This window comes from Pan troglodytes, chromosome 2 (genome assembly GCF_028858775.2).
Source record: "Pan troglodytes isolate AG18354 chromosome 2, NHGRI_mPanTro3-v2.0_pri, whole genome shotgun sequence".
Classification (NCBI taxonomy): Eukaryota; Metazoa; Chordata; class Mammalia; order Primates; family Hominidae; genus Pan; species Pan troglodytes.
In genome coordinates this window covers 142,199,901-142,271,989 of record NC_086015.1, presented here as the reverse complement: position 1 = coordinate 142,271,989, position 72,089 = coordinate 142,199,901, and the positions used below count along the sequence as shown (strand labels likewise).

The 72,089-nt window shown below is 40.2% G+C and overlaps 3 protein-coding genes across 3 annotated transcripts; all 3 read left to right on the top strand.

Moving 5' to 3' along the window:
• The first annotated feature begins 14,791 nt into the window (after positions 1–14,791).
• On the top strand, positions 14,792–18,595 carry PRR23C (proline rich 23C). Its single transcript, XM_003310019.5, has one exon. The coding sequence runs from the start codon at positions 15,523–15,525 to the stop codon at positions 16,312–16,314; it is 792 nt and encodes a 263-aa protein (XP_003310067.1). The 5' UTR covers positions 14,792–15,522; the 3' UTR covers positions 16,315–18,595.
• A 20,639-nt stretch (positions 18,596–39,234) lies between these two features.
• Positions 39,235–41,158, top strand: PRR23B (proline rich 23B). The gene is given in 1 exon segment (NM_001246621.1): positions 39,235–41,158. A coding segment is annotated over 1 exon segment (798 nt). The 5' UTR covers positions 39,235–39,533; the 3' UTR covers positions 40,332–41,158.
• Positions 41,159–53,668: 12,510 nt separating this feature from the next.
• On the top strand, positions 53,669–56,206 carry PRR23A (proline rich 23A). Its single transcript, XM_003310018.6, has one exon. It carries the CDS (start codon positions 53,896–53,898, stop codon positions 54,691–54,693), a length of 798 nt encoding a protein of 265 aa, XP_003310066.1. The 5' UTR covers positions 53,669–53,895; the 3' UTR covers positions 54,694–56,206.
• Positions 56,207–72,089: the final 15,883 nt, after the last annotated feature.

Sequence of the window (72,089 nt, the reverse complement as noted above, 5' to 3'; positions counted from 1 at the left end):
TTGCATCAGAATTATGTGCTGGGAAATATCCAAATATTTTGAAAACACAGTGCTAGGAAATTTCCAAATATTTTGAAATTAAGCAGTAAACTTCTAAATAACCCATGAATCAAAGAAAAACCCACAAAGAAAATTGGAAAATACTTTGAATTAAATAAAAACAAAATTTAAAGGATTATAATATTACAAACAACTTTACGCCAAAGTTAGATATCTTAGATGAAATAAACAAATTACTAGAAAGATATCAATTACCAAAGCTGACTCAAATAGAATGTCTGAATATGTCTTTAAAAAGTTTTCTTTTAAACTGAAATACCTATTTAAAATCTTCCCACAGAGAAAATTATAGGCCCAGGTAACTTCATTAGTAAATTCTGTCAAATATTTAAGGAAATAATACCAATAATATCAAGTCTTCACAAATTTTAGAAAATAGAAAAGGATAAAACACTACCTATTCATTGCATGAAGTCAGTGTTACTCTCACAGCAAATAAAAAATATCAAAGCCAGATGAAGACATGACAAGAAAAGAATGCTAAAACCCAGTACGGCTCATGAACAAAGATGCAAAAATCCTTCACAAAATATTAGAAAATTAAAGGCAGCAACATATAGGAAGGATTTATATACCATGAACAGGTGGGATTTACCCAAAAAATACAAGTTGGCAAAATATCCAAAAACCAGTTAATGTAATACAGCATATTAATAAAATAAAGAACAAAAACCATACAATATACTCAATAGATTCAGAAGGAAGAAAGCATTTGACAAAATCCAGTACCCATTCATGATATAAACTCCCCATAGCCTAAGTATAGAAAGCAACTTCATTAACCTAATAAAGGACATCTAAGGCAAGGCATGGTGGTGCACACCTGTAATTCCAGCACTTTGGGAAGCCAAGGCAGGTGGATATCTTGAGCTCAGGAGTTCAAGAGCCTAGGCAACATGGCAAAACCCCATCTCTACAAAAAATACAAAAATTAGCTGGGCATGGTGGCACGTGCCTGTAGTCCCAGCTACTTGGGAGGTGGGAGTATTGTTTGAGCCCAGGAGACTGAGGCTGCAGTAAGCCAAGATCATGCCACTGCACTACAGTCTGGGTGACAGAGTGAGACCCTATCTCAAAACAAAACAAAAGACATCTAAGAAAACACAGTAAATATCATACTTAATGGTGAAAGGAGGAATGGTGCTTTCCTCCCTAAGATCGGAAAAAAGGCAAGGATTCCACTATCAATACTTCTACTCAATATTTTACTGGACATTCACGGCAGTGCAAAAAGAAAAGAAAAAGAAGTTAAAGGCATCTAGATTGGAAAATGAGAAGTAAAACTATATTTATTCTCAAATGATAAAACATTATATGTTGAAAATCCCAAGGAATCTACCAAAAAAATTCCAGAATTAATAACAAGTTTAGCAAGGTTGTACAATACAAGATCAAAATTGAAAAATCAACTGTATTTTCATATACTGGCAATGTTCTGAAAATGAAATTAGAAAACAATTCTATTCATAATACCATAAAAAGAATAAAATACTTAGGAATAAATTTAACAAAATAAGTACAAGACTTGTACACTGAAAACAACAAAACATTGTTGAGAGAAATTACAGAAGATTTAAATAAATGGAAAATATTCCATATTCATGATTGAAAGACTCAATATTGTCAAGAAGGCAATTCTTGCCAAATTGATCTATAAAATCAGCACAGTCCTTATCAAAATCCAGTAGGTATCTTGTAGAAACTGACAAGCTGATCCTAAAATTCACATGGAAATGCAGAACACCCAGAATTACTATAATAATTTTTAAAAAGAATGACAAAGTTGGCTGGGTGCAGTGGCTCACACCTGTAATCCCAGCACTTTGGGAGGCCGAGGCGGGTGGATCACCTGAGGTCAATAGTTCGAGACCAGCCTGGCTAACATGGTGAAACCCTGTCTCTAAAAACTACAAAATTTAGCTGAGTGTGGTCATGGGTGCCTGTAATACCAGCTATTTGGGAGGCTGAGGCAGGAGAATTGCTTGAACCCGGGAGGCGGAAGTTGCAGTGAGCTGAGATTGCGCCACGGTACTCCAGCCTAGGTGACAGAGCGAGACTCCATCTCAAAAAAAAAAAAAAAAAAAAGAATTACAAAGTTGACTTTGACTTTCATTACTAAATTTCAACTCTTGCTCTAAAGACACAGTAATCAATACAGGGTGGTACTGTCCCAAGAATATAGATGAAAGAAACTGAACTGTGAGTCCAAAAATAAATCTTGGCGTTTATGGTCAATTTACTTTTCACAAAAGAGCTAAGTGCCAACTCAACCTGACATATGTAGAACAGTCAGTCCAATGACTGATGAATACACATGCTTTTAAAGTAAACATGGAACATTCTCTAGGATAAACTATATGTGAGGCCAATGTATCCATTCAATGTAAAAAGGATAGTCTTTTTAACAACGGGGTATACACCTTCAAAAAATAAACTTAAATTATTACTTCACACCATACACAAAAAAATTAACTCAAAATGGATCATACACCTAGATGTAAAAAATAAAACTGTTAATTTCTAGGAAAAAAAAGAAAGTCTTCATGAGCTTAGTTAGACAAAGTTCTTAGATATAACATCAAAAACACAATATATTATTTAAATATTTTAAACTTCATCAAAATTTAAAACTTTTGCACTTCAGAAGTCAACAATAAAAAAATAAATGCAATGAAGAAAGGATTTCCTGTTTAATAAATAGCACTAGGAGAACTGGTTAGCCATATGCAGAAAATTGAAACTGGACCCCTTTCTGACACCATATACAAAAATTAACTCAAAATGGATTAAAGACTTAAATGTAAAACTCCAAACTATAAAAACCCTAGAAGAAAATCTAGGCAATATCATTCAGGACATAGGTATGGGCAAAGATTTCATGACAAAAACACCAAATGCAATTACAACAAAACAAAAATTGACAAATGAGATTTAATCAAACTAAAGAGCTTCTGCACTGCAAAAGAAACTATCATCAGAGTGAAGAGACAACCTACAGAATGGAAGAAAATTTTTGCAATCAATCCATCTGGCAAAGGTCTAATACCTAGAATCTACAAGGAACTTAAACAAATTTACAAAAAAAAAAAACATTAAAAAGTGGGCAAAGGACATGAACAGACACCTCTCAAAAGAAGACATACATGTGGCCAACAAACATGAAAAAAAAATCAACATCACTAATTATTAGAGAAATGCAAATCAAAATCACAATGAGATAGCATCTCACACCAGTCAGAATGGCTATTATTAAAAAGTCAAAAAACAATTGATACTGGTGAGGTTGTGGAGAAAAAGGAATGCTTTTACACTGTTGGTGGGAGTGTAAAGTAGTTCAACCATTGTGGAAGACAATGTGGCAATTCCTCAAAGACCTAGAGGCAGAAATACCATTTGACCCAGCAATCCCATTACTGGGTATATACCCAAAGGAATATAAATTATTCTGTTATAAAGATACATGCACACATATGTTCATTGCAGCACTATTCACAATACCAAAGACTTAAATGTTCATCAATGGGCGTCAATGTGCTTTATCCAATGACAGACTTAATAAAGAAAATGTGATACATATACTCCACAGAATACTATGCAGCCATAAAAAGGAACGAGATCATGACCTTTGCAGGGACATGGATGGAGTTGGAAGCCATCACCCTCAGTAAACTAATGCAAAAACAGAAAACCAAATACTGCATGTTCTCACTTATAAGTAGGAGCTGAATGATGAGATCACATGGACACATGGGAGGGAATTACACACACTGGGGCCTGTCAGTCGGGGGGGCAGGGAGAGGGAGAGCATGAGAAAGAATAGCTAATGGATACTGGGCTTAATCCCCAGGTCATGGAATGATCTGTGCAGCAAACCATCACAGCACATGTTTACCTATGTAACAAACCTGCATATCCTGCACATATACCCCTGAACTTAAAAGTTGGGGGGTAAAGAAAATAAATGCAATATTTATAGAAAATATTTATAAGAAAAAAATTTTAATCCACAAATTAGGAGGAAATACACAGAAACCAGGTATCTGATAAAGGACTTGTGTCCAGAATACATGAAGAACTCCTATAATTCAATAATAAGACAAACAATTGAATTTTAAAATGGACAAAAATTTGAATAGACATTTAAGCATGGAAGATTAGCATGGCTAATAAACTCAGAAGATATTTAACATCATTAGTCCTCAGAAAAATCCAATTAAAACCACAGTGACATACCACAGCACACCCACTAGAATGACTACAATCAAAAAGCCAAACAATACAAGTGTTGGTAAGAATGTGAAGAGACAGGAGCCCTCATGTATTGCTGTTGGGAATCTAAAATGGTACAACCACTTTGCAAAATCATTTGGCAGGGATTTTTTTTTAAGTGAAACATAAACTTGGCATTTGGGCCAGCAATTCTACTCCATGGAATATATCTAAGAGTCATGAAAACATGTCTACACAAAGACATGTATGTAAATGCTCATAGCAGCATCATTCATAATAGACAAAAATTGGAAATAATTCACCAGCTGGTAAACACATAAACAAAATGTAATGTATCCATGCAAAAGATACTATTCAGCAATTTAAACGACTTAAATACTGATACCACATACCACAACAAGGGTACAACTTAGATAACTGCTACAACTGGTTTAAGTCTCAAAAACAATACACTAAGTGAAAGAAGCAAGACACAAAAACCACGAAAACTGTATATGCCATCATTCCATTTATGTGAACCATCTAGTGGAAGGCAAATTTATAGAGATAGATAGAGGGATTCAGCAATTACCCAGGTCTGGAGAGTTGAGCAGGGATTATATGCAAACAGGCATGAAGGAACATTTTGAGTGATGGAAGTGTTCTAAAACTGGATTGTGGTGATGGCTGCACAACTCCATAAATTTACTGGTAATCATTAAATAGAAAAAATAAAAGTAACATCACCTGTAAAAAACAAATGACTATGGTGTACCCCAGAAAAGAACACAAGATTACTTGTTAGTATTCAAAGCCAGGCACAGTGGTTCACGCCTGTAATCCCAGCACTTTGGCAGGCCAAGACAAGACAATCACTTGAAGCCAGGAGTTTTAGATCAGCCTGGGCAAACTAGAAAGACCCTCTCTCTACAAAAAAAAGAATACAAAAATTATCTGGGTATGGTGGCACATGTCTGTAGTCATAGCTACTCAGGTGGCTGAGGCAGGAGGATTACTTGAGCCCAGGAGTTTGAGGCTGCAGTGAACTGCAATTATGCAGCTGCGCTTCAGCTTGGGCAACAGAGCCAGGCCCTGTCTCTAAAAAATAAAATAAATAAGTATTCAAGTAAAAAATGCACAAGTTTAATCTTATCATAAGGAAATATCAGAGAACTCCAAAATAAATATTCTATAAAATAACTATGTGTATTTTTCAAAAATATTAATCACATGCAAATTACAAAGGGCTAGGAAACTGTTCCAGATAAAAGGTAACTAGAGACATGACACTTGAAAATAATACATGATGTCAATATGCATCTTGTAGGCAAAAAAAAAGTAGGTATAGATAGAGAGATAAATAGAGATAGAGATATTTTAAAGATATTATTGGTACAATTGAAAAAATTGGAAAATGGACTGGATTATGTCCAGTATGGCATAAATGTCCAATTTTTCTGAATTTGAAAACTATACTAAAGTAATGTATGAGAATATTCTTGTTCTTACAAAGTATAAACTAAAATATTATAGAGGAAAGGGGCCTAATGTATACACCTTACTCAAATGGTTCAGGGAATAGATAGATAAGATTAGATAGATAGAGAGAGAGAGAGAGAGAGAGATACATAGATAAGATCATGTGGTCTCTCTCTGAGAAACAGAGAATAATAAAATACATGTGGCAAAATATTAAAAATTGATAAAGGATAAATGAGAGTTCTTTGTAGTATTCTTGCAATGTTTCTACAAATTTGTAAATATTTCCAAATAAAGCATTAAAAGTTCAGTAATACAGAAAGAGACTGATACTTCTCTAAATGACATTTATTTCTGTGCAACAGCCAGTATTGTGCTTAATGGGCAAACATGAACAGTATCCTCACCAAAGCCTAGAACAAGAAAAAGATGCCGCTTTCCCACTATTATTTAACACTGTACTGAAGGTAATGGCCAACAGAATTAGATAAGAGATAGAAACTGAGGTATAAAACTTCAAAAGAAAATATTCTCATTGCAGACCATATAATTGTAAAACCTAGAAAATGAATGAAAAAATAGGAGAATTTAATGAGACAACTGAATACAAAATTAATACACAGAAATCACTGGCTTTCAATTATAACACGAAAGCTCTAAAGTTTGACTTCAGCCTATGTGTTTGGTAAAAATCTGCTACTTAGCTTCAGCTTCAGCCTCAGCCTTTGAAAGCCAAATAGGCAAATAGCTGCTTTAATAGTCAGTTTTGGCACCCTTAAAATAGTAAGGGATTAATGACGTTGTGTTCACACCAGCCATCATTTAATCTTTGTAATAGCATCAGCAATACCATGCCATTTGCCCCTACCTCAGTTATGTATTCAGGAAGTAAAGATAGCATAACATAATACACCAGAATTACAAATTACTGTGAGATAAGTGGAAAGAGAAGGAAACACTTTCATCTTCATTTTTCAGGAAAAGACAAAGGAGTTGTTGTACAACAGATTTTTGAAGTAGTCTTTTCTTGTACCCACATAAATTTTTCAAACAAGATATAGAAGGCTGTATTGCATGTAGAAAAAGGTCTCTTGAATAAAAGAGAGAAGAGATAATGTACTTTGCAGATAGCAACACCAAATAGCATAAGCCCTAACATATTACAGGAAATTACCCATAATGCATTGCCATCCCAGGAAGAAAACAAAAACCCTATGACAAATAATAAGAGAAAAAGGGAAAAAGAATACATAAAACAACCAGAAAACAATTAACAATATGACAGGAACAAAGCCTCAATAACAATCTTGAATGTAAAACAGATTAAATTCTCTACTTAAAAGATATAGAATGGCTGCTTACAATAAATGCACCTTACAGTAAAGACACATATAGACTGAAAGTAAAGAGACTGAAAAAAGATATTCCATGCAAACAGAAACCAAAAGTGAGCAAGAGTAGCTATATTTATATCTGATAAAACAGACTTCAAGTCAAGAGCAGTAAAAAGAAAAAAAGATGATGAAGGTCATTATATAGTTACAAAGGGATCAATCCAGCAAGAAGATATAACAATTCTAAATATCTATGCACCCAACACTGGAGCACCCAGAATTATAAAGCAAATATTACTGAATCTAAACAGAAAGCTAGACTGCAATACAATAATAGTGGACTTCAACACCCCATTCTCAGCATTACACAGATCATCTAGACAGAAAATCAACAAAGAAACATTGGATTTAAACTGGACTTTAAGACAAATGGACCTAAAAGAAATTTACAGAACATTCTATCCAACAATTGCAGAATATACATTCTTTTCATTAGCAAATGAAACATTCTCCAAGATAGATTATATGTTAAGCCACAAAACAAATCTAAAAAATTTTTTAAATCAAAATCATATCAAGTATCTTCTCAGACTACAGTGGAACAAAACCACAAATTAATACCAAGAGGAACTTTGAAAATCATACAAATATATGAAAATTAAATGATGTGCTCCTGAATGACCATTGGATCAATAAAGAAATAAAATTTCTTGAAACAAATGAAAATGGAAACACAACATACCAAAACCTGAGGGATACAGCAAAAGCAGTGCTAAAGGAAATTTATAGCAATAAATGCCTAATCAAAAAAGGAGAAAGGTACAAATCCACAATCTACAACCCATCACAAGGAATTAGAAAAGCAAGAACAAGCTAATGTCAAAATTAGCAAAAGAAAAGAAATAATAAAGATCAGAGCAGAACTAAATGAAATAGAAACTAAAAATCCAACATAAAAAATCAACAAAATGAAAAATTTGTTCTTTGAAAAGATAAGCAAAATCGACAAACTGCTACCTACACTAAAAAGAGAGGTCACTGGCGATTCCTCAGGGATCTAGAACTAGAAATACCATTTGACCCAGCCATCCCATTACTGGGTATATACCCAAAGGACTATAAATCATGCTGCTACAAAGACACATGCACACGTATGTTTATTGCGGCAGTATTCACAATAGCAAAGACTTGGAACCAACCCAAATGTCCAACCATGATAGACTGGATTATGAAAATGTGGCACATATACACCATGGAATACTATGCAGCCATAAAAAAGGATGAGTTCATGTCCTTTGTAGGGACATGGATGAAATTGGAAATCATCATTCTCAGTAAACTATCGCAAGGACAGAAAACCAAACACCACATGTTCTCACTCATAGATGGGAATTGAACAATGAGAACACTTGGACACAGGAAGGGGAACATCACACTCTGGGGACTGTTGTGGGGTGGGGGGAGGGGGAGGGATAGCATTAGAAGATATACCTAATGCTAAATGACGAGTTAATGGGTGCAGCACACCAGCATGGCACATGTATACATATGTAACTAACCTGCACATTGTGCACATGTACCCTAAAACTTAAAGTATAATAATAATAATAAAAATAAATAAATAAAACTAAAAAAAAGAGAGGACACTCAAATAAAATCAGAAATGAAAAAGGAAACATCACAACTGATACCACAGAAATACAAAAGACCATCAGAAACTATTATAAACAACTACATGCTGACAAACTGGAAAACCTAGAGGAAATGGACATATTCCTGGACACATACAATCTGCCAAGATTAAATCAGGAAACAATAGAAAACCTGAATAGACCAATAATGAGTAGTGAGATTGAATCAGTAATAAAAAGTCTCACAACAAAGAAAAGTCCAAGATCTGATGGATTCACAGCCAAATTCTACCAAATATACAAAGAAGTAATACCAATCCTCCTGAAACTATTCAAAAAAATTGAAGCGGAGGGAATTCTCCCTAACTCATTACATAAGTGCAGCATCACCCTGATAGCAAAATCAGACAAGGACACAACAAAAAAGAAAATGACAGGCCCATGTCCCTAATGGACTTAGATGCAAAAATCCTCAACAAAATACTAGCCAACCAAATCCAATAGCACATTTAAAAAAAAAAAATACACCATGATCAAGTGGAATTTATATAAAGGATTCAAGGATGGCTCAACATAGGCAAATCAACAAATGTGATACAACCGGTCAACAGAATGAAGGATAAAAATCATATGATCATCTCAATAGATGCAGAAAAAGTATTTGATAAAATTCAACATCTCTTCATGATAAAAACTCTCAACAAACTAGGCACAGAGGAATATACCTCAAAATAATAAACGCCATATGCAACACACCCACAGCTAACATTATACTGAAGGGGGAAAAATTGAATGCCTTTCCTCCGGGGACTGGAACAAGACAAGGATGCCCATTTTCACCACTCCTATTCAACATAGTACTGGAAGTTCCAGCCAGATAAATCAGGCCAGAGAAAGAAAGAAAAGCTATCTGATGTTGTATTTTGGGTATCTGTCCCCTCCAATTCGCATGTTGAAATTGGATCCCCATTGTTGGAGGCAGGGCCTGGTGGGAGGTGTTCAGGTCATAGGAGCAGATCCCTTATGAATGGTTTGGTGCCATCCTTGCAGTAATCAGTGAATTCTTGCTCTATTAGTTCCCACAAAATCTGATTGTTAAAAAGAGCCTGCCACCTCCCTTCTCTTTCTTTCTTCGTCTCACCATGTGATATCTGCTCCTCTTCATCTTCCACCATTTGTGAAAGCACCCTGATAACCCTCACCAGACACAGATGCTGGTGCCATGCTACTGCAGAACCATGAGCCATATAAACAAACCTCTTTTCATTGTAAATTACCTAGAATCAGGTAGTCTTTTATAGCAATGCCAAATGGCATTGATCATGGATATCATAGCAATGCTATATGATCCAAATTGGAAAAGAGAAAGTAAAATTGTCCCTCTTTGCTGATAATATGATCTTATATCTAGAAAAACCTAAAGATTGCACCAAAAAAACTCCTTACATTTGATAAATGAATTTAGTAAAGTTGCAGGATACACAATCAACATACAAAAATCAGGAGCATTCCTATACACCAATAATGATCTAGCCGAGAAAGAAATCAAGACGGCAATCCCATTTACAATAGGTACTAAAAAAAATTAGGCTAGGCGCAGTGGCTCACGCCTGTAATCCCAGCACTTTGGGAGGCCAAGGTGGGAGGAATACCTGAGCCCAGGAATTTGGGACCAGCCTGGGCAACATGGTGAGACCCCATCTCTATTTTTTAAAAAAAGAAAAGAATAAAGAATAAAATAAAATAAGATACCTAGGAATAAATGTAACCAAGAAGGTTAAAGATCTCTACAAAGAGAACTACAAAACACTGATAAAAAAATTGAAGATCATACAAATGGAAAAACATGCCACGCTCATGGATCAGAAGAACTAGTACCCTTAAATAATCACATTGGCCAGGCACAGTGGCTCATGCCTATAATCCAAGCACTATGGGAAGTTGAGGCAAGAGGATCACTTGAGACGAGGAGTTCAAGACCATCTTGGGAAACATAGTGAGACTCCATCTCTACAAAAAATTTTAAAGGTTAGCTGGATGTGGTGGCACAACTGGTAGTCCTAGCTTATCAGGAAGCTGCGGTGGGAGGATCACTTGAGCTCAGGAGTTTGAGAGTGCAATGAGCTGTGATCATGCCGCTTCACTCCAGCCTGAGCAACACAGTAAGACCCTGTCTCTAAATAAAATTAAATAAAATATAAAATGACCATATTGCCCAAAGCAATCTACAGATTGAATGCAATCCCTATTGAAATACCATCATTCTTCACAGAATTTGAAAAAAAAATCCTAAAATTTATATAGAAACAAAAATGAGCCCAAATAGCCAAAGTCCTCAGCAAAAAGAAAAAAGCTGCAAGCATCAATCAAATTACCTGACTTAAAAATATATTACAAGGCTATAGTAACCAAAACAGCAGGGTATAGATATAAAATAGACACATAGACCAATGGAACAGAATAGAGAACCTGGAAATAAAGCCACCATATTTACAGCCAACTGCTCTTCAACAGAGCTGACAAGAACTTACAATGGGGAAAGGGCACCTTCCTCAATAAACGGTGCCGGGAAAATAGGATAGGTACATGCCGAACAATAAAGCTAAACCCCTATCTCTCACCATATACAAAAGTTAACTCAAAATGGATTAAAGACTTAACTGTAAGACCCAAATCTACAAAATTACTGGAGAAAACTTTCCTGGACATTGGTCTAGACAAAGAATTTATCATTGAAACCTCAAAAGCATAGAAAACGAAAAAATAGACAAATGGGACTTAATTAAATGAAAAAGCCCCTGCACAGCAAAAGAAATAATCAACAAAATGAAAAGGCAACCTGTTGAATGGGAGAAAATATTTGCAAGCTATTCATTCTACAAGGGACTAATAGATAAAATATACAAGGAACTCAAATAGCTCAACAAGAAAAAAATTGTCCCATTAAAAAGTGGGCAAAGGATATGGATAAACATTTCTCAAAAGAAGACATACAGCCAACCAGTATATGAAAAAAATGCTCAACATTAATCACCAAGAAAATGAAAATCAAAACCACAATAAGATATCATTTTACCCCAGTCAGAATGGCTATTATTAAAAAGACAAAAAATAACAGATGTTGGTGAGGATTCAGAGAAAACAGAACTCTTGTACACTGTTTGTGGGAATGTAAACTAGTATAGCCACTATAGAAAACAGTATGGAGATTTCTCAAAATACTAAAAATAGAATTACCATTCAATCCAGCAATCCCACCACTAGGTATCTTCCCAAAGGAAAAGAAATCAATATGTCAAAGAGATACCTGCACTCACATGTTTACTACAGCACAATTCACAATAGCAAAGATATGGAATCAACCTAAATGTCTATCAATGGATGAATGGATAAAGAATATATGAGATATATATATATATCTGTCACAGTATATGGCATTCTCCCCATTTTACATATAAAGAAACTGAAGTTTAGGAGAGGTGAAGTGACTTGCCCATGATCACCCAATCAGACTGTGGCCGGCCAGGAGAGAAAACCAGATGTGTCTGCTCCAGGACCCCCGCTAACTACTTCTGTCCTGGAGCAGGACCACATTCACTTGGAAAGAGAGCTCACAGGGAGGATTTGGAGCAAGCAGAGTGTTGGGTTAAATCACAAGGCCCAGGACACTGAGGAGCTCTCAGGTGAGACCGCTGAGGTCAGGAAAGCAGCAGACAGGAGGTGGCACCACTCAAGCCACAGGCGCCACCCTGCTCAGAGCTGGAGGCCTAGCCAGGAACCCTGAGCCCCGACCCCCTCCCAGTATACTGACAGAATCTGTGCTTGCCCATCTACCCCATACATCATGACACGTCCACCCTTGCTTCTGAATGGTGCCCCCACTGTTCTCTGCAAGAAGGTTGAAGGGTCTAGACAAAACTCTACTGGACCAAAGCAGGCAGTTTCCTGCAGGCTCCACCCCCACCGCCTTCTGCCTGCATGCTTGTGCTGAGCTGCTGTTTCTTTCACCTAGGAGCTGGAGGCGGGTTCTGGCTGCACCCACACTCTCCTGGCGGGAGGTGTCCGCAGGAACCACAGGTTCCCAGCAGGGCCACCATCCAACACAGCCCTGGACCCTGGTTACCCCGGCCAGTGCCTAGTCTCAGGCCACTCGATCCCAGGAGAATTCCCCACCACGCAACCACTGGACAGCCACCGGAAATCCACCCGAAGCGGGCCAGCTGTGCTAAGAAAAGCATTGAACACAGCCAGAAAGTTGGAGTTCCCTCCATAACACTGACACCAACAAGCAGGTCCCTGATCACAAGCATAAGGCGCCGGGCTTCATGAACTCCTCAACTGAGAAATGAAAACAAGTTCAATGATCTTGAACTTTGGAGTAAAATAGAATTTTTTAGAGGTGCTCACATAGATTACCTAATCCCCACGTTCCAAGAATTGTAATTCAGTCGCTCTGGGATGGGGCAAATAATCTGCATTTTCCATGAACCTACCAGAGGATGACAGTGCCACCAAGTGATGACAGACCACTGTCCAGCAAGAGAGACTTGATTTAAATGTAAAGACTATCCAAAGGAATGCTATGCAACCCTAAAAAAGAATAAATTTTGTAGAAAGGGGAGGGAGATAAATAACATGTATGAGATTTGCTTTTAAATGCCCAAGAATATTTTGGAATGATAAAATGTAATAATGGTTCCCGCCAAGGTGGGATCATCACATGCTTAGCAAATATGTCAGGAAATGCTTTGTTGTCCCCTGTAAGCACTTGAAAATATTACTATTCCAAAATCAGTGCTGAGTATTTTCTCCTATTAACACTAGTTGAGCTACACCTTCCCTTTTACCGCCTGGACACGTGACGTAGAGGTGCCTTTCAGCTGACACAGGTCAAAAACGCTGACATTGGGTAGGTCTATCACCTTAAATGGAGCTGGACAAGCCAGACCCCACTCTGGTAGTTACTGGCTCTTGGGCAAGTTGGCTAACCTTTCTGCATGACATTTTCATCATCCATAAATTGGGCTAAAACAGATAGACCTCAGAGCTGTAGTTTAGGTCAAATTAGATAAAGTTAACCATACTTCAGCTGATTGTAGTATAATAGAGTCGGCCCTCTGGATCCACGGGTTTCGAATTCGCAGATTCAACCAACAGAAGACCAAAAATATTCGGGAAAAAAAAGGAAAATAACACAACAAAAAATATATATCACTTTGGGAGGCCAATGCAGGTGGATCAAAAGGTCAGGAGATCGAGACCATCCTGGCTAACACGGTGAAACCCCGTCTCTACTAAAAATACAAAAAAAATTAGCCGGGTGAGATGGCGGGTGCCTGTAGTCCCAGCTACTCGGGAGGCTGAGGCAGGAGAATGGCGTGAACCCGGGAGGCGGAGCTTGCAGTGAGCCGAGATCCTGCCACTGCACTCCAACCTGGGCGACAGGGCGAGACTCCGTCTCAAAAAAAAAAAAAAAAAAAAAAACCATACATATAAGGTCAGGCACAGTGACTCACGCCTGTAGTCCCAGCACTTTGGGAGGCCAAGGCGGGTGGAATGCTTGAGCCCAGGAGTTCGAGTCCAGCCTGGGCAATATGGCAAAACCCCGTCTCCACAAAAAATACAAAAATTAGCCGAGTGTGGTGGCACATGTCTGTAATCCCAGCTTGTCAGGAAGCTGAGGTGGGAAGATCACCTGAGCCCAGGAGGTGGTGGTTGCAGTGAGCAGAGATTGCACCAAAGCACTCCAGCCTGGGCAACAGAATGAAACCCCATCTCAGAAACAAACAAACCATATATATATGAAACTCTGTGTAGCAACCAGGGGTATAGCATTTACATTGTATTAGGTACTATAAGTATTCTAGAGATGCTTTAAAATACACGGAAGGATGTAAGTGATATGCAAATGTACACCATTTTATATGAGACTTGAGCATCTGTAGATTTTGGTATCCATGCGGGAGTCCAGGAACCAATCCTCCAGGGATATCAAGGGAAGACTGTAATTACTATAGTACCAACTATCGTAATAAACAGATAATGCAGGACCTGCCATTGTCACGTAGGATCTCAGCTTTACTCTCCCTTCCAAGGCCCCTAAAAGGATATTACATCGATGTACAAGATAGGAGAACCCCAAAACGCACGCCACTATTCGTCAATAGCAACGCGCAGGGCACTTCCGGGACGGGGCCTGGGAGTATGGGTTTAGGATTCGGTGTCCTGGTTTGGCACTCCACTAGTGTTACTTGAACCTGAATCGCTCTTCAACTCCGCGTCTGACGTCAACGCAAAGGACAAGAACTTGATACTGGAAGCCAGGCCCTAGAGCGGCACAGATGCTCGGCCCCCTAGCGGCCCGTAAGAGTATTTCCCCAGCGTGACCGACCAACCACAGCGACCGACCAACCACAGCCACCGACCAACCACAGCCACCGCTATTGGGCAGCAGGTGTACCTCCGCCTCTAGGGCGGGTCCTCCAGGGGGCAGAGGATTGCGTGACATTTTGCGACTTCGGTTCCGCTGCCGTCATTTACAACATAATTGGCTTTGCAGTGCGCATCCGGGTCTGCGTCAGGAAGCCCCAAGTTTCCATCGCGCGAGGCTGAGCCACACAGCGTGCGAGGCTCCCCCAGCAGCACCGACTCCGATCTCCGGGAGGCGCCCCCAGAGCTCCGAGGACTCGCCCCGCGTCGCGCGGTCCTGCTGACACCTGTTACCTCAAAGAGGACTTCGCCGCCCCGAGCCCCCCGCCCTCACGTCCCCTGCCAGGCCCAGGAGCGCCGTCCGCAGCGCCGTCGAGGTGATGGGCAGCCGGCCCTGCAGCCCCAGCGCCTGCCTTGCGCCCTGGGGGGGACAGCAGCCAGGAGGACCAGGCCCTGCCAAGCGCCTCCGATTGGAGGAGCCCGCGGGCCCCGAATCCCGCGCGGCGCCCAGCCCGGAAGACCCGGCGGGGACCCCGGCCGTGGACGCGCTCACCTCCATGATGGTCCTGGACGCGGGCTGTGCCCTGCGTGTGCCCCTGGAGGACGTCGACCTGGTGCTGGAGCTCGCGCCAATGTCGGTCCTGCGAGTGTCTCTTGGTGGACACACCCTCATCGTGATCCCCGAGGTCCTCCTGAGCTCCGTCGACGAATGCTCAGGAGCGCAGGGCGACTGGTCTGCCGGCCTGGAAGTGGACGTTTTCCTGGGCGCTCACGGGGAAGACGTCGTCGTCGAGCAGGAAGTCTTCTGCGCATCTGTCCCAGAGATCGCTGCCGAGGAAGAGGCCTACGAGGAGGACGCGGACTCTGAGTTCCCGGAGCTCTGGATGGACTCCGCAGCCGGCTCAGCCGCTGGGCTCTACCCCTCCGCTAGAAGTATGTTCAGCCCCTACCGGGAGGGCCCCATCCGAGGGCCCTGTGCTCTGGCCCCCAACCCCAGTTCAGAGAGACGCTCTCCACGCCCCATCTTCGACCTGGAATTCCATCTTCTGGAGCCTGTCCCCAGCTCACCTCTCCAACCTCTACCTCCCTCTCCGAGTCCAGGTCCCCACGCGCGCCCGGAGCTCCCAGAGCGCCCTCCGTGCAAGGTCCGAAGACGCCTGTTCCAGGAATGAGTTGCCTCCCACAATCCCTTGCCACCCTGCTGGGCTCCAGGAGACTGTCTCCTGATAGCCCTTGTGTGTATGTTGCGCAACCTACAAGGATCTCGGAGAGTGGATAACGGATAGATGCTTTTTTGATACAGGCTGCGTTGCAGAATTTTGGATCAGTGGCTGACTTAGAAAGTCTGGAAAAAAAGATCCTCCTCCTCGGCATAAAAATACGCTAGTTGAAATACAGTCTACTTTCAGACTGTGAGATTGCTGCTTCGGGCCTGTTTTGTTTGGAAGTCACCCCTAGGCAGCTCCATTCCCCCTGGTTTTGCTTTAAACCTCAGTTCCAGCACATTTCTCTAAAAATCCGCCCTTTCCCCAGCACGTTACCATGGCACACCTTTTCTCCCAAGTTAATTTACTACATTTATTTTGTTTAATGGGTTTTGGCCCTAGTCTCTGGGCTAGTTTATGACGACCTTCTCAACATGGAATTTTTCCCTATGGTGGCCTGAGCCCTTTTGGGTGATCTTGCACATAGTTGTACCTGGACAAATGTTTGTTGTTTGCAAAACAGACCGAACTGGGAATAATGATCATGTACCCTCCTTTTTTTCATGATTGGTTTAGCAAATTGTTTATGTTATTGGGCTTTATTTCCCCCCTAATTCTTAGAGCCAGCTCTTTTCCATTCATTTCTTCTTCTATGTTTTTAATATAATTATTTTATCCTGGAAAAGCTTATAATTCTAAGACTCTGTGTGTGTATGTGTGTGTGTGTTGTTTGTTTGTTTGTTTTTTGAGACAAGAGTTTCGCTCTTGTTGCCTAGGCTGGAGTGCAATGGCACAATCTCAGCTCACTGCAACCTTTGCCTCCCAGGTTCAAGCAATTCTCCCACCTCAGCCTCCCAGGTAGCTGGGATCACAGGCATGCGCCACCACACACGACTAATTTTGTATTTTTAGTAGAGACGGGGTTTCACCATGTTGGCCAGGCTGGTCTCGAACTCCTGACTTCAGGTGATCCATCCACCTCAGCCTCCCAAAGTGCTGGGATTACAGGCACGAGCCATCGCACCCAGCCGGAAATAATTTGTTTCTTAGGTTGATGTATCAAATGCAATTACTGAATTTCTTTAATGGTGTATGTGTAGATTCTCGATTGATTGATTGATTGATAAAAACAATATCTCCAAATAATGAGAATATTGTCTTTTTTGACAAGCTTCATACATCTTATTTTTCTTTAATCTTTTTTATATTGGACATTACTTCAAGTCCAGGTTGAACAGTATGGTTAATATGGGCATTCCTGTTTTATGCCTTGTGTTAATGCTTCTAAATTTTACCATAAAGTATGATCTTTACATGGTTGTTAGATAACCCTTAATCTATTGAAGCAGTTAATTTTCAGTCTTTCAGATCATGAAAAACTGTTGAATTTTTGCTTTGTTTTTGCCTAAGTTACTACAAAGATGTTATCAAGTTGTTTTAAATGTTGACATTTAATTATTTGTGTGCATACAATAATACAATACAATAGCTAGATGGAAACTTTGGGCCACGAGAGTACGTACAGAAACCTGGCAAGAGCGCTAATGAGACCAGGCTTTGGGCTTCAGGGATTTAAAACAACTGGATGCTTTATGAGGACTTGAGAAGACACAAGTGGAAGGAGAAAGGCAGTAACTGTAGGGTGCATTTAAGGTTTTAAATGTTAAAAATTTAAGAAACTTTTTTTTCTGTATGCATAAGATGACTTTTTGTAATTTCTTTCTTAATCAACTCGTGGTGATTTGTGCTAATAGAATTTCTAACTACTAAGTATCTTTGCATTTCTGCTATTCTACAGTATTTTATGTGATTCTAACTCCACCTTGGTTTGTTTTTTGCCTTTTTTTGAATGTTTAGTTTGTTTGTTTTACATAACCATATACAGCACTAATTTTTTTTATTATACTTTAAGTTCTGGGGTACATGTGCAGAATGTGCAGTTTTGTTACATAGGTATACATGTGCCATGGTGGTTTCCTGCACTCATCAACCCGTCATCTACACTAGGTATTTCTCCTAATGTTATCCCTCCCCTATCTCCCCACCCACCGACAGGCCCCAGTTTGTGATGTTTCCCTCCCTGTGTCCATGTGTTCTCATTGTTCAACTACCATTTATGAGTGATAGCCTGCGGTGTTTGGTTTTCTGTTCTTGTGATAGTTTATACAGCACTAATTTTAAAATGTCATTATTTTGCCAGGTTCGCCTCATTTTTATAATGAAATAAATTATTGCTGATAAAGTTAAAGCCAATGAGATGCTAGGTTTTTTTTCTGTTGAATATCAATAATTATTATTTAGATTTTCCAACATGCTTTACCATTTAATTTGCTCACTTTCTATTCCTGCATTCCACTCCTTTATTCTGGCCTCATTTGTCTTCCTTCCATGGTATACTTTTTAAGAATTCTTTCAGCCGTGGTTTATGTGGTAAATCTTGGGTTCGTATGTCTGCAAATATTTAAATTACACCTTCAAACTTGTAGTATTGTAGCTGGGTTTGGAATTCTAAAATAAATCCTATACTCTCTCACTACTTTAAAGATAATTCTATTATTTTACATGACATTTATTGTTGCAGGTGAGAAGTTGTCATTTGCATTGCCATTCCTTTAACAGGATTAGGCTGCTTACACTAGTATTTTTCTTGACTTTGATGCCCTATGGTTTCATTAAACCTGATGTGTTTGTTGGTAGACTTTTGCCAGCTGCAACTCAGTGAGCTTTCTATAGATGGGAAGTTAATTCTTCCATAAGATCTCAAAAAATATATATCTCTTGCACATTTAAACCTCTCTCCAATCTCTGAAACTCCTAATAGAGAAATTGTGCTGCTTAATCAATGCCCTCTCCCAGATCTCTTAATATCTATATTTTCATATCCTGTATCATAGCACACTTTCGCTCTTCCAATTAACTGAATCTGTCATTGTCTGTTTTCAGAATTCATTTATTGTTCTTTATAAGACTTTATTTCAAATACTGCATTTTTCATTTTTAAGACTTCTGATTACTTGGGTTTTTAATATCTATATGCTCTTATTTCACAACTTCTGATCAATGTCATATAAATTTTTCTAGTTTCACGGATGTTATCTCCTCCTTTATCTCTAGAAGAAATTAAACATTCTTATTTTAAATTCTATATTAATTAGCTCAATAATTATATTTCCTCAGGCATAACATCTCCAATTATTTGATAGCATTTAATGACACTGATTTTCCCCTGGGCAAAAATTTGGTATGTGGACATATTTTGAATGTGCATTCGTTTTCTGTTCCAAATTTGTTTTGTTTTTTAGGGACAGGGTCTCACTCTGTCTCTCAGGCTGGAGTGCAGTGCTCACTGCAGCCTTGACCTCTCATGCTCAAGCAATCCTCCCATCTCAGCCTCCCCAGTAGCTGGGGCTACAGGAACATGCCACCACACCTGGCTAATGTTTTATATTTTTATTTTTTGTAGAGAGAATCTTCTCTGTTGCCCAGGCTGATCTCAAACTCCTGGGCTCAAGCGATCCTACTACCTTGGCCTCCCAAAGTAGTGGGATTACAGGCATGTCTGCTCCTTATTTGAATTTTACATTTGCCTCTTTCTTGCTCCCTAGGAGTCAAGACTCAGAGCCAAACATTATGGAGCTCATATGATTTGCAACTCAAAAATCACAGTTCCCATCCTCAAGTAATCATACATGGCCCAACTTCCAATTTCAATGCAGTAGTGACACTGGGCTGGACTGTCCATAGTCCCAATCCCATCAAGACTGCTGGGAGTATTAGCAGCTAAATTCAGTTGTTCTCCAGGAATTACCCTCAGCCTCTGTGGGTAATTCATGCCAATAACTGTTCAATTAGAGGGTATACAGGCCCAGCTCACTTGCTTTAAGTTGAGACAACTCTGAAGAATCATCCCAATTCTAGGGCTCTCAGTGAGTTGGCTGAGGCTTTGTTGCAGCTGCATCCCAGTTCAATCCTCCATCTGTCCTGTCATATTTTCTTTGTTCCCCAAAATTTCTGCATGCAAATCTCCATTGCAAAGTCTTCCCAAGCCAATTTAAGATAGCTGGTGCCAGGGGCTGTCATAGGAAGTAGCCACTAAAATGGATTTCAGAGCTGAGTCATGGAGCATGAATAGCCCATGGCATGTTACAGGAAAGCAAATAAGATCTTAATCAATGGCAAACTAACTGGGAATGTGGAAGAAGGCAATATACTGGCATTGGCAGAATCCCAGGCATTAGAAAAATTGGGGGCACAGAGTAATTATATGCATGATAGTTATAAATAATGGGGAATTGAATAGCTGTTTCTGGGACAATAAATGCATTTGAGAAAGAAAGTGAAAGTCAGAGGGTGATTAACTACCAATAAAACCCAAATATGAAATCTAGACACATTCCTTGGCAGCATACAAATAGCCTTTCATCTCCTGTAGCTAACGGGGGGAAACACAACTGAAGATCTGGCCCAGAGTTTACTGCAAGGATAGTGGCAGTATAAAGGCTGAATCCTCAAACTAGGAAAGTCTGTAATGGTAAGGTCCCAGCCCAGACTGAGCCCTGAAACATTGGATGAAGATAACCAAGTAGATTCACTCGAATATCTTGAATCCCAAACCCCCTTCAATCCTCTTGGCCTGTAGAAGTGGCCTACTCCTCTCTATTAAAGGTTGGCACTCCATCCTTGCATAAGATGTTGCAGAAGCCTCTGCCTAGCAAGATAACATGCACCCACCTCGAGAACTACCTTCACCTCCTCTTTGCCACAGGCCAGTAACTAAAGCATGTTATAACCCAGCCAGGGAAATACTGGCCTGTAACTAAGGAAAGGGGCTCTATATGCCCTAGAATTGCTGTGGGTGTCACCCAACATATACCAGCAGGAGTCAAGTATAAGAGTGAGAATGCTGGATGTTAGCCTAGAGAAGGGAGAGTTTCTCAATTTAGAAGCACTCTCCCAAGATACATGATTTAACACCGTAGCAAGGATGCTGTAAGAGAGTGCTAACAATCTGATGGGTGGATCTTGCAGGGTTAGAGAAAAAGATGTCCCATACTAGGTTAAGTAGGAATGCCATAACTGCCAAGGCAGACAGCAGAGAAAAGGATCAAAACATCCAGAGAAGTGGATATGATACAGTGCACATACTACCTAAGGCTGTAAAATACATCAGCTACTATGATGTGTGGGAGGGCCTCAAGGGACATTGCATAACAAACAAATGCCCTAGAGAGGCACTGGGGTCATTGAGAAACCCAGTAGGCCAAGGTAAGGGCAGGAAATGCCATTAGAGAGCTGAACTCCTTGGTAGCCAAGGGGATAATGGGATCTGAGAGACTGAAAATACAAATGAACAATGTCCAGACCACACATGACAGTAGAAATCTTACCCATAACCTCTGCAGCAACTATCCCAGAAGCCAAACCATAGTCTCTGCAGTAACTGGCCCCAAAATGGTCCAGACTTGTTCAATAACTGCCAGGTGTTCTAATTTTCACCCTCACTTCCAACTCAGGACCAACCAGAAAAAGCCAAATATGCTATGCCTAAGATACAAGGTGCACAAACCAACCAATCACATAGGATGCCCCACTTCTAGTTAGTCCACCTCCAGCTTCCCTATGCCAGCAACTTCCAAGCAGACATATCTGAAGCCTTCCCCTTTTTCACTATAAAATTTTCCAACTCACCTGCCTGCCAATAAGTCTCTATCAAATGCAAGTGATGGGGCTAACTCCCTTGCTATAGAAAGCTCTAAATAAATCGCCTCTGCTTGTTCCCATTTAGGTGGTCTTCGCTTATTTTCCATTTTTTTTGTGAGATATGGTACACACAGCCCAGTGTGGTAAGTCAGCACTAGGTCTGAACTCTTTCTTTGCATTGAGTTCCCTGTCCATTTACTCTCAGTTTGGTACCCACGTTTTGCTATCAGTTCCATTTGTTCGGCAGCCTGGATGGAATCAAACCATTTCTTTTCATCTCCTTTTACTCGCTTTTGTGTTTCCATTTTGTGTTGTATGGTCTAAAACTGTTGTTTATCACAAGAAAGAAAATCGCAGGGTACAACACAGTCATAGGCTCTACACGCCTGTTGTTTGAGCCAGCCTCACAGTCCGGTGAGTTGGGCAGGCCTCACAGTCAGTGAGTTTGCAGTTCTCACCAGACAAGCTTCCATTTGGACAAACTTTTCTGTGGATTATCAATAAAAGTGGGTGAGGTTTTCCTGTTTTTATGTTTTGTTTTTAGAGCTTGGCTTTGATCCAGAAAGTGTTCTCTCTGGTTTTCCATCTACCACAGTCCACATTCAGAGGCACTGACTATCAGTTTGGGAGCCTCTGACACGGAAGCACCAGCACCACATTTTGCTGACCATCACCATCTCTTATGGAGTTATCTAAGTCTAAATCCTCTCCTTTTACAGAAAAAAATGCCTGCTTCTTATATGTGTTCTCATTTAGAATCCTAATTCTTGTCCCTGTCTTTCTAAATGGCATAATTTTACCAAGGGTGATGTGAGCCTTTAATGGCTACTGTGGAGAACATTTAACTTGAAATCATTCACTTGAGAGGCACCTTAGAAAAAAATGGAAATAAGATTTCTCAGGTTCAATGAGCAGCATTTTTAGTTATATAGAGGTCTCCAAATGAAACTCTAAATCGAAAACGGCTTCATTAAAAGATTATTTGGCCAAAGCTAATGTGCAGTTTGACAACAATGAACTAGATTCATTTCCCTGGTAAATCCTCTGTCCTCGTCCACCAGTTCCCTCTCTATAACCAGATCTCCCTCTGTCCTCGTCCACCAGTTCCCTCTCTATAACCAGATCTCCCTCTGCCCCTTATCCTCCCAATCTCTCTCCTTCTATACCTCCATCAACTCCTCCCTCCAGTTGTCCTTGTTCAGGCCCCCTACCTTTTCCCAACAACTTTCTCCAAAACCTAAAATGCCAGTTGCCTCTTAAGACCCATCCCTCCATGAACCAGGTATTCAGACAACTGGAGAATTTAAAGCTTGGACCTGAGCGGAATTAAGAGCTGTAAGTTTCCCTAAATGCAGAGAAGACTAGTAAATATTCATAGAATAGTTTAAAATCCTTTTGGGTACATCTGACCCAGAATTACCTGACTTATATCAACTCATACACATATGGGTCAGAACCACAGATGCTAAATCCTAGATGGCAAAAGTTGATTGGACTGACCCGGAGGACCTACAGGATATCTCTTTCCATAAAAAACCTGCAGTTCAGAAAAACCCTGAAAAGTAAGGTGAAGTCTCCAAGAAGCCATACCCAAAACACTTCCAATAAAAATTAATGCAAGGGCTACCATTTCTACATTAAATACTGTGCCTTTGTGCTCTCTTCTTCAGAGTAATGGTACTGCACAGGTGGCAGGCATTTCAAATAACACAAATTTTCCCTGTCTTCCAGCCTTTAACTGTAACCCTTGGGCCTTTGCCTGGAAATATTCCTTCTTGTTCTGTGATAATACAACTGCAAATTTAATAAGGAGAGATATACTTTATATATGAGATTGCAATAATAAATGCACACCAGAGGGAGCATTTCTTAAGTTTCCAGAGGACTCCTCTATTGATAATCAAGTTGTGTTTGTTCTGAATATACCTTTGCATTCTGTATTTTATTTGATGCATACCCCAGATAAAGATCTTGACACTATTCCATGACCTTCTATGGGCTAAAAATTTCACTGGCATAGGAAAAATAACGAGAGCAGAACCTATAAAAGTTCAGATAGATCCTACCAAGCCATTACTCAAACTTCTCCAATATCCCTTGAAGCCAAAGGAAGGGCTCAAACTATGGTTGAAGGCCTTACATACAAAAGTCTTCTCATACTCTGCACTAGCCGTTGTAACACTCCCATCCTCCGAGTAAAGAAACAAAGCGACAAAGATACCAATTTGTTCAAGACCTCAAGGCCATCAACAAAATCATTATACCTCATTTCCTGATAGAACTTGACCCAATTTGTTCAAGACCTCAAGGCCATCAACAAAATCATTATACTTCATTTCCTGATAGAACTTGACCCAAATACCATTCTGTCATAAATTTCCACCTGAAGTTATTTGCTTCACAGTATCGGATCTTTGCTCTGCCTCTTTCAGTGTACTTCTCAATAAGGATAGTCAATACCTTTTTGCATTCACCTAAGGCGGACAATAATGTACTTAGACAGTCATACCCCAGGAGTTCACTAGAGCCCCCTCCAATTTTCCCAGGTCTTCAATCAAGACTTAAAAGACCTAAAATTTCCCCTTGCGATTCAGTTCTGACATAAAATGTAAATGATATCCTACTTTATTCAGAGAACAAGGAAGTCTATAAAAAGGATTCCGTTTAGTTGCCCCTAGCCTTAGCAGAAAAGAAACATAAACGTTTCAAAAGATAACTTACAATTTTTTCCAAACTGCAGTCTATTATTTAGAGCATGACCTAACTGAGGAAGATAAACCATTCTCTACTGATATGCTAAAGACTATCCAAAAATATTCTAGACCCCTCACAAAAGACAACTAAGAGTATTTTGGAGTTTAACTGGATATTACAGACAATGAGTGCCAAATTTTTCTAGGATTGAAATACCGTTTTATGAATTGACTAAGTCCTCAGTAAGAGACCCTCTCCTAAGGAAATCAAAAGTGAACAGGTTTTCTGTAACCTGAAAAAGACGTTCAACAGCCTCTTTCTCTAGAAAGCATCCCAAACTACAAAAATCTCTTTGTCTATTTGTGCATAAGCAATCTGGACAAGCCCTTGGGTTTTAACACAAATTGATAGGAACCACTAAAAACATATTGCTCCAAAAACTGGAAGCAACCAAGCTGTCCTTCAATAGGTAGATGGATAAACAAACTGTAGTTCATCCATACAATGAAATGTTATTCAGCTATAAAAAGAAATGATCTATCAAATCATGAAAAGGTACGGGGAAGTCTTAAAATGCATATTACTAAGTGAAAGAAACTAATCTGAAAAAGCTACATACTCTATGACATTCTGGAAAAGATGAAACTGTGGAAACAGTAAAAATATTAGTGGTTGTCAAGTGTTTGGAGGTGAAAAGAGGAGTGAATGGGTGGAACACAGAGGACCTCTAGGGGGATGAAACTATTCTGGATAATACTATGATGGTAGATATAGGACGTTATGCATTTTTCAAAACTCATAGAACTGTACAACACAAAGAGTGAACTTCAGTGTAAACTATGGACTTTAGCTAATAATGATGTATCAGTATTGGCTTATGAATTCTAACAAGGGTCTCATGGCAATGCAAGAGTTAATAGAAGGGGAAACTGTGAGGGGGAGGGATGGTATATGGAAATTCCTTGCTATCTACTGAATTTTCTGTAAACCTAAAACTGTTGCAAAAAGTCTTCTTAAAATCTATATTTTAAAAAATAAGAAAAAAGATCCCTTAGAGAAGTTAACTTCAAGGATAATATTTTTCAATGATCTTACATTAAAAACCAGGTTGATACCCTCACAGCATAAAATAAAGGGGACTTGCTTGATGTACAATAAATGGGACTCTGTTAGAAGTTCGAGGCAAGCTCTACACATCACTAAAATGGCCATCTCAGTGCTTAGTGTGCCTTGTTGATGAAACCAGGAACTAGTTATTCTAACTTGTGTCCTCTACTACCCCTGACTCTCAAAAACAAAACAAAATGAACAGAAACATTGCATACTATAGCTTCACCCTTGACCCAGTTTGAAAGGCTCATCCCTCTTGTCTTAGGGCAATTGCTGTCCTAATACCTGAAAAAATTATTACAGCTTCTGCTGAGCTAGTTCTAGCCTCCCAACTTGAGTTTAGGGTTCCTCATGCAGTACAGACCTTACTACTGACAGAATGAATACACAACACTTTTCAGGCAGCCAATTAATATCTTTTTTTTTTTTTTTTTTTTTTTGAGACAGGGTCTAGCTCTGTCACCCAGGCTGGAGTGCAGCAGTGTGATCCTGATCACTGCAACCTCCGCCTTCCAAGTTCAAATGATTCTCCCACCTCAGCCTAAGGAGTAGCTGGCACCACAGGCACGTGCCACCATGCCCAGCTAATTTTTGGGTTTTGTTTGTTGGTTTTTGGTTTCTGGTTTTGAGACGGAGTTTCACTCTTGTCGCCCAGGCTGGAGTGCAATGGCACGATCTCGGCTCACTGCAACCTCCACCTCTCAAGTTCAAGGGATTCTCCTGCCTCAGCCTCCCGAGTAGCTGGGATTATAGCCGCGTGCCACCATGTGTGGCTAAGTTTTGTATTTTTTAGTAGAGAGAGAGTTTTGCCAAGTTGTCCTGGCTGATCTGGAACTCCTGGGCTCAAGCGATCCGCCAGCCTCGGCCTCCCAAAGTGCTGGGATTACAAGCGTGAGTCACTGCGCCCAGCCTTAATATCTTAAGAAATTCTATTACTTATTGCCTCAATATTACAATTCACCACGGCAACACTCACTCTGAATCCTACCTCTCTTCTGCCTCTACCTAAAGAAAGGGAGGCTGGGTTTGGTGGCTCATGCCTACATTCCCAACACTTTGGGAGGCAAAGGCAGGAGAACCACTTGAGCACAGGAGTTCAAGACCAGCTTGGGCAACATACGGAAACCCGACCTTGTCTCTACAAAAAAATAAAATATTAACTGGGCATGATGACTCATATCTGTAGTCTTAGCTACTCAGGAGGCTGAGGCAGGAGGATCACTTGAGTCCAAGAGGTCAAGGTTGCTATGAGCTATGGTCATGCCACTGCACTCCAGCCTGGGTGACAGAGTGAGGCCTTGTCTCAAAACAAAAAAAGAAAAAGAAAAGGAGGCTCAAGATTGTCTTCCTTAGGGAATTCTCTGTACCTTACTCAGACTGATTAAAGACTCCTCTACAGAACCTTGACCTAATATTATTTCTAATCTTATTTGTTGATGGCTCATACCTCAAAACTGAAACTGGAAGTTATCAACCAGTATATGCAGTCACTAATCTAAGCTCTCTTTGAGTAAAATCAGCCCAGATGTCAGAGCTTACTGTATTTACTACCTCTTGACAACTAGCCCAAGACGAAAAATCAAACATATACACAAATAGCAGATATGCTTTCGGAGTAGTACATGTCTTTGGGATGCTTTGGAAACAAAGGGGGTTTCTTGCCCTACCAGAACCCCCATCAAAAATGGGCAACAAATTCAGGAATTTGTAGACACACTCCTACTTCCTGGAAAGGTAGTTATAAAGGTTGAAGCTCATGGAAAAAATAGATAATGTGTAAGCTATAGGAAATGCCCTGGCAACTTACTATGCCAAACAACCAGGCTTCACCAAAGTTATGATCCTATATAAACCCTCAAACAATAAATCTCTGGAGACAATCTTATGAGGCCATTACATAAAATCAATGATTAACTCCTGATTTTGAAAAGGAAGAATGGGAAAAAATCTGGTTGTACCTCTTACTCAGATCATCTCTAGTGCTCTCAAGACAGCCAATTGGTGGCACCAGGTGATTTCAAATGAATATTAGCTAAATTTCTCCATGAAACTACTCATTATGGTATAGATAAGTGGGTCCCATCTTTTGGCTTCCCTGGGCCACATTGGGAAAAGAAGAATTATCTTGAACCACACACAAAATACACTAATACTAACAATAGCTGATGAGCTAAAAAAAAAAATCTCATAATATTTTACGAAAGTTTATGAATTTGTGTTGGGCTGCATTCAAAGCCATCCTAGGCTGCATGCGGCCCAAGGGCCAAGGGTTGGACAAGCTAGGTATGACAAATAGGTTACTATCTTGAATCAACATTGGTGTGGAAACCTTTAAAATGACAACTGACTACAACAGCATCATAAATAATAAAATAATAGGAATAAATTTAACCAATGAGGCAAAAAAAAAACACTGAAAACTACAAAACTGCAAAATGTTACTGAAAGAAACTAATGAAGGCACAAATAAATGAAAAGACATTCCATGTTCATGGACTGGAATAATTAATATTGTTCATTTAATTCAATTCCTAGCAAAATCCCAATAATATTTTTTGCAAAAATGGAAAAATCCATCCTAAAATTTATATGAATTCTCAAGGGAACTTGAATAGCTAAAACAATCTTGAAAAAGAAGAACAAAGCTTGAAGACTCACATTTCCTGATTTCAAAACTTACTACAAAGCTACAATAATCAAAACAGTATAATACTAGAATAAAAACAGACATATACACAAATGGAATAGAATAAAGAGCCCAGAAATAAACTCTCCCATATATACTCTAATGCTTTTCAACAAGGGTGCCAAGACTATTCAATAAGGAAAGGAAAATCTTTTCAATAAATTTTCTTGAGAAAAACTTGATATCAAATGAAAAAGAATGAAATTACCTTATATCATATACAAAAATAATTAACTCAAAATGGATCAACGGTGAAATGTATGAGCTAAGACTATGAAACTTTTAGAACAAACACAGGGCAAAAGTTTCATGACATTGGATTTCATAGCAATTTCTTGAATATGAGACCAGAGGCAGAGAAAAAAAACGAAAAAAATAAATAAATTGGACTTCATGAAAATTTTAAATTTTGTGCATCAAAAGACAGTATCAACAGAGTAACAAGGCAACTACAGAGTGGGAGGAAATATTTGCATAAACATAAGACCTAAACCTATAAGTCTCGTAGAAGAAAGCAGAGAAAAAGCTTCATGACATTGGATTTGGCAATCATTTCTTGGATATGACACCAAAAGCACAGGCAACAAAAGTAAATAGATAAATCGGCATGCATCAAAATTAAAAACTTGTGTATGCCAAAATGACATAATTAGTAGAGTGAAAAGATAACCTACAGAATGGGAGAAAATATTTCCAAATAAAATATGTGATAAAAGGCTATAATCCAGCATATATAAAGAACTCCTACAACTCAACAACAACAAAATAACCCAACTAAAAAATGGACAAAGGATTTGAAATGGCAATTCTCCAAGCAAAATAACCAGCTAACATCATAATGACAAGATCAAATTCACACATAACACTATTAACCTTAAATGTAAATGGGCTAAATGTGCCAATTAAAAGACACAGACTGGCAAATTGGATAAAGAGTCAAGACCCATGAGTGTGCTGTATTCAGGAGACTCATCTCATGTGCAAAGACACACATAGGCTCAAAATAAAGGGATAGAGGAACATCTACCAAGCAAATGGAAAACAAATAAAAAGCAAGGATTGGAATCCTAGTCCCTGATAAAACAGACTTTAAACCAACAAAGATCAAAAGAGACAAAGAAGGCCATTACAAAATGGTAAAGGGATTAATTCGACAAGAAGAGCTAACTATCCTAAATATATATGCACCCAATACAGGAGCACTCAGATTCATAAGCCAACTCCTTAGAGACCTACAAAGAGACTTAGACTCCCACACAATAATAATGGGAGATTTTAACACCCCACTGTCAATATTAGACAGATCAACAAGACAGAAAGTTAACAAGGATATACAGGAATTGAACTCAGCTCTGCACCGAGCAGACCTAATAGACATCTACAGAACTCTCTACCCCAAATCAACTGCATATACATTCTTCTCAGCACCACATCACACTTATTCCAAAACTAACCACATAGTTGGAAGTAAAGCACTCCTCAGCAAACGTAAAAGAACAGCAATCACAACAAACTGTCTCTCAGAGCACAGTGCAATCAAATTAGAACTCAGGATTAAGAAACTCACTCAAAACCACTCAACTACATGGAAACTGAACAACCTGCTCCTGTATGACTACTGGGTAAATAACAAAATGAAGGCAGAAATAAAGATGTTCTTTGAAACCAATGAGAACAAAGACACAACATATCAGAATCTCTGGGACACATTTAAAGCAGTGTGTAGAGGGAAATTTATAGCACTAAATGCCCACAAGAGAAAGCAGGAAAGATCTAAAATTGACACCCTAACATCACAATTAAAAGAACTAGAGAAGCAAGAGCAGACACATTCAAAAGCTAGCAGAAGTCAAGAAATAACTAAATTCAGAGAAGAACTCAAGGAGATAGAGACACAAAAAACCGTCAAAAAAATCAATGAATCCAGGAGCTGATTTTAAGAAAAGATCAACAGAACAGACCGCTAGTAAGACTAATAAAGATGAAAAGAGAGAAGAATCAAATCGATGCAATAAAAAATGATAAAGGGGATGTCACCACCGATCGCACAGAAATACAAACTACCATCAGAGAATACTATAAACACCTCTACGCAAATAAACTAGAAAATCTAGAAGAAATGGAAAAATGCCTGGACACATACACCCTCCCAAGACTAAAACAGGAAGAACTTGAATCCCTGAATAGACCAATAACAGGCTCTGAAATTAAGGCAATAATTAATAGCCTACCAACCAAAAAAAGTCCAGGACCAGACAGATTCCCAGCCGAATTCTACCAGAGGTACAAAGAGGAGCTGGTACCATTCCTTCTGAAACTATTCCAATCAATAGAAAAAGAGGGAATCCTCCCTAACTCATTTTATGAGGCCAGCATCATTCTGATACCAAAGCCTGGCAGAGACACAACAAAAAAAAAGAGAATTTTAGACCAATCTCCCTGATGAACATCGATGCAAAAATCCTCAATAAAATAACAGCAACCCAAATCCAGCAGCACATCAAAAAGCTTATCTACCACGATCAAGTGGGCTTCATCCCTGGGATGCAAGGCTGGTTCAACACACGCAAATCAATAAATGTAATCCATCACATAAACAAAACCAAAGACAAAAACCACATGATTATCTCAATAGATGCAGAAAAGGCCTTCGACAAAATTCAACAGCCTTCATGCTAAAAACTCTCAATAAACTAGGTATTGATGGGATTCATACCACTAAATGCCCACAAGAGAAAGCACTTGCTTTAAATGCATCTGAGAGATTCCGATATGTTGTGTCTTTGTTCTCATTGGTTTCAAAGAACATCTTTCTTTCTGCCTTCATTTTGTTATTTACCCAGTAGTCATGCAGGAGCAAGTTGTTCAGTTTCCATGTAGTTGTGCATATCTCAAAATAATAAGAGCTATTTATGACAAACCCACAGCCAATATCATACTGAATGGGCAAAAACTGGAAGCATTCCCTTCGAAAACTGGCACAGGACAGGGATGCCCTCTCTCACCACTCTTATTCAACATAGTGTTGGAAGTTCTGGCCAGGGCAATCAGGCAAGAAAAAGTAATAAAGGGTATTCAATTAGGAAAAGAGGAAGTCAAATTGTCCCTGTTTGCAGATGACATGAGTGTATATCTGGAAAACCCCATTGTCTCAGCCCAAAATCTCCTTAAGCTGATAAGCAACTTCAGCAAAGTCTCAGGATATAAAATCAATGTGCAAAAATCATAAGCATTCTTATACACCAATAACAGACAAACAGAGAGCCAAATCATGAGTGAACTCCCATTCACAATTGCTTCAAAGAGAATAAAATACCTAGGAATCCAGCTTACAAGGGATGTGAAGGACCTATTCGAAGAGAACTACAAACCACTGCTCAACGAAATAAAAGAGGACACAAACAAATGGAAGAACATTCCATGCTCATGGATAGGAAGAATCAATATCGTGAAAATGGCCATACTGCCCAAGGTAATTTATAGATTCAATGCCATCCCCATCAAGCTACCAATGACTTTCTTCATAGAATTGGAAAAACTACTTTAAAGTTCATATGGAACCAAAAAAAGCCCGCATTGCCAAGACAGTCCTAAGCCAAAAGAACAAAGCTGGAGGCATCATGCTACCTGATGTCAAACTATACTACAAGGCTATAGTAACCAAAACAGCATGGTACTGGTCCCAAAACAGAGACACAGACCAATGGAAAAGAACAGAGGCCTCAGAAATAATACCACACATCTACAAACATCTGATCTTTGACAAACCTGACAAAAACAAGCAATGAGGAAACAATTCCCTATTTAATAAATGGTGCTGGGAAAACTGGTTAGCCATATGTAGAAAGCTGAAACTGGATCCCTTCCTTACACCTTATATAAAAATTAATTCAAGATGGATTAAAGACTTAAATGTTAGACCTAAAACCATAAAAACCCTAGAAGAAAACCTAGGCAATACCATTCAGGACATAGGCATGGGCAAGGACTTCATGTCGAAAACACCAAAAGCAATGGCAACAAAAGCCAAAATTGACAAATGGGATCTAATTAAACTAAGGAGCTTCTGCACAGCAAAAGAAACTACCATCAAAGCAAACAGGCAACCTACAGAATGGGAGAAAAAACTTGCAATCTACTCATCTGACAAAGGGCTAATATCCAGAATCAACAAAGAACTCAAACAAGTTTACGAGAAAAAAACAACCCCATCAAAAGTGGGCAAAGGATATGAACAGACACTTCTCAAAAGAGACATTTATGCAGCCAACAGACACATGAAAAAATGCTCACCATCACCGGCCATCAGAGAAATGCAAATCAAAACCACAATGAGATACCATTGCACACCAGTTAGAATGGCGATCATTAAAAAGTCAGGAAACAACAGGTGCTGGAGAGGATGTAGAGAAATAGGAACACTTTTACACTGTTGGTGGGACTGTAAACTAGTTCAACCATTGTGGAAGACAGTGTGGTGATTCCTCAAGGATCTAGAACTAGGAATACCATTTGACCCAGCGATCCCATTACTGGGTATATACCCAAAGGATTATAAATCATGCTGCTATAAAGGCACATGCACACATATGTTTATTGCGGCACTATTCACAATAGCAAAGACTTGGAACCAACCCAAATGTCCATCAATGATAGACTGGATTAAGAAAATATGGCACATATACACCATGGAATACTATGCAGCCATAAAAAGGATGAGTTCATGTCCTTTGTAGGGACATGGATGAACCTGGAAACCATCATTCTCAGCAAACTATCACAACAACGAAAAACCAAACACCACATGTTCTCACTCATAGGTGGGAATTGAACAATGAGAACACTTGGGACACAGGAAGGGGAACATCACACACCGGGGCCTGTTGTGGAGTGGGGGGAGGGGGGAGGGAAAGCATTAGGAGATATATCTCATGTAAATGAGGAGTTAATGGGTGCAGCACACCAACATGGCACATGTATACATATGTAACAAACCTGCACATTGTGCACATGTATCCTAGAACTTAAAAGTATAATAAAAATAAATTAATTAAATTAAATTAAATAAGATAAATGAATAAAATGCACCACATGTTAAATACTGATAAGTGCTAAGGATTAAATTAAGGTAGGGAGGGGAGGTAGAAGGGTCAGGGATTGCCATCTTAGATAGTGTGCTCTGGGGAAACCTCAGAAATTGAGCTGCTGGCAACATGGTCTGAAGGAAGTGAGGAAACACTCAGAGAGATGTAAAGTGTTCTAGGCAGGAGAAGAACAATTGCAAAATCTGTAAGTATGCCTGTCAATTTTTAGGAAAATCATAGAAACCAGAGAGCAAAGGACAGAGTGATAGAAGATAAACTCTGACAGATAATAGGAGTGAGAGATCCAAGCACAACCTATAGGCCCATATAAAAACATTGGCTTTTACCCTGAATGGAATTGGAGGTGTTTGAGCAGAGTGGCATAATTTACGTATGGTTTAACAGAACAACTCTAGCTATTGTATGGAGATTAGCTGGAAAAGAGACAAAGGAGAGATGCAAAGAAACCATTTAGGAGGCTTCTACAGTAATTTACTCAAGAGATAAAAGTGGTAGTAGGGTGGTAGTTGGAGGGATGGTAGGAAGTGGCATGATCTAGGACGTCCTGATGGAATGGCTATGGAGCATGAAAGGAAGACACTCCTTTCCAAAGGAAAGGACACTTAATTCCAAAATTCTGGTTTGAGCAAAAGGAAGGATGGAGTTACCGATTACTGTGATGGTTAATATTTGGAGATAATTGGGTTTGGGGAAATACGAAGAGCTCGAATTTGGACCTAACGTTTGAACCGCCTATTATTATGTTGAAATATATAAAATGAGAAATATTCAACTATTCTGACCTATAAAAATGAAAACTACATGTGTTTCAAATTAACAGATATTCAGGAGAAAACGTTGACAATGCAATTGTTTGTTCATAGGGGAGGTACAGGAGGGACACACATATCTGAGAGTCACCAATATACAGATGGTGTTTAACATAAAAGAGTGAAAGTTGACAGGAAAAAAAAGGCCAAGAACTGGCTCCTGGGATATTCCAACCTTCAGAATGAGGGGAAAAAATAAGAAGATGCCAAAGACAGACTGGGAGAGTGAAAGATCTTGGATGCCAGGGGGGTAAATGTTTAAAGGAGAGAGTGATTGCAAGATGAGGACTGAGAATTAACCATTGGATGTAATAATATAGGGGTCATTAGTGACCTTAGTAAGAGGGTTTATAGATGACTGGCACAGACAGGAGTCTGATTAGAATGGGCTCAAGAGAGCATGGGAGGAAGGAAATTGGGGAATGTAAGTATTGTTGACTAACTCAAGAGTTTGGGTATAGAAGGAGAAAGTTGGTGCAGAAACTGGAGGAGTTTAAGTCAAGTCAAGAGTTTTTGCTTAACACAGAAGAGGTTTCCTCTCAAATTATATATTGAAGATACTGATTCAGTAGTTAAAATTTGATGAGATAGCTAAAATTTGATGATCCAGGACAGAGACAGAATTACTCAAGTAATGTTCTTGAGAAGGCAAGATGAGATTAAATCAACTGCACAAGTGGAGGGGGTGGCCTTTGCTAGGACCATGAACAATTTATCTAAGGGAACAGGAAAGAAGAGAGAATATGTAGTCCTGATGCAACTATATGGGCCGATGTGATTATGGGAATTTTGAAAAATATCTTCAGATTGCTTCTATTGTCTCAGTGAAAAGAAAGTAAGGTGATCATTTAAAAGTGAAAATAAGAGATTAGGTATTGGAGGCTTGAGAAGAAAACAGAAAGCAAGCAATATTCATCTGGAAGAGTGAGAGAATGAATAGACTAGAGCAATATAGTAAGATCACTTGGCAGCATTAGGAACCCACTGGAGGTTGGTGATCATGATTATAAAGTGAGACTAGTCAAAGAGATTGAGTGTTTTTCTCCAGACACATTCAGCCATACAAGTAAGGGCACTGAGTAGGCAGATAGATTTAACCAGCAAAGCAGTAGACAGGAAAGAAAGATGAAGATATAAATATGACAATGATTATCAAGGCTGTCCGTGGAATTTAAGTTCCCAGTAAAGAGGGAAGTGAGAACCTGATGATATCAGTTTCCATTAAAAGATGGTAGGATAAAAGGATTTTTCCAGAGAGAATGAAAAATGGATAAATTTGGATATTTTTAAAAACTGAGTTAGAAAGTTAGAAGGTGGTGCTGTGATAATAAAATGTTGAAATTGTGATTATAAAGGGATTACAACTTGGGGTAACAACAAAGTCAAGGGTATGAGTCAGTGAGGTAGGAGGCAGAACAAAATTGTGAACTAAGAGGCTAGGACTTCAGGGGGAAAAATCTATGAAAACATTAAAATTACCACAAATTATATCAGAAGTAGATTGGCTGGGAATAATAGTGAATCAGGTGCTAATGTCTTCAAAAACTGTGGGAGAATGACAGAGATATTTGCTACACATATATCTGATGAATAACTGGTATACAATATTGTGAACCTGAGTTTTTTAAAAGTAAAAAAATAGAAGATAGGAGCATTTCAAATAAGAAGATACAAGAATAGTAAATAAGCATATGAAAAAATGGTTCACTTTAGCCATAAAAAAGGATGAGTTCATGTCCTTTGCAGGGACATGGATGAAGCTGGAAACCATCATTTTCAGCAAACTATCGCAAGAACGAAAAACCAAACACCACATGTTCTCACTCATAGGTGGGAATTGAACAATGAGAACACTTGGACACAGAAAGGGGAACATCACACACCGGAGCCCGTCAAGGGGTGGGAGGAGAGGGGAGGGATAGCATTAGGAGATATACCTAATGTAAATGACGAGTTAATAGGTGCAGCACACCAACATGGCACATGTATACATATGTAACAAACCTGCACGTTGTGCACATGTACCCTAGAACTTAAAGTATAATTTAAAAAAAGGAAAAATGGTTCACTTTATTGGTAATCAGAAATGCAAAATGAAATAGCATTTTACTACAATAGCTTGAAAAAGATTTAAGAATGTGGCAATAAGAAATGCTTGCAAAGATTTAGTGAAATGGAAACATACTCTGCTCACGTGAATGTAAGCAGGGAAAGCCATTTTGAAAAAAGAATGGGGAAAGGGGTATTACCTGTTAATCTGAAAGGCATACACAGTACCAATTAGTGATCTACTCCTACTTTCCTCATAAAAGTGTCAGGAAAGAGTCTTTGATTTAAAGCCAGCTATATCTGTGCATTTGATTCCCACATCCAACACAACCTGGGTATTTGATTTTGAAAAATTTGCTTTACCAGGGAAGTGAGGATGGTTAATGCATACCAAAAAAAACACAAAGAATGAATAAGACCTACTATTTGATAACTTAAAGAGTGTAACTGGTGTGTTTGTAACTCAAAGGATAAATGCTTGAGGAGATGGATACCCCATTTTCTATAATGTGCTTATTCACACTGCATTTCTGTATCAAAACATCTTATGTACCCTATAAATATATACCTCTACTATATACCCACACAAATTTTTTAAATTATTTTTTTAAGAAAAATTTGCTTTACCACTGAGCCTCAGGTGTTGTGAAGAATGAAGAAGATCGTTTTTTAAAATACTCAGGACTGGCAGGGCATGGTCGCTCACGCCTGTAATCCCAGCACTTTGGGAGGCCGAGGCGGGTGGATCACCTGAGGTCAGGAGTTCGAAACCAGCCTGGCCAACAAGGTGAAACCCCCTCTCTATTAAAAATACAAAATTAGACGGGCATGGTGGTAAGTCCCTGTAATCCCAGCTACTCGGGAGGCTGAGGCAGGAAAATCACTTGAACCCGGGAGGCGGAAGTTGCAGTGAGCTGAGATCGCGCCATTGCACTCCAGCCTGGGGGACAAGAGCAAGACTTTGTCTCAAAAAAAAAAACAAAACAAAAAACTCTGGGCTGGCCACAGTGTAACCGCAGCACCCAGCACTTTAGGAGGCCGAGGCAGGCGGATCACTTGAGGTCAGGAGTTTGACACTACACTGGCCAACATGATGAAACCTCGTCTCTACTAAAAATACAAAAATCATCCAGGCGTGGTGGCAAGTGCCTGTACTGCCAGCTACTCGGGAGGCTAAGGCAGGATAATGGCTTGAACCCGGGAGGCGGAAGTTGCAGTGAGCCAAGATCGTGCCACTTAACTCAAACCTAGGCGACAGAGTGAGACTCCGTCTCAAAAAAAAAAGCTCAGATCAGATGCAGTGGCTCACACCTGTAATCCCAGCACTTTGAGAGGCCGATGAGGGAGGATCGCTTGAGCCCAAGAGTTCAAGACCAGCCTGGGCAACATGGCAAAACCCTGCCTCTACTAAAAATACAAAAAAAATAGCCAGTATGATGGCACAGGCCTGTAGTCCCAGCTACTCCGGAGGCTGAGGTGGGAGGATCACCAGAGCCTGGGAGGCCAAGACTGCAGTGAGCTGAGATTGCACCACTGCACTCCAGCCTGGGAGACAGAGTCAGACTCTGTCAAAAAAAAAAAAAAAAAATTCAAGAATCATGGAAATATAAGTGTTCAATTTAAAAATTAATTTTATACGGCCAGGCGCAGTAGCTCACGCCTGTAATCCCAGCACTTTGGGAGGCCGAGGCGGGCAGATCACACGGTCAGGAGATCGAGACCATTCTGGCTAACACGGTGAAACCCCGTCTCTACTAAAAATACAAAAAAAATTAGCCGGGCGCGGTGGTGGGCACCTGTAGTCCCAGCTATTCGGGAGGCTGAGCCAGGAGAATGGCGTGAACCCAGGAGGTGGAGCTTGCAGTGAGCCGAGATCGCGCCACTGCACTCCAGCCTGGGCGACAGAGCGAGACTCCGTCTCAAAAAAAAAAGAAAAGAAAAAAATAATTTTATTAATATTGTTTTAAATTTTAATGATTAATAATTTTATAACTTTTTAACTTTCAGGATGAAACTATTCACAAATGTTTCACTTTTTTTTTTTTTTTTTTTTTTAGACAGGGTCTCACTCTGTTGCCCAGGCTGGAGTGCAGTGGCGCCACCACGGTTCACTCCAGCTTTGACCTCCCGGGCTCCATCGATCTTGCCATCTCAGCCTCCCAAATAGCTGGGACCAGAGGTACGCACCACCACGCCAGGCTAATTTTTGAATTTTTAAATTTTTCATAGGGACCGAGTTGCCCAGAGTGGTCTTGAACTCCTGGGCTCAAGCGATCAGCCTTCCTCAGCCTCCCAAAGTGCTGGGATTACAAGCGTGAGCCACTACTCCCAGCTTCACTTAGAATTTTAAAATCAATTTTCCCAAGTAGAAATCTGTATTTTCTGAATACTCCTAAAATGAAATAATTTAGTAGCATTAAAGGAATTGTATGTAGCATTTGGATGGGTCGGAGAGATCTGAGTGGTCTTTTCTCTAGAATCCCTGAAATCACAAGAAAACATGAGTTCTAAAGGCGAGCCATCTTTGAAATTCTATTACAGTTGTATCATTTTTTCTGAATAAGTTATACTGATCTTTCTGCCCCCTAGAGGCCTGTAAGAGTATTTCCGCAGCGTGTCCGACCAATTATAGCCACGGATACTGGACAGCACGGATACCTCCGCCTCTAGAGCGGGTCCTCCAGGGGGCGGAGCATTGCGTGACATTTTGCGACTTCGGTTCCGCTGCCGTCATTTACAACATAATTGGCTTTGCAATGCGCATCCGGGTCTGCATCAGGAAGGCCCAAGGGTCCAACGAGCTAAGCTGAGCCCGGTGGCCGGCGAGGCACCACCAGCAGCCCAGACTACGGTCCCCCAGGAGGCGCCCCTGGAGCTCCGAGGACTTGCCCCGCGTCGCGCGGTCCTGCGCCCCGCTCGCCCCAACCAGCCTCCCCTACCACCGACATCTGTTACTTCAAAGAGGACTTCACCGCCGCGCTCCCCACGTCCGCTGCTAGGCCCAGGAGCGCCGTCCACAGCACCGTCGAGGCAATGGTCAGCCGGCCCCGCAGCCCCAGCGCCTTCCCTGAGCCCTGGTGGGGACAGCAGCCAGGAGGACCCGGCCCTGCCAAGCGCCTCCGATTGGAGGAGCCCGCGGGCCCCGAACCCCGCGCGGCACCCAGCCTGGAAGACCCGGCGGGGGACCCGGCCGTGGACGCGCTCACCTCCATAGTGGTCCTGGCCGCGGGCTGTGCCCTGCGTGTGCCCCTGGACGACGTCGACCTGGTGCTGGAGCCCGCACCAACGTCGATCCTGCGAGTGTCTCTCGGTGGACACACCCTCATCCTGATCCCAGAGGTCCTCCTGAGCTCCGTCGACGAACGCTCAGGAGCGCAGCACGACTCGTCTGCCGGGCTGGAAGTGGACGTTTTCCTGGGCGCTGTCAGGGAGGACGTCGTCGTCGAGCTGGAATTCTGCGCATCTGTCTCAGAGATCGCCGCCCAGGAAGAGGCCTACGAGGAGGATGCGGACCCCGAGTTCCCGGAGCTCCGGATGGACTCCCCAACCGGCTCAGCCGCTGGGCTCTACCCCTCCTCTAGAAGTATGTTCATCCCCTACCGGGAGGGCCCCATCCCAGAACCCTGTGCTCTGGCCCCCAACCCCAGTTCAGAGAGACGCTCTCCACGCCCCATCTTTGACCTGGAATTCCGCCTTCTGGAGCCTGTCCCCAGCTCACCTCTCCAACCTCTACCTCCCTCTCCGTGCGTGGGGAGTCCAGGTCCCCACGCGCGCTCGCCGCTCCCGGAACGCCCTCCGTGCAAGGCCCGGAGACGCCTGTTCCAGGCATAGACTCCTACCCCCACGTACACACAACAATCCTGGCCGCTCTGCTGGAGGCCCTCTAGGATTGCGGGAATCTCACATTGAGTATCCAACAACCTGGAAATTGGGCACCGCGTGTTCGGACAATTGCTTTTTCGCTGCACACTACCGATAGGAGGAGATGAAGACGTCAGCAAGAAAAGGCATATTCTAGACCTCATCTTTAAATAGAAAATCTGCGCAAGGATACCAGAAAATGTGTCCAGATTTCTGGGCTTCTTTACAAGATCATATTCAGATCCCTTCATTCTCCCTCGTTTTGCATCAGTTGTTTCTCTCAAATTCCAGTCTTTCTCCAGCATCATACTGCCACTCCCGTTTCTCCCCAAACCAAGAAATCACCAGATCTCTTACGTTGTTAGTTACCTTGTATTTTTTTCCCATGAATTTTGGAAGACTTAGCCATGGCTTTTCTCAGGGTTTTTCCAACTGCTCTCCAAGGAAACTGCCAAATAGTATGCTTACTATACAAGACTGTATGTTGCTTCTTCCTAGGAACCCCTTATCCTGCTGAAGTTTTCTTCTAGTCTTCTAATTCTAAATGAAAATTTGTGTTGAATTTTATCAGATGTTTTCAGCATGCATTGTGTTATGTATTTTTTTTTAATTTGTTAATCTGGTGATTTCACCCAATGGAAAGTGTTTGCATTCCTGCTATTCCACATTATTTTATACCTTTTAAAATCTACCCTGAGTTTTTTCTCATGTAAACCAAACTTCTAACTTTTAAAATGTTAGTTTATTACTGTAGTTGCCTCATATTTTTATATAGGAGATAAAAGATTACTGGTAAAGCTGATGTCAACAAGCTGGTTTTATTTTATTTAAAAACATCAATAACTATTCAGATCTACCACTATGCCTTACCAATTATTTCCTACATTTTTATTCTTACATTCCACTCCTTCACTGTAGCTTCAGTTTTCTTTTTGTGAAGAATATCCTTTAATATTTCTTTCCACTGTGTCTTACGTGTGATAAACTATCTTGCTTCTGTAAGTCTGAGCATGTTTTTGTGTGATAAACTTTCTTAGAATTGACTGTAAATGTTTTAATTACACCTTCATTCTTAATTTTAAAATGATATTTAACTACAGTACTTTAAAGATATTAGCCCGTTGTTTTGCCATTTTTTGTTGTTGCAGGATGTCTTCTGTCAATCAAGTTGTTAGTCCTTTTATATGTAATTTGGCTGTTCGTGTGTGTGTGTGTGTGTGTGTGTGTGTGTGTGTAGAGAGAGAAAGACTTTGTTTTTAAGACAGGGTTCACTCTGTCACCCAAGCTGGAGTGCAGTGGTGCAATCACGGCTCACTGACGCTTCAACATCCCAGGCTCAAGTGTATTTTTTGTAGGAACGGGGTTTCACCATGTTGCCCAGGCTAGTCTGGATCTCCTGGGCTCAAGTGATCCACCCACCTTGACCTCCCAAAGTGCTGGGATTACAGGTGTGATCCACCACATCTGGCCAATTTTAGTATATTTTTTAAAATGTTGATTTGCCTTTGGTGTTCTACAGTTTACTATAATGTGTCTAGGGGTAGACTATATTTTCATTTAGCTTCATAGAATTTAGTTAACTATCAATATTGGAAACTATTTCTTGCCTGAAATACCACAAAATCTTAAGTTTCATCTCTTGGAATATTGCCTATATCCCCATGAAATCCAATCAGATGGGAGGCCGAGGTGGGTGGATCACCTGAGGTCAGGAGTTCAAGACCAGCCTGGCCAACATGGAGAAACCCCGTCTCTACCAAAAATACAAAAATTAGCTGGGCGTGGTGGCACACACCTGTAATCCCAGCTACTTGGGAGGCTGAGGTGGGAGAATTGCTTGAACTCAGGAGGCGAAGGTTGCAGTTAGCTGAGATTGTGCCACTGTACTCCAGCCTGGGCAACAGAACAGGACTCTGTCCAAAAAAAAAGAAAAAAAGAAAGAAAGAAAGAAAAGAAGAAATCCAATCAGATATATAATGGCACTGCTCAATCAATCTCCCCTGGCTCATAACATCTTGATATCTTAATATACGCGTATGTTTGTGAGTGTATGTACACCTTGTCAAATCGAACTTCCTGTATTTTTTTTTTTTTTGAGATGAAGTCTCGCTTTGTCACCCAGGCTGGAGTACAGTGGCCCGATCTTGGCTCGCTGCAACCTCTGCCTCCTGAGTTCAAACGATTCTCCTGCCTCAGCCTTCCAAGAAGCTGGGATTACAGATGCTTGCCATCATACCCAGCTATTTTTTGTATTTTTGGTAGAGACGGGGTTTCACCATGTTGGCCAGGCTGGTCTTGAACTCCTGACCTCAAGTGATCCACCCACCTCGGCCTCCAAAAGTGAGCCACCACGCCCGGCCCCAACTTCCTTTATTCTTTAATCCAATTAACTACTCTGGTTGACTGCTTACAATATTCTGTTTGTTTTGTTTTGTTTTTTGTTATTCTGTTTATACTTCTATAAGAAAGTTTTCATTTCAAAGAATTTCTTTTTCAGGATTTTTTCTCAAGATTTTTGCTTCAAAACTTCCCACTTGGTATCATAAACTTCTAGTTTGTTCATGGAAGGTATTCCATCATTTATGTTTTGAAAATTTTTTAACTTTAATAGCTAAATTGATTCAATTTCCCCACAGGTAAAATCTCTCATTATTTGTTTTTAATCACATTAGATTGCCTCGTGCTTAGTAATTTTCATTAGTGGGCACACTCTGGGTGGGAATTCATCTTCTGAATCCCATATTTATAATTCTTATAGTTTCCACTTCCTAGTCTTCCCATGACCACCATTTAGAATTGGGGCTTTGGAACTCTTGTAACTTGTCTTTCTGGAAAGTCACAGGTGTAATCAATTACACAGAGGCTCATTCCAAGTTTCAGTTTGTCTTTCCTTGATCAACTACAGGCACAACCATGCAACAGTGGTTAGTGCCTCTTCAACCTTTGAACATTGGCAGTGAGCCAAATTTTAGCCCCCTCAAAGGAGCAGAAATCCCAGTTGCCATTATATAGTTTAGTCCCAGTACCATGAGTCATCAAAATATCAGCTACTCAGTCAGAGATTGGGTTTTCTACTCCATTTCTGATCCCTGGAAGCTTGTATCTTTCTTTTGAAAGTAGATATCTGTAGGTAATACGGTTTAATATTTCCTAGCAATGCTCTCTGCCTTCAGTAGATGGAATTCCCCTGTACTACCATCTTGCCCACAATTGCCACCACAACTCAATTATCTCTCTGTCCTCCCCCTATAACAAAGCAGTTAATCAGTCACAAGACCCAACCTAATTATCTGGTCATTCTGAAGAGAAACGGTTAGCCCTGTTTCCAAAACTGTGTCTTCTATTGCAAGAGACTGATACCCTGCACTAGAAGTAACAAAGGACATCCATCTTCAGCAATATGCAAACTAAACAGTCCCAAAAATCCTCTAAACAACACTCTTGAAAGTGACGGAGAAAATTATTTTAATATTTTTAAAGTCAAAGCACAGCTTACAAAATGTAAGAGAAATTCTCCAAAGCCAAAAATGATGACAAATCACGAATCCAGAGAGGTAGAATCCAGTGAGTGCTAAAGCAAAAGTTTCCTTGAGAGTACCTAACAATCCATGGTTACCTAGAGTTTTGGTTTTAATGGCCCATTTATGGGGAAAAGAAAATGCAGTGGTCGCCGGGCACGATGGCTCACGCCTGTAATCCCAGCACTTTGGGAGGCCGAGGTGGGCAGATCACGAGGTCAGGAGATCGAGACCAACCTGGCTAACGCGGTGAAACCCCGTCTCTACTAAAAATACAAGAAATTAGCCGGGCGAGGTGGCGGGCGCCTGTAGTCCCAGCTACTCGGGAGGCTGAGGCAGGAGAATGGCGTGAACCCGGGAGGCGGAGCTTGCAGTGAGCCAAGATCGCGCCACTGCACTCCAGCCTGGGCGACAGAGCGAGACTCCGACTCAAAAAAAAAAAAGAAAAGAAAAGAAAAAGAAAAAGAAAAAAGAAAATCCAGTGGACAGCCCTGAAAAAAGTCCCAGCTTTGCATTTATCGGTCTTGGCTCCAAGTAGAATAAAACACAATCTGCTTTAGGAGGAAAAGCTGAGAGTTTAGTTTAAGATGTTCCCTAATAGACGGTGAGCCTGGCAAAAATTAAACTAACTCTCTCCTCACATTCTCTGAAAAGAATATACCCTATACCCAGTGTTAAAAATCTTCTTGGAGATATCCTAAAGGGATTCTAAGCTCATAATCCAAAATCAAAGAACACAAATGGAGAAAGGTAGGAGGTAGTAATGCCATGTATTGAGAATTTTATTATTTCAATCTGGGATATGGGAGATGAACGGATTCCCACCATGAACAAGTGTAAAAGGCATGAATACATTAATCTTTATGATCCTATGGCAGATACAGGTGGCAAGGCTTTCAGTGCCCCAGAGAGGAAAAAACAAGGATATTTCTAAGAACATACATAGTTCTGGGCATAGTATAGTGCCCTCATTAAGGAAGCATAACAACTTTCAAAAATGATAAATAAAAATAAAAACACATTTAAGATTATTGTAAAGTCTACAAAACACCAAAGTCAAAGAGATTTTTTAATACGCAAAAAGAGAAGGCCACTACAATGACAAGGCAATTAGACAACTGGCTTCTCAGCAGCAAAAAATGAATCCAGAAGACAGTGGAATAATAGCAGCAACGTATTGGTGGGAAACAACTGTTTTGACTTGGAATTTTTCAATTAATAATGCCATCTTTTTAAAATAAGCAAAAAAAATTATTTCACCTATATGTGAAATTCTAAAAAGTCAAACTCATAGAGGTAGAGAGTATAATGCGCTTTACCAGAGGTGGGAGGGGTGTGGGGGGAATGGGGACATGTTGGTCAGAGGGTACAAAGTTTCAGTCAGACAGGAGGAAAAAGTTTTTGAGATCTATCTTACAGCATGATGACTAGAGTAAACAATTACATATTATATACTTCAAAATTCCTAAAAGAGACTTTAAATGTTCTCACCAAAAAAAAAAAAAAAGGGTATGTGGATGATGGGTATGTTGATTAGCTTGATTTAATCATTCCACAATCTATACACTTATGAAAACACCGCATTTTACCCCATAATTATTACAATTGTTATTTTTCAATTAAGAACTTAAAATTGTGTGTGTGTGTACACATTTAGTTTTATTGTAACAACGCAACTTGTACACTTTTAATGTTTAAAACTGAGCATCATCTTTCCAGTGAAACAAAAAGAAAATTTAAAAATAAATAGGAACAAAATTACAATAGAGAATGTCAATTCCAAATAAGATCCTACAGGTTCTGCTGATTCTCCTGTTGAGTGGAAGGGCTCAAGTCATCATTAGGAGATAATTTATTTTAAAAGTCTCATCTTAAACTGCAAGGATGTCTGTCAAATACCACAAGGCATTTAATAATCAAACTCCCAAAGATCAAGGGTAAAGAAAGAATCCCGGCCAGGTGCAGTGGCTCAGATGTGTAATCTCAGCATTTTGGGAGACCGAGGCAGGAGGATCACTTGAGCCCAGCAGTTCAAGGCTGCAGCGAGCCATGAGCCATGATTGTGCCACTACACTCCAGCCTAAGTGACAAAGCAAGACCCTGTCTAAAAAATATATGTGTATGTGTGTGTGTCTGGGTGTGTGTATGTGTGTATGTGTGTGTGTCCTAAAAGCAGGAAGAGAAAAGAAACAAATAACATATAATGTAGCTCCAACAGCAGACTTTTCAGTGGAAATCTTAAAGGCTGAGAGAGAGTGGCATGACAAATTTAAAGTACTGAATGAAAAAAAAAAACTTACCCTAGAATAGTATCTCTGGTGAAAATATCTTTCAACCATGAAGGAGAAAGACTTTCCTAGAAAAAACAAAGCTGGCTAGGTGTGGTGGCTCACGCCTGTAATCCCAGCACTTTGGGAGGCCAAGGCAGGCGGATCACTTGAGGTTAGGAGTTCGAGACCAGCCTGTCCAACATGTCTCTACTAAAAATACAAAAATTAGCTGGGTGTGGTGGTGGGCACCTGTAATCCCAGCTACTCGGGAGGCTGAGTCAGGAGAATCACTTGAACCCGGGAGGCAGAGGCTGCAGTGAGCTGAGACTGTGCCACTGCACTCCAGCCTGGGCAACAGAGTGAGACTCCATCTCAAAAAAAAAAAAAAAGAAAAGAAAAGAAAAACCAAAGCTGTGAAATTTCATCAACACCAGGCCTGTCCTACAAGAAATGCTAAAGGGAGTTCTTCAATCTAGAAAAAAAAAAAAAAAAAAGAGAGAGAACGTCAATGAACAGTAAGAAATTATCTGGTAATTTCTTTTTTTTTTTTTTGAGACGGAGTCTCGCTCCATTGCCCAGGCTGGAGTGCAGTGGCACCATCTCTGCTCACTGCAAGCTCTGCCTCCCAGGTTCAAGCAATTCTCCTGCCTCAACCTCCCAAGTAGCTGGGACTACAGGCGCGTGCCACCATGCCTGGCTAATTTTTTGTATTTTCAGTAGAGATGGGGTTTCACCGTGTTAGCCAGGATGGTCTCGACCTCCTGACCTCGTGATCTGTCCACCTCGGCCTCCCAAAGTGCTGGGATTACAGGCGTAAGCCACCGCGCCCAGCCCATGGTAATTTCTTATACAAAACTCAATAGTAAGTGCACAGAATATTATAACACTGTAATTGTGGTGTGTAAACTATTCTTAAGTAGAAGAATAAATGATGAATCCATCAAAAATAAAAATTATAACAACTTTTCAAGACATCAACAAAGAGATAAAATAAAAAGAAAGTGGAGGGACAATGTTAATGTAAAGTTTTTATGAGTTTTTTTTTTTTGCTTGTTAGTTTGCTTGTTGTCTGTGAAATGAGTGTTAAGTTGTCATCCATTTAAAATAATAGATTATCAGATTGTATTTGCAAGTCTCAGGGTAACCTCAAATCGAAAAACATATAACAAATAAACAAAAAATAAAAACAAGAAATTAAATCATACCACCAGAGAAAATCATCTTCGCTAAAAGGAAAACAGAAAGGAAGGAAAGAAGGACGAGAAGACCACAAAACAACCAGAAACCAAATAACAAAATGGCAGGAGTAAGTCATTACTAATTAATAATAACCTGAATGTAAATGGACTAAACATTCCAATGAAATGACACAGAGTGGCTGAATGGATATAAAACAAAAATAAAAGAAGACTCAATAATCTGTTGCCTACAAGAAACACACTTCACCTATAAAGATACACATAGACTAAAAATGAAGGAATGGAAAAAGATATTCCATGCCAATGGAAACCAAAGAAAGAGCAGGAGTAGCTATATTTATATCAGACAAAATATATTTCAAGACAAAAATTGTAAGAAGAGATAAAGAAAGTCACTATATAGTGATAAAGGGGTCAATTCAGCAAAAGGATATGACAATTTTAAATATATATGCACTCAACAGTGGGGTACCCAGATACATAAAGCAAATATTATCAGAGCTAAAGACACAGAGAAACCTCAATACAATAATAGCTGGAGATTTCAACCCCCCACTTTCAGCATAGGACAGATCTTCCAGACAGAAAATCATCAAAGAAACATCGGGCTTAATCTCCACTATAGAATACATGGATCTAATAGATATTTACAGAGCATTTCATCCAAGGGCTACAGAATACATATTCCTCTCCTCAACATGTGGATCATTCTCAAGGATAAACTGTATGTTAGGTCACAAAACAAGTCTAAACACATTCCATAAAAGTTGAAATAATACCAAGCATCTTCTCTGACCACATGGAATAAAACTAGAAATCAATAACAAGAATAATTTTGGAAACTATACAAACATGTGGAAATTAAACAACATGCTCCTCAATGACTAGTAGGTCAATGAAAAAATTAAGAAGGAGATTGAAAATTTTCTTCGAACAAATTATAATGGAAACACAACATACAAAAACCTATGGGATACAGCAAAAGCAGTGCTAAGAGGGAAATTCATAGCTATATGTGCATACATCAAAAAAGAACAACTTCAAATAATTAACCTAACAGTACATCTTTTTTTTTTTTTGAGACATAATTTTGCTCTTGTTGCCCAGGCTGGAGTGCAATGGCACGGTCTCAGCTCACTGCAACATCTGCCCCCCAGGTTCAAGTGATTCTCCTGTCTCAGCCTCCCAAGTAGCAGGATTACAGGCACATGCCACCAGGCCCAGCTAATTTTTGTATTTTTAGTAGAGACACGGTTTCACCATGTTGGCCAGGCTGGTCTCAAACTCCTGACCTCAGGTGATCCACCCACCCCAGCCTCCCAAAATGCTAGGATTACAGACGTGAGCCACTGCGACCAGCAAGTGCATCCTAAAGAACTACAATAGCAAGAGCAAACCAAACTGAAAATTAGTAGAAGGAAATAAAAATCAGAACACAACTAAATGACATTGAAATGAAAAAAAAATACAAAAGATCAACAAAATGAAAAGCTGGCTTTTAAAAAAGATAAAAGAAATTAATAAACCTTTAGCCAGACTAACTAAGAATGAGAAGAACCAGCTGGCACAGTGGCTCACGCCTGTAATCCCAGCACTTTGGGAGGCCGAGATGGATGGATCACGAGGTCAGGAGATCGAGACCATCCTGGCTAGCACGGTGAAACCCCATCTCTACTAAAAATACAAGAAATTAGCCGGGCATGGTGGCACACGCCTGTAGTCCCAGCAGTACCCAGGAGGCTGAAGCAGGAGAATCACTTGAACCCAGGAGGCGGAGGTTGCAGTGAGCCCAGATCGTGCCACTGCACTCCAGCCTGGGTGACAGAGTGAGACTCCATCTCAAAAAAAGAAAAAGAGAAGAACCAAATAAAATCAAAGATGAAAAAGGAGACATTACAACTGATAGTGCAGAAATTCAAAGGACCATTAGTGAGGCTATCATGAGCAACTATAGACCAATAAATTGGAAAATCCAGAGGAAATTATAAATTCCTAGGTACATACAACCTACTAAGATGAAACCATGAAGAAATCCAAAACCTGAACAGACCAATAACAAGTAATGACAGGGAAGCCATCATAAACAGTCTCCCAGTTAAAAAAAAAAAAAAAAAAAAGTCTGAGAGCCAATGGCTTCACAGCTGAATTTTACCAAACATTTAAGGAATAACTAATACCAGTCATACTCAAACTATTCCAAAGAATACAGAAGGAGAGAATACTGCCAAATGCATTCTATGAGGCCAGTATTAACCTGATACCAAAGCCAAAGACACTTCAAAAAAAGAAAACTACAGGGCAATATCTCTGTTGAATATTGATGCAAAAAATCCTCAACAAAATACTAGCAAACCAAATTCAACATTATATTTAAAAGATCATTCATCATGATCGACTAGGATTTATCCCAGGGATGCAAGGATGGTTCAACATATGCAAATCAATCAATGTGATACATCATACTAACAGAATGAAAGATAAAAACCATATCATTTCAATTCATGCTATAAAAGCATATAATAAAAGTCAACATTCCTTTATGATTAAAAACTTCTCAAAAACTGGGTATAGAAGGAACACACTTCAACACAATAAAAGCCATATGTGACAGACCCACAGCTAGTATCATACTGAATGGGGAAAAACTGAAAGCCTTTTCTCTAAGAGCTGAAACAAGATGAGGATGCCCACATTCACCACTGTTACTCAACATAATACTGGAAGTCCTAGCTAGAGCAATCAGACAACAGAAAGAAATAACAGGCATCCACATTGGAAAAGAAAAAGTCAAATTATCCTTGTTTGCAGATTATATGATCTTATGTTTGGAAAAACCTAAAGACCCCACACAAAAACTATTACTACTGATAAACAAATTCAGTAAAGTTGCAGGATATAAAATCAACATACAAAAATCAGTAGCATTTCTAAATGCCAACAATGAACAATCTGAAGAAAAAATCAAAAAAGTAATCCCATTTACAATAGCCACAAATAAAATTAAATACTTAGGAATTAACTGAACCAAAGAAGTGAAGCATCTCTACAATGAAAACTATAAAACATTGATGAAAGAAATTGAAGAGGACACAAAAGAGTGGAAAAATACTCCATGTTTATGAATTGGAAGACTCAATATTGTTAAAAATGTCCATACTACCCAAAGCAATCTACAGACTCAATTCAATGCCTATCAAAATGCCAATGGCATTCTTCACAGAAATTTTTTTTTAAATCCTAAAATTTTTATGAAACCACAAAAGACCCAGAAAGCCAACGCTAACCTGAGCAAAAAGAATAAAACTGGAAGAATCACATTACCTGATTTCAAATTCTACTACAAAGCTATGGCAACCAAAACAGCATGTATTGGCATAAAAACAGACACATAGACCAATGGAACAGAATAGAGAACCCAGAAACAAATCCATACATCTACAGTGAACTCATTTTCAACAAAGCTGCTAAGAACATACACGGGGGCGAGGAGCAGTGGCTCACACCTGTAATCCCAGCCCTTTTGGAGGCCGAGGTGAGCAAATCACTTGAGGTCAGGAGTTTAAGACCAGCCTGGCCAACATGGTGAAACCCCATTTCTACTAAAAATACAAAAATTAGCCAGGCATGGCTATAATCCCACACGCCTATAATCTCAACTACTCAGGAGGCTGAGGCATGAGAATCACTTGAACCCAGGACCCAGAGGTTGCAGTGAGCCAAGATCACACCACTGCACCACTGCACTCCAGGCTGAGCAAAAGAGCGAGACTGCATCTCAAAAAAAAAAAAGAAAAAAAGAAAAAACACAACAGATGAAATAGAACAGCAGAAAAATATGGCAAACACATTATATCTCTTTTTTAATAATAATTTTTTAAATTGTTCAAGGAATCTGCCTACCTTGACCACCCAAAATGCTAGGATTGCAGGTGTGAGCCACCACCCCTGGCCAACACATTCTATCTCTACTCAGTGCTGCTAATGACAAGATCTAATTCCTTTTTATGGCTGAATAGTACTCCATTGTGTATATGTACCACATTTTCTCTATCCGTTCCTCTGTTGACGGATACTTAGGTTGCTTCCAAATCTTGGCTATTGCGAATAATACTCCAACAAACATGGGAGAGCAGATATCTCTTCAATATCCTGATTTTCAATTGATGGAGCTGGGAAAACTGGATATCCATATGCGTAAGACTGAAACTAGACCCCATCTCTCACCATATACAAAAATCAATAAAAATGAATTAAATATTTAAATTTAAGACCTCAAAATATGGCCGGGTGCAGTGGCTCATGCTTGTAATCCCAGCAGAGGATTTGGGAGGCCAAGGTGGGTGGATCACCTGAGGTCAGGAGTTCGAGGTCAGCCTGGCCAACATGGTGAAACCCCATCTCTACTAAAAATACAAAAAAAAATTAGCCAGGCATGGTGGCTGAGACCTGTAATCCCAGCTACTAAGGAGGCTGAGGCAGGAGAATCGCTTGAACCCCTGAGGCAGAGGTTGCAGTGAGCCGAGATCGCGCCATTGCACTCCAGCCTGGGCAACAAGGGCAAAACTCTGTCAAAAAAAAAAAAACCCTCAAAATATAAAACTACTATAACAAAACATTGGGGAAACTCTCCAGGACTTTGATCTGGGTAAAGATTTCTTGAGTAATAATCCACAAGCACAGGTAAGTAAAGCAAAAGTGGACAAATGGGATCACATCAAGTTAAAAAGCTTCTACACAGCAAAGGAAACATCGACAAACAGAAGAGAATGAAAGAAATTATCTGCAAACTACTCATCTGACAAGGGATTCATAGCCAGAATACATAAGAAGCTCAAACAACTCTACAGGAAAAAAATCTAATAATCCAATATAAAAATGGGCAAAATAACTGAATAAATATTTCTCAAAAGAAGACATACAAATAACAAACAGCTATGTGAAAAGGTGCTCAACATCACTGATCATCAGACAAATGCAAATCAAAACTACAGTGAGATACCTTACCCCAGTTAAAATGGCTTTTATCCAAAAGACAGGAAATAACAAATGCTGGCAAGGATTTGGAGTAAAGGGAACCCTCGTACACTGTTGGTGGGAATGTAAACTCGTAAAAACCACTACGGAGAACAGTTTGGAGGTTCTGCAAAAATCTAAAAATAGAGCTACCATATGATCCAGCAATCTCACTGCCACGTACATAATCAAAAGAAAGAAAAGCAGAATATTGAAGACATATCTGTGCTCCCATGTTTACTGGAGTGTTATTCACAATAGCCAAGATTTGGAAGCAACCAAACTATCTATCAAGAGATGAATGGATAAAGAAAATGTGGTACATATACACAATGGAGTACTATTCAGCCGTAAAAAAGAATGAGATCCTGTCATTAGCAACAACATGGATGGAACTGGAGGTCATTGTGTTAAGTGGAATAAGTCAGGCACAAAAAAACAAACTTCTCATGTTCTCACTTATTTATGGCAGCTAAAAATTAAAACAATTGAACATATGGAGAGAGTAGAAGGATGGTTACCAGAAGCTGGGAAGGGTAGTGAGGGTGGGGGCAAATAGAAATGGTTAATAGGTACAAAAAAAATAGAAAAAATGAATTAAAATCTAGTATTCGATAGCAGAACCAGGTGACTATAGTCAATAATAATTTAATTGTACAATTTAAAATAACTAAAAGAGTATAATTGGATTGTTTGTAACACAAAGGATAAATGCTTGAGAGGATGGATACCCCATTTACCATGATGTGATTACTACGTATTGCAGGCCTGTATCAAAGTATCTCATATAACCCATAAATATATATACCTACTATGTACCCACAAAAATTAAAGTTTACTTATCAAAGCAAAATTTTCATTTCTACTTTCTATCAGAAATGAAAGAACTTTTTAGAACCACGTAGAAAGGGTGGGGAAAGAGCAGTGAGTATGAGTTAAAGCTCTTTTTCATATATTCCTGGAAAATCTTAGAAGAGACATTGAGACGTAAGCTACTTATAAAAGTAAGCAAGCAGTTTTTGAAATTGTGTTTTGGCTTTTCTTTTCTTAACCAAGATAAAAGCAATTACCGCCATTGGGTCCCACGAACACATCCAAGGAACCTTCCCCTACAGACACAAAGACACCCCTCCACCTCCCCACCTCCCCACCTCCGCACCTCGCTCTTGTTCTAATTGATCCAATCATCTCTAGGCCACGCCTACCGCAGAGCACTGTCGGGAGGCGGGGCCTATATTGACACATCCTGGTGCGCCGAGGTCACCTGACGTCCCACGTTATTAGTCATCGGACGTGCATCCGGGTCTGCGCCGGGAAGGCCCAAGATTCCATCGCGCGAGGCTCTCTCAGCAGCACGGACTGCGGTCTCCGGGAGGCGCCCCTGGAGCTCCCAGGACTCGCCCCGCGCCGCGCGGTCCTTCGCCCCTTCCGCCCCAACCCGCCTCGCCTAGCACCGACACCTGTTACCTCAAAAAGGACTTCGCTGCCCGCGCTCCCTACGTCCTCTGCTAGGCCCAAGAGCGCCGTCGAGGCTATGGGCAGCCGGCCCCGCAGCCCCAGCGCCTTCCCTGAGCCCTGGTGGGGACAGCAGCCAGGAGGACCCGGGCCTGCCAAGCGCCTCCGATTGGAGGAGCCCGCGGGCCCCGAACCCCGCGTGGCGCCCAGCCTGGAAGACCCGGCGGGTACCCCGGCCGTGGACGCGCTCACCTCCATAGTGGTCCCGGCCGCGGGCTGTGCCCTGCGTGTGCCCCTGGACGACGTCGACCTGGTGCTGGAGCTCCCGCCAACGTCGATCCTGCGAGTGTCTCTCGATGGACACACCCTCATCCTGATCCCCGAGGTCCTCCTGAGCTCTGTCGACGAACGCTCAGGAGCGCAGGACGACTCGTCTGCCGGCCTGGAAGTGGACGTTTTCCTGGGCGCTCTCAGGGAGGACGTCGTCGTTGAGCAGGAAGTCTTCTGCGCATCTGTCCCAGAGATCGCCGCCCAGGAAGAGGCCTACGAGGAGGACGCGGACCCCGAGTTTCCGGAGCTCCAGATGGACTCCGCAGCCGGCTCAGCCGCTGGGCTCTACTCCGCCAGAAGTATGTTCAGCCCCTACCGGGAGGGCCCCATCCCAGAACCCTGTGCTCTGGCCCCCAACCCCAGTTCAGAGGGACACTCTCCAGGCCCCTTCTTCGACCCGGAATTCCGCCTTCTGGAGCCTGTCCCCAGCTCACCTCTCCAACCTCTACCTCCCTCTCCGCGCGTGGGGAGTCCAGGTCCCCACGCGCGCCCGCCGCTCCCGAAACGCCCTCCGTGCAAGGCCCGCAGACGACTGTTCCAGGAATGAACTGCTTCCCGCAATCCCTTGCCACCGGCTGCGGGTTCTTGTGGATCCTCCAAGACTCACTGTGAGGACTTGCCACAGCCCGGAAATGCAGCATCTTCATTCGTCGACAGCGGGCAGTTGGATTACTGTTGTTTGGGTGGGTTGGTTGGTTGGCTGGCTGGCTGGTTGGTTTTTTGGCAGAATTCCTTGGTAAGTGGCAGGCAAGGACATGAAAAAAGAAAAGCAGATTCTGGCAAGCACCTTTACCAAGAAGAGTAGACCACACATAACCAGTCATGGATTTTCAGATCCCTTGCCTTTGCTGCAGGAGCTGTTACTTCTGCCTTTGTCACCTTCAGCCAACTGTATCCTCAGTTTCACCCCTACTCTTGCTTAAAGCTCCCTTCAGTTTTCTTTAAAATTCCCCCCCCCTTTTTTTTTTATCACCTCCATACACCTATCCGTTCTCTCCAATCCAGATCATTGTCTTTCCTTCTTTTTGCAGTTACGAATTTACCTATACGATTTCTCCCAACATCCTCTGAGGTGCTTCTGACCACTGATTTTATTTTCCGCTTGCTCTCCTTAACTCCTTTTCCTGGACCTGGACAATCAAGATTAATGCATATTAGATTAGATAGTAAACAAACAACATTCAAATGTAATGAATGCACTGGACCTTTTGGAAGTGTTTCTGCAAATAAGAATTTAAGGGCCGGGCGCGATGGCTCACGCCTGTAATCCCAGCACTTTGGGAGGCTGAGGCGGGTGGATCACCTGCAGTCAGGAGTTCGAGACTAGCCTGGCCAACATGGCGAAACTCCGTCTCTACTAAAAATACGAAAATTAGCCGGGCATGGTGGCGTGTGCCTGTAATCCCAGCTACTAGCAGGGATGAGGCAGGAGGAGTGCTTGAACCTGAGAGGCAGAGGTTGCAATGAGCCGAGATCGTGCCATTGCACTCCAGCCTGGGCAACAGAGTGAGACTCCATCTCAAAAAAAAAAAAAAAAAGAAAACGAAAAAACAATTTAAAAATTAGTGAAAGCAATATTTAATGAGGGAAAGTAGGAAGTTGTGACACTTTCATTCCAGCAGCAGCTTGTACAATGACATATTCTATGTACTTTAACCAATGGGTATTCCTGAATTTCAGGGCAGTGTGGGCTTCATCTTGATTTCCTCTCAGGGGTACTCACTCACCTTCACCGCATGGACATTTGGTCTAATTTATTTTTGAGAGTTTTTTTCATGCTCTTGAGTCCATCACCCTGAATTGGCAGTCGTTATTTCTTAGTATTATTTCCTTAATGTCTTTTTAACTATAAAGGAAAGAAAATATTACAGATAATGTTGTCATATCCTTTGATCCCCACTCTTCTCCCCCATTCCCAGGGGATTCACATCATGACACAAAGTTGATGGATATCATTCTAGTCAATATATGAAAGCTACATATACATATATATATGTATAGATATAAATAAGCAATGTTTATGTTGTTTTCTGGACAATTAAATTTACATAACTACCTCATATTCTCCAGTTTTTTTCTCAACTTTATTTTCGAGATGACATAAATATGTGTAGTAAATTTCTTCTAAAGATTCCAGTATCCATCATATGATTGTGATATTTTATTCTTTATTTATTTCTTTATTTGTTTATTTATTGGAGACAGGGTCTCATTCTGTCACCCTGGATGGAGTGCAGTGGCACGATCGAGTGGACTTAAACTCCTGGGCTCAAGAGATCCTTTGCCTCAGCCTCCCAAGTAACTGGGACTACAGGTGCGCACTCCCACACCCACCTAAATTTAAAAAAATTTTTTTTTTAGAGATGGAGTCTCACTATGTTGCCCAGGCTGGTTTCAAACTCCTGGCCTCAAGCAGTCCTCCTGACACAGCCTCCAAAAGTGCTGGAATTAAAGGAGTGAGCTACCGCACCTGGCCTCAGATTTATTTTATTTCTTTTTTGTTTTGGGGGGTTTTTTTTAGACACCAGGTCTCTCTCTATCACCCAGGTTGGAGTGTAATGGCACAATCATAGCTCACAACAGCTTTGAACTCCTAGGCTTAAGCAGTCCTCTCACCTAAGCCTCCCAAGTGGCAGGGACTACAGGCACAAACCACGATACCCAAATAATTTTTTTAATTTTTTGTGGAGAAGGAGTCTTGCTCGGTTGCCCAGGCTTGTCTTGAACTCCTGGGCTCAAGTGATCCTCCTGCCTTCCAAAATGCTGGGATTACAGGCATGAGCCACAGCACCTAGCCTCAGATTTCTTAAATATGACACCGAAAGCACAATCCTTAAAGAAATAATGTGATGACGGGCCTCATCCAAATGAAGAACTTTTGTTCTCCAAAGACACTGTTAAAATGAAAAGATAAGCCACAGATGGAAAAAAACATATATTCACAAGGCAAATATCTAATAAAGGACTTGTGTGTCCAGAATAACACTTTCAAAATTGAGTAAGAAAACACTTTAAAAGAAGGCAATAAAATCAAGACACTCGAAAATACAACCTTCACAATGACTAGCATCAAATTAAAGATTATTAAATATATGAATGTGCAGCAAAATGTGACCCATAAACAGGAGTAAAAATAGTTGATAAAGTTCTTTATTTTTTTTATATTAGCCCTTTATCAGATGTGTGGTTTGCACATCTTTTCTCCTAATCTGTGGGTTGTCTCCTCATTCTCTTGTTTCCTTTGCTGTGCAGAAGCTTTTTAGTTTGATTCAATCCCATTTGTTTATTTTTGCTTTTCTTGCCTGTGCTTTGGCGGTCATATCCAAGAAATCTTTGCCTACACCAATGTCATGGAGCTTCCCCCCCTGTTTTCTTCTAGCCGTTTTACAATCTGGGGTCTTATATTTAAGTCTTTAACCTATTTTGAGTTGATTTTTTTCTTTTATTAAAAAATCTAATCATATTTTCTATGCCAAATTTACTTCCCAATCCTTTTTTTTTTTTTTTTTTTTTTGAGATGGAGTCTCACTCTGTCACCCAGGCTGGGGTGCAGTGATGCAATCTCAGCTCACTGCAACCTCTGCCTCCTGGGGTCAAGCAATCCTACCACCTCAGCCTCCCAAGTAGCTGAGATTACAGATGCAAGCCACCATGCCCAGCTAATTTTCATATTTTTTGTAGAGACAAGGTTTCACTCTGTTGCCCAGGCTGGTCTTGAACTCCTGAGCTCAAGCAATCCACTCACCTCAGCCTCCCAAAGTGCTGGGATTACAGACATGAGACACCATGCCCAGCCAAGTTAATTTTTTTATGTGGTGTGAAATAAGGATCCAATTTCATTCCTCTGCTTGTGTATAAACAGTTTTGTATCTGCACTCCCATGTTCACTGTAGCATTATTATGAGTAGCTAAGATATGGAGCCAACCTATGTGTTTATCATCATATAAATGGATAAAGAAAATGTGGTATATATACACAATGGAATACTATTCAGCCTTAAAGAAGAAGGAGATTCTGTCATTTGTGACATTAAGAACCTGAAGGACATTGTGATAAGTGAAATAAGCCAGGCCCAGAAGGACAAATACCATAAGATTCCACTTATGTGCAGAATCTAGAACAGTTGAACTCGTAGAAGTAGAGTAGAACAATGATTACCAGAGGCTGGAGGAGGAGGGTGGATGGCAAAAAGAAAGATGTTGATCAAAGGGTACAAAGTTTCAGTTAGACAAGAGGAATAAGCTTTAGTGATCAATTGCACAGAAAGGTGACTATAATAAATAAAAATGCAATGTATTTTTCAAAATTGCTGAAAGAGTAGGTTTTTAATGTTTTCACCACAAAAAAAATAAGTATGTGAGATGATAAATTTGTTAATTAGCTTGATTTAATCCTACAGTGTAAACATACATTAAAACATCACGTTGTACCCCATAAATATATACAATTATTATTTGTCAAAAATAAAACAAAAAATAGTTGATAGAAAGTGGTGTAGATTAACAGAAATGATAAAACTAGGAGGCAAGAACACTAACAGCTATTATAAAGATGCTCAGTATGTCCCAGGATTTTAAAGACAACCTAAGCATAATAAGGACAGAATTAAAGATATAAAAAAAGAACCTAATGGAACTTCTAGAAATAAAAAATATAATATATGAAACGAAAACTTTATTGGATGGTATTAAATACTGCAGAAGAAAAAAACTAAGAGAATGTAAGACTTCAAATCAAATCTATCAAAACTAAAGCACACAGGTGAATAAATAAGTAGCTTTTTCAATAATATCAAGCAATCTACCATACATGTAATTATAATCTCAGGAGGGAAAGAATGGGAGGCAGGGGCGATTTTGAAGTTCAGTGAAAGCTATAAACCTCCAGATATAAGAAGTTCAGTAAACCTCAAGAGGGTAATCATGCATAGACACAAACACAGACAGACAGACACACACACACACACACACACAGACACACACACACATATCAAAGCAGATAGCCAATTTACTGAAAACCAGTGATAAAGATGAAATCTTTAAAAGTACCCAGAGGAGATGGCCAGGCGCGGTGGCTCAAGCCTGTAATCCCAGCACTTGGGAGGCTGAGGCGGGTGGATCACGAGGTCAGGAGATCGAGACCATCCTGGCTAACACGGTGAAACCACGTCTCTACTAAAAATACAAAAAAATTAGCCGGGCGTGGTGGCGGACGCCTGTAGTCCCAGCCACTCAGGAGGCTGAGGCAGGAGAATGGCGTGAACCTGGGAGGCGGAGCTTGCAGTGAGCCGAGATCGAGCCACTGCACTCCAGCCTGGGCAACAGAGCAAGACTCCGTCTCAAAAAAAATTAAATAAATAAATAAATAAAAGTACCCAAAGGAGGCCAGGCACGGTGGCTCACGCCTGTAATCCCAGCACTTTGGGAGGCCCAGGCAGGCGGATCACCTGAGGTCGGGAGTTTGAGACCAGCCTGACCAACAGCCTGACCAACATGGAGAAACTTTGTCTCTACTAAAAATACAAAATAAGCCGAGTGTGGCAGTGCATGCCTGTAATCCCAGCTACTTGGGAGGCTGAGTCAGGAGAATCGCTTGAACCCGGGAGGCGGAGGTTGCAGTGAGCCGAGATCGTGCCATTGCACTCCAGCCTGGGCAATAAGAGTGAAATTCCATCTCAAAAAAAAAAAAAAAAGTACCCAGAGGAAAAGAAAGACACATTAAATAGAAAGAAAGAAAGAGATAAGAAATATAACAGTTTAAATGTAACAGTTTTCTTATCAGTAACAATACAAACAATGTAATGACATCTTTCAAGTGCTGAAAGAAATAAAAACTGTCAAACTGTATTTCTAAATACAGTAAAAATATCCTACATGAAGGCAAAATAAACTTTTCCAAGAAAAGAAAAGGCAAGAGTATTTTTCGTAAGTCAATGTGCACTATAAAGAATATTAATGCAAATTATTCAGTTGAAAGGAAAATGATACCATATGGAAACCTAGATCTACACAAAGAATTGAAGACCAGAAAAGGTAAATTATGGATAAGCATAAAAAGATATTTTTCTCACTTTTAATTTCTTTAAAAGATAAATGACTTTATATAGCAAAAATAGCCAGAGCATATTCTAAAGACTGTAACATACACAGAAGTAAACTATGACAACTATAACTCGAAGAACATGAGGTAAAATGGAAGTGTGCTGGTGTAAGCTAGTACAATACTATTTGAGGGAAGACTGATAAGTTAAAGGTGCATATTGTAACATCTAAAGCAATCACCAAAAACTAAAGCAGAGCTGTAGCTAATAAGTCAACAGAAGATAAAAATGAAATTCTAAAAATTACACAACTATTCAAATAAAGGCAGAAAAAGAGGAGAAAAGGAACAAAGAACTGATGGGAAAAAATAAAATAAATACCAATATGATAGGTTTAAAATCAAATCAACAATTATATTAAGTGTAGATTGTTCACAAAGTCCAAGTAAGAGGCAAAATCTGAAAAAGTTACATACTATATAATTCCATTTGTATAACATTTTTGAAATGACAAAATTGTAGCGAGAAGGATAGAGTAGTGGTTTTCTACTTCCACTCTTGGGCACAATGGAGACGAGAGAGCTGGGTATCACAAACGGTACTTGTGATGGAGCTGTCCTGTATCTTTACTGCAATGGCGATCAGACGATTCTACACATAAAAGAACTACACAGAACTAAATGTGTGCACACACATACACACACACGAGTGCATGAAAAACTAGTGAAATTTAAATAAAACAGGTAAGTTATCAATGTCAACTCCCGAGTTAGTATATTGTGCTAGAGTTATGCAAAATTTTACTATTGATGAAAATTGGATGAAAAGCTTACAAGAGCTCTTTGTATTGTTTCTTACAGCTGCATGTAAATCTACAGTTGTCTCAAAAAATTGGAAAAAAGAAACTATATAAATTACAAACATATATTCAGCCTCTTTAATCATCAGGAAAATGCTAGCAATGTTTTATATTGATCTGGGTGTTCACCAGACGTGTGTGTTCACTTTGTGATAATTTATCATGATATACACTTATGATTCATGCACTCATAATTCATAGTTTAATTTGAAATTTTATTTTTTAAGTAGTTATAGTAACATCAGACAAAATAGACTTTAGAACAAGAACTATTACCAAGATTAAAGAGGAAGCTTTCATATGACTTAATTCATTAAGAAGACATAATCCTAAATTGAGTATGCAACTAATAACACAGCTTGAAGTAGATGAGTCACAAAAACTGATACAACTGAAAGAAGTAGAAAAATCCATGGAGCTGACGATTTCAACATTCCTCTCTCAGTTATGGATTAAACAAGTAGAAAAACAGTAAGAATTTAGAAAAGTAGAAAAACATTATCAATCAACATGACCTGTTTGACATTTATAGATAACTGCACCCAGGGGCAGAAAACACTATATTTTCAAATGCACCTGCAACATTCACGAAGATAGACCATATTCCAGGCATAAGACAAGTCTCAATAACTTTAAAGAAATTAAAACCAATCAAAGTATGTTCTCTGATAAAATTAAACTTGAAATTAATAACAGAAAGATCAATTACTATTAAATTTAAAAGAAAAAAGATAATTTTTCACAACCAATTGGCATTTATCTGAGCAATGCAGGCATGGCTTATCATTTAAAACTTAATACATAGAATTTACTATATCAGTAGACAAACAGACCATATGATTTCCACAACAGATTCAGAAAAAAAAATTAACAAAATTCAATATCCATTTGTGATTTTTAAAACTCTAAGGAAACTAGGAATACAGGGGAACTTCCTCAGCCTGATAAAGGTCATCTGTGAAAAACCTACAGATAGGCTCATAATGAATGATAGACTGGGTGTTTTCCCCCTAAGATTGGGAACAAGGCAAACGAAGTTCTCAACAATTTTATTCAGCATTATACTAGAGGTCCTAGCAAGGGCAATAAAGCAAGAAAAAGAAATACATGTAAAAGCCATACAGATTGGAAGGGAGGAAGAAAACTGTCTTCTTCACAGATGACATGATCAAATATGTAGGAAATCCTAATGAATCAACAGAAAAAATTCTAGATATAATAAGTAAGTTTAGCAAGATTTCAGGTTAGAAGGTCAGTATTCAAAAATCAACTGTACTTTTATACACTAGCAATGAACAATTGGATACCAAAATTGAAAACTAACATCCAAATAGTATCAAAAATATTAAATACTTAGAAATAAATTTAACACAACATATGCAAACCTGTTCATTGAAAACTACAAAACACTGCTGAGACAAATTTTTAAAGTCTTAAATAAATTGAGAGATTTATTATGTCTGTGGATTGAAAAACAATATCCTTAAGATGTCAATTCTCTATCATGTCAGACTGATCTACACACTCAGCACAGTACAAGTCAAAATCCCAGTAAGTTTTAATATACATTACCCAGATGATTCTAAAATTTATATAAATTGCAGGGTACCTAGTATATCCAAAAATAATTTGAAAAAGAACATAGCTGGAGTACTTACAGTATCCAATTTCAAGATTTATTATAGAGCTATAGTAAGCAAACATAGTTATTGGTGTAGAGGCAGACATAGAAAATCAGTGGAACAGAAAAAAAGAGTCAAGAAATAGACGCAGATATATACACAATCAGAGGATTTTTTTTTTAAGGGTACTAAGGTAATTTTTAGGGGAAAAGATAGTCTTCTCAACAAATGGTGCTAGAACAGTGAATATCTACACGGGAAAAAAATTAACCATGATCCTCACTTTACACCATACAAAAAAAATTTACTAAAAATAAATCATAGCCCTAAACATAAAATCTAAGACTATGAAACTTCTAGAATAAAATTTCTAAATAAAATCTTCATGACCTCAGAATAGGCATAAACATCTTAGATTAATACACAAAAAGCAAGGACTATCAAAAATGAATAGAAGGAAAAAAACTGATGAATTAGACAATCAAAATTTAAAATTTCTGCTGTTAGACGCCATTAAAAAATTAAAAGGCAATACACAGACTAGGAGGAAAATATTTGCAATACATGTATCTGACAAACGACATGTATATAGAATATATATATTTAAAACTCTTGCAACTTATTAATGAAAAGACAAACTGATAAAAAATAAGAAGCAGAAAAGGTGAACAAAGAAGATATTCAAATGGTCAGTAAGCACATGAAAGGATGCTAAACATCATCAGTCATCAAAGAAATGCAAAATTAAGAACACAATAACAGACTGTTGCACCTCCAGCAGCTCCTGACTAGGTATTTACCCAACAGAATGAAACACACCTCCACAGTATGTGAGCATAAATATTCATCGCAGCATTATCCATAATAACCTAAAACTGGCATCAACCCAAAGGCCCATCAAGAGGTAAATGGGTAAACAAATTGTGATACGCTTATAGAATGGGATGCTGCTGTGCAATAAAAAGAAATGAACTACTGATACATGCAATAGCATGGATGAACCTCACAAACATTATTCTGAGTGAAAGAAGCCAGGCACAAAAGAATACACGTTTATATTATTCCATTTATATGAAATTCTAGGACAGGTAAAAGTCATCTATCATGACAGAATGTAAATCAGTAGTTGCCTATATTCAGCAGGTGGGAGGGATTAATTGGAATTACTTTTTGGGGTAATAGAAATAGTCTATGTCCTGCTTGGAATGGGATATCCGTGTGTGTGTACATTTGTCAAAATTTATCAAACTGTATAATTAAAATACACATTTTGTTTTATGTAAATTATATCCCAAAATTGATTTAAAAAGAAGAAAAAGTATTGTCAAGGTACTCTTGAGTAAGAATAAAGCTGAAGAGGAAGGAGGGGACAAAATAAAAAGAATAAAGCTGAAAGATTTACCTTACTGGATTTCAAGTTTCATTATAATGCTTCAGAAATTAAGGAATTATTTGATTTACCTAAGAACTGACAAACAGATCAATGGAATAGAATAAGAAGTCCATAATGAGACATACATATGTGCAATCACCTGATTTATGATGAAAACACTACTGCAATTCAGTGGGAGAAAGGAGGGTCTAGTCAATAAACTGTGCTGAGTCGGTGTTATCCAAATGGGAAATGAAAAAATCTATCCTGACCCTATACTTAAGCCACACAAAAATTAATTTCAGATGAATTGTAGATCTAAATGTGAAAGGTATAAAAATAAAGCCTCTAGAAAACAACACAGGAAACTATCATCATGACTCTAGGATAGGAAAATTTTTATTAAACAAGACACATCCAAAAAGAGCACTAAAATAAAGGAAAATGTTAATATATTGGACTACATTAAAACTAAGATTTCTTTTCATCAGAGGACACTTAATAAGAGAGTGAAGCCGGGCATTGTGGCTCACACCTGTAATCCCAGCACTTTGGGAGGCCAAGGCGGGAGGATCACTTGAGCCCAGGAGTTTGAGACCAGTGGGGCAACTGAGTAAGACTCCATCTCTACAAAAAAAAAAAAAAAACTTTAAACATTAGCTGGGCATAGTGGCACACACCTGTAGTCCCAGCTACTCAGGAGGTAGAAGGATCGTTTGAACCTGGGAGGTTGAGACTGCAGTGAACTGTGATTGCACCACTGCACTCCACCCTAGGGGACAGAGGGAGACTCTCTCACAGAGAGAGAGGAGGAGAGAGACAAGTGCAAGAAGATATTTGCAACTTACACTGACAAAGGGCTAGTCTCAAGAATATATTAAGAACCACAAAACAATAAGAAAAAGATAGAAACCCGATAGAAAAAATGGTCAAGTGACTTGACAACAGCAACTTAACAAAGAAATTTATCTAAATGGCCAATAACTATATGAAAAGATGCTCAATGTCATTATTCACCAGGAAAATGCAAATTATAACACAAGGTGATATTACTACATACCTCCAAAGTGACTAAAATTATAAAGACTGGAAACATCAAGTATTGGCAAGGAAGTGGAGCAACAGGCAAACAGAAAAGCATGCCTTGCAGCCATTCATCAAGGGGAGAAAGGAGAAGGAATGTATCTGTCAACTCCTTCCTGTCTCCCATTTGTCTGAGTTTACCCCATGAAGAATTAATTTCCTCACACTTTTCAACTGCATCATCTGGCCCATTAGGCAGCCTCTTGGGAAGACAGACTCCACTTTAATGTGGTGTCTCATCTGAGTCTGGAAGTGACAGGAGGATCCAAACAGCCCACATGTGAGTCTGGTTGGCCTCAGTTCAAGGAACAATGCAGGATGGAATGACTTTGGTCACCCATAGCCATAGTGACAGCAAGGTAGAGAAAGAGTTTAAGCATCTAGGGGCAGATGAGCCTGAGGGAGTCTCAGGAGATCCATAAGACGAAATAATACAGTTATGATCTGTGTACTTTCTACCTGCACTTTCACAGAAGTTATATTTCTGTGAATACATTGTTTTAAAATGCAATAAATGTAGATACTGTGAAGTGATGCTAGTCAGAATATTTTAGAGGTAAAATAATTGTGGTTGAGTAGTCTTTACTCCTTCAGCAAGGTAAGGGTGATACGACCCAGCATCTCCTTCCCTATAACAATAAAATGGAGTTCATGAATCTTCTGCAAAGTACCCAACAATAGTTGTGTGCACCTTTATTTTCCTTTCTAATTGTGACAAATGTGACCTACTCATTACAAATTGTTATCAGATCTAATTTTTCCCAGCCTTAGACATCCAAGTCCTTCTCATAACTTTTGATCTCACTCATCCAGCAACACTGGAAGGGATAAAAAATTGCTGCATATCAGTTTCACCATGAGGTTCTTTAATGAGGAAACATTAAAGAACTGGATTGCTGCAGAGCTGAGAAATCTGCAGCTCTCCAGCAATCTAGCCATGAAACATCTGGCACATCACATTCAGAAAACAGCTGGATCCTATGGGACTACATTAAACTAAAAAGCTTCTGCACAGCAAAGGGAACAATCAACAAACTGAAGAGACAACCCATAGAATAGGAGAAAAATTTGCAAACTATTTATCCAATAAGGAACTAATACCCAGAATATAAAAGGAATTCAAACAACTCAACAGTAAGAATAAAACAATCTCATTAAAAAGTGGGCAAAGGACATGAATAGTCATTTCTCAAAAGAAGGCACATGCCACCACTCCTGGCTAATTTTTATGTTTTTATTTTCATTTTTGTAGAGATGGAATCTCACTATATTGCCCAAGCTAGTCTTGAACTCCTGGCCCCAAGTGATCCTCCTGCATCAGCCTCCCAAAGTGCTGGGATTATAGGTGTGCACCATCACACCCAGGAGGCTATAAACTTAATATAAAGGCATGAAGTGGCAAAAGAATAACGCTGCAGCAGTGCTTTCCAACGTGTGGAACTGATGCCACTGGTGGCAATGGCAAAGATGATTTTAGGTTTTTAGAAGAACAAACCTAATGCTTTTGTATTGTAATGTCTATCAGAAAACGGATCACATCAAATCCCTTTTTGCACTACATATTATTGCTTTGGATAAGGTTGAAAGAGGCAGCATGTGAAAAAAGTCAATGGAACAAAATGTATCAAGTAAACATTTTAAAAACACAAATACAGTAAGTACAAATAATGCCTGGATATGAAAAATTGGTGAAGGTAGCACTGGCTGGGAAGACTAGAATCTGGGGAACATTGTGCTATAGAATAGAACCAGGTGTATATGCATGTGTGTGCTTTTGTGTCTGTGTGTGTGTGTGTCTATGTTTGTGTGTGTGTGAATGCATACATGCACATGCATTTGTCCACGCATACAGTGGAAGCTCAGGAAGATGATGAAAAGGTCACTGTCTTAGTCGTCCAATACCATACTGGATGTCTTAAACCACAGAAATTTATTTTCTCACAGTTCAGGAGGCTAAAATCATTCTTAAAAAGTTCGAGATCAAGGTGCCAACATGGTTGGTTTCTGATGAGGGTACTCTTTCTGGCTTGTAGACAGCTGCCCTTTCACTATGTCCTCACGTAGCTGGGAGAGACAGCATGCAAGCTCTCTACTATCTCTTCTTATGAGGGCACGAATCCTATCATAATGGCCCTACACTCATGACCTCATCTAAACCTGATTATTTCGCAAAGTCCCTCTCTCTAAATACCATCACATTGGGGGTTAGGGGCTCAACATACAAACTTAGGAGGTGGAAACAATTCAGCCATAGATGTCACAGTGGTCTGCAGAGGTCAGGAAATGCCAGGGAGGGGAACTGAGTTGGACTTATGAGGATGGGCTAGAAAGAAGGAGAGAAAGGGAGGAACATCCCCGGCCAGGGGGAACAGCCTGAAGGAAAAAGCACCTGTGCATGGTTCATGATGAAAAGCAGGAGCCTGTTCTGGCTAGGATTAGGTGTCTGCTCCCTCCCGAGGGCCCTCTACTAAGAAGGCAAGGGTAGGTCACTGGGGAAGGTCAGTAAGCAGAAGGTCAGAGGTGGGAAATCCTCATGAGCTGAGCAGTCAGAGGGGACAACAAAGAGGATCTTAACTCTCAAGTTTGGCCAGGATCTCACCAGAGGATGGAAAGTCCTGGCGGCAGAATGCCAGCTGAGGCAGAGTGGTAGGGTAGAAGAAAGCTGTCCTATGCAAGGGCAGGTGAGAAGCCTGAGCAAAGGTGATGTGGCTCCATCTGGGCCCAACCTGGCTGTCCAAAGGGCCTTGGATCCCAGGCCTGGATTGAGATATCATCCTGGACGTACCTTCTAACTTTCCCGTCACCCAGAGTTCCAAGGCTTGCCTCTGTCCTGGTTATTACACAGCCGCTGTACCTGAATCAGTAACTGGATTTCAACTCATAGAGGTCATGGAACAAGTCTAATAGCTCCTGGCTTTTAGCCAGGGCCTCAGTCAATGCCTTCCACATTGGTTTTCCCTGGACCACTCCCAGGGTTTCTGAAACTGATCTGGGGTTAGAGAATCCCCGAGGACAATACCTAACTGGTAAGCTGGTTCCTGTCCCTGTGGTGATCCCTGGACTACAAAGAGGCACGGAATGCCCTGTGCCCCACAAGATCAGATAATTACCCACTAACACACTTCAGAAAAGAGGAGACCAGCAAACAGCCCACATCAAAATGGGCAAAGAATTTGAATAGACGTTGCTCCAAAGAAGATCTACAAATGACTGATAAGCTCATGAAAAGATGTTCAACATCCTTAGTTATTAGAGAAATGCAAACCATAACGAGATACCACTTCACACCCATTAGAATGGCTAAAACTAAGAAGATAATGAATAAAAAGTGTTGGTTAGGATATAGAGAAATTGTAACTCTCACACATTGCTGGTTGAGTTGTAAAATGGTACAGCCACGTTAGAAAACAGTTTGGAAGTTCCTCAAAATGTTAAACAGAGTTATCATACGACCCAAAAATTTCATTCCTAGGTATATACCCAAAAGAAGTCAAAATGTAAGTCCACATAAAAACCAGTACACAAATATTTATAACAGCCAAAAAGTGGAAACAACCCAAATGCCCATCAACTGATGAATGGATAAACAAAATGTGATATAGCCAGACAATAGAATATTATTAAGCAGTAAAAAGGAGTGAAGCAGTGATACATGCTGCAGCATGAACAAACCTTAAAAATGTTATGCTGTGTGAAAGAAGCCAGACAAAAGGCCACATATAATGGATTACATTTATATGAAATGTCCAGAATACACAAATCCAGAGAGACAGAAAGTAGATTCTGATTGCCAGGAGCTGGGGGAAAGGAGGAATGGGGAGTGGCTGCTAATGTTTATGGGTTTCCTTTTGAGGTAATAAAAATATTCTGGAATTAGATGGTGGTAATGGTTACACAACTCTGTGAATAAACTAAAAAATCACTGAATTATATACTTTTAAAAGGTAAATTTGTGGTATATAAATTATATCTCAATAAATCTAATTTTTTTAATATAAATCAGATCATCTCAGCCAGGCGCAGTGGCTAACGCTTGCAATCCCAGCACTTTGGGAGGCCGAGCTGTAGTCCCAGCTACTCGGGAGGCTGCAGCAGGAGAATGGCGTGAACCCAGGGGGCGGAGCTTGCAGTGAGCCAAGATCGCGCCACTGCACTCCAGCCTGGGCAACAGAGCAAGACTCCATCTGAAAAAAAAAAAATCAGATCATCTCACTTTCCTACTTACAATCATGCCTTCTCAGTGGTTTTAGAATAAAAATCAAATTATTTACCATAATCAAAAAGAGAGGGAGAAAAAGTAGGAAGAAAGGAGCTAAGGAATAGGTTATAGACACGGAATCACAGGATCTGGTCCTGGAAGAAGAAAGGTATGAACACTATAAGACAAAACATAACACAGTTCAAAATGTGTTCTGAAATAGGAAAAATTTCTCAGGGTAAAACTACTATGAGAAAATATTACTTCACTTAAAACAGATTACAAATTTAAGTGAAACCTTCAAGATTAGGGCAGGAAAGCACTATTGTCTAGTTTAAAATGCAAATGTGGGTCTATATCAATGTACAATTTTGAATGCAAATAAAAATAATTTTTACTTCAAAAAAAAAAAAGAAAGGGAGAAAACATTAGTTCACGAACTCAGATTCTTGTCCAAGATGCTCTGCTAAGAGACTGGGTGTCAATCAAGGTCTCTGTGCTTTAGTTTTCCCTGCTGTAGTGGGATAGTATATGGGAGCATGCTTCTCTGAGCAGGTTCATTAGCTGGTATGTGTGCCCAGAAACATCCAGCCAGAGAATCATTTTTCTCCTTGTTCATACAGAGTCCTGGCTCTAACAGGAACTCTCTTCTGAGCTGGATTCCTTTTAAATCCATTCATCAGACTGAGGCCTAGACTCTGCTGCCATCACAGGCTCAAAGCCCTGCAAGCTAAGCCTTCATGGACACAGATGTCCTGTCCACAAACAGACAGGACTGAATAACAAAACCATCTGTACATGTCATGCTTATTAGAAGGGGTCTTCAGGCCGGGAGCGGTAGCTCCTGCCTGTAATCCCAGCACTTTGGGAGGCCGAGGAGGGTGGATCATCTGAGGTCAGGAGTTTGAGACCGCCTGGCCAACATGGTGAAACCCTGTCCCTACTAAAAATACAAAAATTAGCCGAGCGTGGTGGTGCACGCCTATAACCCCACCTACTTGGGAGGCTGAGACAGGAGAATCGCTTGAACCTGGGAGGCAGAGGTTGCAGTGAGCCGAGATCACGCCACCGCACTCCAGCCTGGGTGACAGAGCAAGACTCTGTCTCAGAAAAAAAAAAAAAAAGTGGGGGGAGGGAAGGGTCTTCAGACATTTACTGGCGTTTTTCTTCCTTTTCCTGTCAAATTGGCAAAGATTCCAGAAGATTATCGTTTATTAACCTGTGGCACTCCGCTCTATCCTCTACCAACCTATCCATCAAACTCTATTTCCCTAGAGGCCTGGCCCATCAGCATATTATGCCCCCTACCCTAGGCCTCTTGATGCAGCATTCCAGAAATTTTCATACCTCCCCAACCTCTGGCCATGACTATATGGGCAAGGGCTGAACAGAGAACTGCAATAACAGCATTTAATGATGGGCACCTGCTATGCAGCAGGCACTTCTCAAACATGATTTCATTCAAGCTGCTGCTAGCCCTATTCTTATCCTCATTGTGCAGATGATAAAACTGAGGTTCACAGGATATTAAAATGGGGTGCATGTCTCACAGCTCTTAACAGCGAAGCTACACTGTCTGCTATGGTCTGAATATTTGTGTGTCCCCCAAAATTCATATATTAAAATCCCAAGGACAACTCTCTTGAATAGGATTACTGCCCTCATAAATGAGGCTCCCAGACTGGGCGCCTGTAATCCCAGCAATTTGGGAGGCCAAGGTGGGTGGATCACAAGGTCAGGAGATCGAGACCATCCTGGCTAACACAAAACCCCGTCTCTACTAAAAATACAAAAAATTAGCTGGACATGGTGGCAGGTGCCTGTAGTCCCAGCTACTCGGGAGGCTGAGGCAGGAGAATGGCGTGAACCTGGGAGGCAGAGCTTGCAGTGAGCCGAGATTGTGCCACTGCACTCCAGCCTGGGCGACAGTGCAAGACTCCATCTCAAATAAATTAATTTAATTTAATTTAATAAATGAGGCTCCAGAGAGCTTCCCTGACCCCTTCCACCCTGTGAGGACACAGCAAGAATGCATCAGCTATGAAGCAGGAAACACACTCAGACTTCCCAGCATTCAAAACTGTGAGAAATATATTTCTGTTGTTTATAAGCCACCTGGTCTCAGGTGTTAGGTTATAGCAGCCTGAATGGACTAAGACACTGTCTCTAGTGAGGCCCTAAGAGACAGAGCCCAAAGGGACTCTCCCTAGAGAGAGTCCCCTGAGTATCCTAATATATGTCCCTTCCAGGCTCCCTTGCCCAAGGGCAGGAAGGCATTATGACTCCCTGCAAAACCCTCCCTGGAGACCATGAGGCAATGCCAAGTGAAAGGGCAGGGAGAGGAAGAGTGGTCAGGAGGGTGCCAGGGGCCACACAGAGGAGAGAACTGATGTCAGGACTTTCTGGCTTTCTGGCTGGAGAAGAAGTAAGTCTTAGGCACACAGACTCTGGAACAATAGAAGTAACTAGCCATCGTGCTTCCTTTAGCTGCTTCACTCTGGGCAAATCCCTTCTCCTCCTGGGACCTCATTATCCCCATCTGTCAGATGGGCAGGTCAGACTGGAAGACTTCCAAGGGCCCTCTCAGCGCTATCTCTTGAAGCTGAAGCCCAGAAATGGGACAGGCTGGCATAGAGGGTAGAGAGGCATGGGAAAGGGTATGAGAAGTAGAAGTGAACAGAAGGGCAATGCACCTGGCTAACTCATCCTCAGCCTGAGGACTCTCCCAGGAGTCACCCCTTCCAGGAAGCCTTCCCTGACCCCGCTGT

Bases quoted from the DNA above. Each gene is read 5' to 3' on its own strand.
- PRR23C (XM_003310019.5), top strand. From the start codon at position 15,523: ATGGGCAGCCGGCCCTGCAGCCCCAGCGCCTGCCTTGCGCCCTGGGGG.
- PRR23A (XM_003310018.6), top strand. From the start codon at position 53,896: ATGGGCAGCCGGCCCCGCAGCCCCAGCGCCTTCCCTGAGCCCTGGTGG.